General features: G+C 32.4%; 2 protein-coding genes, 1 long non-coding RNA gene and 2 pseudogenes across 5 annotated transcripts; 1 reads left to right on the forward strand and 4 right to left on the reverse strand.

The window, feature by feature from the left end:
• Positions 1-9,465: 9,465 nt before the first annotated feature.
• Positions 9,466-10,077, reverse strand: LOC126713811 (uncharacterized). The gene is made up of 3 exons (XR_007651440.1): positions 10,027-10,077; positions 9,859-9,897; positions 9,466-9,765 (listed from the first exon to the last, which is right to left on the reverse strand). It is a non-coding gene; the product is annotated as an uncharacterized LOC126713811 (long non-coding RNA).
• Positions 10,078-13,900: 3,823 nt separating this feature from the next.
• On the forward strand, positions 13,901-48,618 carry LOC126725675 (alpha carbonic anhydrase 7-like). 3 transcript variants are annotated; one of them, XM_050430502.1, is made up of 6 exons: positions 13,901-14,046; positions 14,414-14,631; positions 14,988-15,197; positions 15,649-15,816; positions 15,897-15,950; positions 16,878-17,217. In XM_050430502.1, exons 1-6 carry the CDS (start codon positions 13,962-13,964, stop codon positions 16,962-16,964), a joined length of 822 nt encoding a protein of 273 aa, XP_050286459.1. In that variant the 5' UTR covers positions 13,901-13,961; the 3' UTR covers positions 16,965-17,217. The 3 variants fall into 3 exon arrangements, with proteins under 3 accessions (XP_050286459.1, XP_050286468.1, XP_050286467.1); XM_050430511.1 differs by lacking the exons at positions 14,414-14,631; positions 14,988-15,197; positions 15,649-15,816; positions 15,897-15,950; positions 16,878-17,217 and adding exons at positions 44,990-45,207; positions 45,562-45,771; positions 47,012-47,179; positions 47,264-47,317; positions 48,283-48,618 and having other exon boundaries at positions 13,903-14,046; XM_050430510.1 differs by lacking the exons at positions 13,901-14,046; positions 14,414-14,631; positions 14,988-15,197; ... (1 more) ...; positions 15,897-15,950; positions 16,878-17,217 and adding exons at positions 44,478-44,624; positions 44,990-45,207; positions 45,562-45,771; ... (1 more) ...; positions 47,264-47,317; positions 48,283-48,618.
• On the reverse strand, positions 19,683-21,584 carry LOC126725668 (protein LYK5-like). The gene has a single exon (XM_050430489.1). It carries the CDS (start codon positions 21,570-21,572, stop codon positions 19,815-19,817), a length of 1,758 nt encoding a protein of 585 aa, XP_050286446.1. The 5' UTR covers positions 21,573-21,584; the 3' UTR covers positions 19,683-19,814.
• Positions 48,619-56,198: 7,580 nt separating the features above from the next.
• LOC126713818 (lysM domain receptor-like kinase 4) lies at positions 56,199-58,724 on the reverse strand (annotated as a pseudogene).
• An 8,063-nt stretch (positions 58,725-66,787) lies between these two features.
• On the reverse strand, positions 66,788-67,566 carry LOC126713824 (uncharacterized; annotated as a pseudogene).
• Positions 67,567-72,089: the final 4,523 nt, after the last annotated feature.

Below are 72,089 nucleotides of genomic sequence, written 5' to 3' on the forward strand. Positions count from 1 at the left end.
GCCCATGATGCAATTTCTTTTGTATGTCACATGTTCATGCATTCCCATGCATACGTACTCTCTATTCAATATATTTTGATATATTTGAACTGCTTGGGACTTTTCTGATTGTTTCTTTCTCCCTCTCTCTCTTTTGTTTGCATTAGTCTGCTTCTATGGCACCCAAACGCAAATCTACTTTGTCCTAGAACCCTCTTCGTTCTGGGGCATCCACTTCTTCCGATCCTACTCCCTCACACGTCCAGTTCCGTGATGAGAAGGCCAAATTGGACTTCTTTGAGAACTTTTCTCGACGAGGCATTCATTTTGAACGCCAAGTCATTTTGTTGGACTTCTCCGACACTGACCTTCCCACTGTCATTCACAGTAGGAAATGGGAATCATTGTGTGACGTCCTGGGTCCATCCGTGTTGATCCAGGAGTTTTACTCCAACAATCATGAATTTGATCTTTCAGTACCTCACTTCATTACTCGCATTCAGTATGCGCATTGTTGTCACCCCGAAGATTGTCTTCGATGTGCTCCGTGTCCCCAGGGTAGAGCATCCTGACTATCTCGGCTATGATCATCTTAAGACAATGTCTAAAGATGAGCTTATTTATGCTTTCTGTAAACACCCTTCTGATTGGGGTAAGCGTTAGATCACTTACTATTTGGGCTTTGCTAAAGGCCCTTGATTTTTGAACATGGTTATGACTTTTGTCCTTCATCCCCTATCTCACTATAGCTCTATCATAGAGTCCCGTGCTTGATTTTTGCTTTCCCTTCTTGAGCACCTTAATATAGACTTTCCTTCTCATTTAAGTCTTTCTATCATAGAAGTGTATAAGGATTCGACGACCCGTGATAAGCTCATCTTCCCTTCGGCTATCACGAGAATTTTATGCCATTTTTTGTTCTTTTTCCCTTGTCTAACCACTTCTCGGTTATAGGTGCTATAGATGCCGCTACCGCTAAACGAAGCGAGGCACAATTTCGGTCGAGGTGGTCCGGGTCAGCAGCTCCTCCCACTCGTTCAGCTCCATCCACATCCGCTCCCTTTTCCTCTACGAGCGATGTGACTCTCGGGGACATCATGGCGCAGTTTCAACGCATGGATGCTCGCCTAGACACTCTCAGTGATGAGTTGTGTTAGGTGAACACCCGTGTAGGTCGTATTGCATGACGCCAGGCGATCATGGATGGCTTCATTGCTTCTCCTCCACCTACTCTAAAGGCTTTTAAGGATGAGGATGAGGATGATGATGATGATGCTACTGCTTCCGATGATGAGGATGATGGAGATGCTAGCTCTTCCAATGATGATGCAATGTCTACTTGACACTCTTATCCTTTGTCACTCATGACAAAAATGGGAAATAGTTTTGGATATGAGAGTAGTCATAGTTAGGGGGAGAGTTAGTTTAGGTGATTTTTGTTAGTGGAAGTGTTGATTTTGAGGGATGTAGTAAGGATATTATGTATTTTTTCTTTTCTGTCTACTTTAGATATATTGATCTTGTACATAGGTCTTGTGACCATTTGACATACATTGTTCTTATATTCTTTACATATTGATGTATGTTTTTCACCTACCCTTTCATATGTTGTTTCTTTTCTCTCTTTATGCACATGCTTCTTATTACTTGTATGCAATCTATTATTTCTATTTCACACAAAGATACCTTGATGAGTTTTGTTTAAAGTATTTCAGAAATACAGGTTGTCAAAGTCTACTTGCCATAAACTCTCTTCTTGCAAAGTTTTTCAAGAATTTGTGTTAGGATAGATTTTATTGTATTTAACAAGTGAATATGAGTTGAGTGATTTACGACTTCTCTCATATGTTCATTTGTTTGTTGTGGTTTTGTTACGGATTGCCAAAGGGGGAGATTGTTAGGACATATGTGTTTCACATGTTAAGAACATATATCACTATTTTATTTAATTGGCTAATCCTTTAACAAAACGCACTTTACTTGTATTTGGGTAGATCTAAGATGTGTTTAATACTTCAAGAAACAAGGTTTCAAGTTCAAGTGTTAAAGTCATGCAAGTCTATCCAAGAGTCAAGTGTGAAAAGTGTTGTTCATTAAAACTCGACAGCTAACATCTATCGAGCCTTGAAAAGCTGTTTCAGCCCGTGGCTTAACAGATAGGGTATCTGTCAAGGTTTATGAAACTCATAATTTATGGTGTGTTTTTCATCCAATTTGTGATTGTATGTTTGGACTTTCTTTTTTCACAACCCTAAACATATATAAGGATTATTTTAAGGCCGTAAATGGTTACGTACAATTGCACAAGAATAAATTTCACAAGAGTGAAGAAGTGTGACCGAAAACCTAGTTTGCCCTAGTTTTCGAAGAAGCTGCTGTGTTTGTACACCATAGGGTTTTGTAACCAAGCAACTTCATGATCTAAAAAACTTTACAGCCAACAATCTTCTCTAGTTGGTGATTGAAGTCGCGTACTGGGATCAGCACAATTGGTTAGTCACATACTAAGAGCCGTTCATTGAAATGAGAGATTGTCACTACAAAAGAAGTCCATTGGTTATGGGGGTAAGGTGTTAGATTCTAAAGACTTAGGTATTTATGCATTTAGAACTCTAATGTGTATTATTGGCAAACCATGATCAAAACAATGTATTTAGAAGTGTTTTAGTCTTGCTCAAAGTTGTACGTTTTATGTAAAGTTGAAATCGAGCTAATGCAGAAAGCATTATGCATTTCGGCCTGGCTCGATCGATCAAAGCTCAGGCAGAATGTTTTTTTCTGCAGATTTCCAACTCAGCCCTAATTGTTTAAAACGTTTTTAGGGTTTTCTAATTTGTCCTAAATATAAAAGGCAAACCCTAGCCATGTTTTAGTGTTGTTCATATTGCGGTTTGTATAAATCTCTTGTGAGATCTAGAGGAGCTTTCCTTTACACAAACTTAGGGTTTTCAAGGAGGAGATATTATCTACACCTTGATGATCAACTCGGTTGCTGCCATTGAAGCTTAAAGAAAATACAAGCGAGTGTGCTTGTATCTGGTGGTGAATCCAAGAAAGAAGGAGTTTGTGGTTTCGAAGCTTGCACGTGGTCGTGTCAGTAAATTCTACTAGTTGGTAGCAATAAGAAGTTAAGCGTGGGGGCTTGTAAGTCTTATTGTATGAACTTCAATTCTTTCAAGATAGTGGATTCAAGTTTACCTTAAGGATAGCTAGGTCAAATCCTCCCTAGGTTTTTACCGGTTTGGTTTCCTGGATGATCATATCTTGTGTTATTTATCTTTCCGCTGTTTTACATGATTTGATCTTTGTTATTGTGATAACCTAGATTTGTTAAATTTGCCTAAGTAACAACTTGGCTAATTACCCAGGTTAAATCAATTGTGTTTTAAGGGGTCTAAAAACTATCATAAAGATTTAACTGTAGGTTGGTATAAGGTACTGGTATTTCTTTACTTGTAACCGCTTGTTTTGATAATAGTGGATTCTTGAAAGTGGTGACCTTAAAATCACCCAGTGGGGTTTTTGCCGTGTAGGTTTTCCCCATTCGTAAACAAATCACCGTGTCAATTTAATTTCCGCTGCATACTTTAGTTAATTGGTGATTTGTTTGTGCTACCACGTACTTTGCATGTTAATTTGATTAATTAATAAACTTGGTTAATTAAACAATTAATTTATAACAAGGGATCAATACGTTTTTGGCCTATCAGCATCGAAGACACTTAAGTGGGCACTACACGGATCTCCTTAATCTTAATTGACTGCTTTTGATTCCACTTATTGCTAAGATTTATTTCTCAGTCAATTGTATCATCAGCTATCATTAGTTCTTCTCAAAAAATATATATATCACTAGTTATTCTTATTCTAGCAAAAAGCAACAAGAAATAGCCAGAATAATTTCTTTACCTTTCCCAATTATTTTTGTTAAACTTCACCTTTTTCATCTAGTATAATCATATTCCTTTTCCCCAAAAAAAGTCATGTTCCATTTATTTAAATTATTATCTCATAGGATTTAAATGATAGCCACATGTCCTTATACAATATTGTCTCAGGTCTGATTCAAACTCTACTTCTCCTTTCTCCGCTCCTACTATCTATCTATAAAAAATTTAAAAAAAAAAAATCTCATTTTCTTATTGAATGTACTAAATTAATCTGTAATCACTAGCTAGTATGGCTGCAATTCAGCAATAAAGTTTTATTGTGTACCCTTACGCTTAACTGGACCAAATATCGGTTCGTGTTCAGCGGCAGCAAAAAAAGAGACGATGAACAGACTAACATGTTATTGAGCAAGAAGGCTATTGATAGAATTTTTTTCCCTTCACTAGAAATGTTAGAGGAAGCAGATGTCAAAAAGATTGCTCGTGTATATATATATATATATATATATATATATTTTTTTTTTTTTTTTTGTCAAAAAGATTGCTAGTATATATATATATATATATATATTAATTTCTTTACAGAGACAAGTATGGTTATATAGCAATACAAAGAGTAGGATCTAGAAGCTAAACTAAGCTATACACAAATTACGGCTACTATAATGGTTGACCCTTAAGAGAAGGGATTCTAAACAAACTAGCCTACGATTTCTCCAATTACTGACAGCTCACACCAACAGTAGATGTTCAAACGAATGAATCTTCCGGAAACTCATGGCTTATTTGGTAATGTTATTCTAGTAACGTTATTTGTATTTTTTGGAAATACGTGTGAGTGAAAAAGTGTGTAAAAATACTTGTAATGTTGTTCAAAAACTAAAAATTGTTGTTCAAAATCCCATAGCAATCGGCCCCCCAATTTTTGGGGTAAACTTTCCTACTCTTTGTTGCCCACTCTTTTTTTTTTTTTTTTCCGAGAAACTTTGTTGCCCACTCTGATATGTGGGTCCATGTTGATTTGTTACTTTGAAAAATAGCCCAAATTTACACTATGTTTGGTTTGGGGTGAAAAAAGGAGGGAAAATAAGAGAGAGAGAGGAAAATAAGAGAAAAAATGTTATTTTCCTCTATTTGATTCAGGAGAGAAAGCTAAGGGAAGGGAAAATAGGGGAGAAAACAAGTCACCTGGCCCCACAAAAATTCATCTCCCCAGATCATGAAGAAGAGAGAGGAGAGAAAAAGCTTCAATCCTGAAATGACGCATATATCCCCTTAGATTGTCCATCTGAGTCAAGGTTAGCCAAGTTGCTGTCGCCCTTTGTCGTCCATCAAAATTTCATGCCGTTGACTTTGCCACCAACAAAATCTCATGCCGTTGACTTTGTCACCCACAAAATTTCACATTGTTTGACTTCGCCTCCCACAAAATCTCACAGGTCACCTTCGCCACCCACAAAATCTTGTTTCTTATTCCTCTGATGTCCTCTCTGTGCCCTGGTTACTGGACTTGGATATGGGACCATGGGTAGACGAAAGGTTGATTTGAATGGGTTTTGTTTTTGTTTGTTTCTATTTTTCTATACGTGCAAGTGTGTGCAGCAGTTGCTTTTTATATATATAATCTTATTTATTTAATAGGTAAGGTGAAAATTTTATTAAATTTGTATGTAGAGTTTTTTTTTTTAAGAAATAGTTTGTGTAATATTCCTAAAAAAAAAATATGTAATTAAAAAAATTAGATTGACTTTCTTATAAATATATTTATATATTTGTGGGTAATATAATTAAAAATAAAAATATAATAATTTAAATAATAGGGGTATAAAAGTAAATTTATACCAACTATATTTTTCATTTTCTCATTTTTCTTTTCATCCAAACAAAGGAGTTTTCCATCCCTCCACTTTTCCATCTCTCCAACCAAACACACACAAGGGAAAACTAAATCCTTTCTATCCTCCCACTTTTCCATCCTCTTATTATTTTCTATCCTCTCACTTTTCCATTTCCCCAACCAAACAAACCCTTAATCTTTTGTATTATGGGAATTGCCAGATATATTCAAAAATCACTCTCATAATTATGATTTCAATTAATTAGTTTGCGTTATATAATGAGAAGGGTTACCTACCACTTAAATTTTGTTGTGAAAGTATTTTTTAAATGTTGTGGATATAGCATTTCTCTTATATAATTGTCCTCTTGTTTGATATAGAAACGTGTATTCTTAGGTTCGGTTTTTTATCAACGTAAGCGCATCTGTGGATTCCACACCCAAACAAAAGAATTCAAAATTTAACTCGGTTTCGAGTCAATATAAGTGCATCCACAAATCCCACACCCAAACAAGAGAATTCAAAATTTAAGGGGAAAATTTTTGTTTGGTTTTGTTTTTTATTTATTTTTTGATCTCTATGGAAATGTGGGCTGAATTACAGAGAAATCTAGGTGTGACAAAGGACAATGCCAAACACATCCAAAAACCAAAAAACAAACAAACACAAAAAAACACACCAAAAAAAAAAAAAAAAAAAAACAAAACAAAAAACAAAAAAACAAAAAGAAAAAAGAAAAAAAGAAGAAGCAAAAAGTCAAATTTTATAGTAAGCATCAATGTGGTATCTTGTGTTATAGTTACATTCAATTGAGCTAGCTCTTGACGTAATATACTATTTATTTAACTTTTGATATTATAATTTTTATTTTTATTCATTCTTCTTACTTTTTTAAACTCAAAATCATTAAATAATATTTTTTTAATTTTTTTATTATAGAGTTTTAACCTATGACATCCAATTCTGATAATTGTTCTCTTTATCATTAGAGTAAGACACCAATCAACTTTTTGTATAAGCAGGGATTAATTAAACCTTAAATATCTTATTTAACCATCAGAGAGTATTTTACTAGTTGAGCTAAATAATTTTCTATTTAGATTTTACTAATTGAGATCCTATTTAAGATTTAATTAATTTTTCTTTTCTTCTCTCCCATACTATTTTCTACAAAAGGTTTTCATATACAAATTGATACTTTAATTAAACTTGCGATGTCAATAATGTTTTTAATAAAAAAAAAACCACAAATATATCAATTATAAAACTAACTAGTAATAAGTTTTCATCCAAATATCTAACACATCATGCTAACAAAAATAAAAATTATAAGTCTAATATACACGCGCGCGCACACACACACAAACACATACATATGTAGTAGAAGGACTAAAGATATATAGTATAGTGTGGGTGACTATTAATTGCTTGTGAAATGCGGATAAGCACAAATAGATTATACACTTCTTGAAACAATAAATGAAAAATGAGATAAGAAAATGTCCAAGATTCAAACCTCCCATATATGTTAAGATTGTTTGGAATTATTGGTTAACAAAAAAACAGAAGGGTAATAATATGTTCTCACATCTACTTTATTACTTCTACTTTTTTGTATATATTTTTCATATTTTAAATGTGAACATATTTTTTTTTCCGTCTTTTAAAATGGATTTTTTTAAAAACATCAATTGTGAACATTGGATATAAAATGAGAAAGCAGAAGAAAAAAAGAATAACCACACCAACCGTACGGCTTCCAAAAAAATGTCAGTGTTGAAGGGGTTGGTGTGATGTGATTGATTCACGCCCCCCTTAAAGTCTCAAACTAGTACAATTAAAAGGACGCGACCGCAGGTCTCACTTTTTCTGAACCGCCCTTCTTACCCCAACAAAATAAAAGAAAAATCTGCCAAATATTTTTGTTGGGGTTGTTGTTTTCTGTATATTGTTATTACTAGTCGCTAACTCGTGCGATGCACGGGATAGTTAAACAAAATTTATACACATTCACTTTTATTGGTACAATCATTTGAAAATAATTCTAACTAATACCTAAATGTAAGAGACATATTGACTTACTATTTAAAGTAACCTTCTGAGGAATTTACACATATTGTGCAACTGAGCCTTAATTTCTCATCAACGGTTAGAAATATAAACTACAAATATATAAATAAAGACCATGACTTGAGAAGGACACATTAAACTTCAAATTAGAGTAGTAATGTTACTTTCTCAATCTTTGCTCAGTTGTAATAATAATATAGAGGAAATTCAAAACATGGAAAGAAAATAAAAATTACAACAATTAATTCCATTATCTTTCATGCTATACTTTGTAATTGTGCGGAATGAAGTCAACTCAATTTAAGTAGTTGTAATAAAATTGGCTTCTATTATTCTCTATTCTATGGAGATATGAACATATTGGATTTCTCAAACAATTACTGGTATTGCAATAAAATGATTTATTATTGAAAATAAGAAACAAAGAAAATCTCTCTATAGCTTAAGAAACACAATATACTAAAATTAAAGAGAGAAAATTTTCGGAGGACAAAATATTATAGATAATTTAAAAGAATTTTGGTTTAATTCCTGAACACTGTAACTCCATAAAATTCATACTAATAATAATATTTTATGATAGCGCAGTTAGAATTTTGGTTTAATTCTTGAACACTGAATTGGAAATTGATTATATGAGTATTCAATAGTGAACAAAAATGAAGTTAAAATTTGAGCATTGTAACAACTTCTTCACACAATACTCCACGGGTAGCAACAAATTTAATTTGATTGTGTTACTATATAATCCAAACTTATTAATATATCAGGACTTTGAATTAACTCAATAAAACTATCAAAGCCTTTCCACTACAAGAACATGTGAAGATTCTGTTAATTTGAGCAAACTTAAACCCCTCCATCCACTTAAATTTTAGAAACAGATTATACACTTAAAAGGGTTAGTAATTTATAGCACTTACCCCCCACTATTAGTATATAGACACCAAGTGCGGTCGTCGTAACCCTTTGAAAGAACCTTCCCCAATTGGACCCTATCAAAAAAAAAAAAAAAACACCCAATTAACAAAATTGATCCCAAAGGGTCTAAAAAGCACACAAAATCAATTCAAAAAATAAAAATATGAGACAAAGTAATTACTTTCCGCTTCCAATGAAATCGTCTTTTGTATTGCTATTCCAAACTGCAACACTTATCTCTCTAAGGCCTTCAATTAACGAAAATACAAATTTCTCTTGGAATACCGGAGTATAGTGACCATCTATACACACACACACAAAAAACAAAATCAACATAACTCACTATAACTCTATAGAAGCCTAAAAAATATAAAGAGAAATTAAAGGGGTTGAATTTGATATTTACGTTTGGAGAGAGAGAGTTTGCAGAAACCGTGGCTTTATATTTCTTAACTTGAGAGAGGGGTAAGGTTGCTAGGGTTTTGAGGAGTTATAATGTTTTTATTTTTATTTTTTATTTTTTAAATATTGTGTTGACGTGGAAAATTGTGGTGGTAGCAGAGGCTTCGGTTTTATATATATATATATATATATATATATAGATAATAATCATATATGTATATATATATATTTAATTTGCTTGAAGGTACATTAATAATCAGTTTGCAAAAAAAGAAAAAAATGTACAATGAAACCCCTAATACAGCACACCCTAACATCAAAGAGTATTGGTTTAAATTTTCTAATGATCTTTATTTCATCACTTTTCTGTATAAAATAGCCGAAACAATTGGCTAATGATATAATAACATCCTAATGAGTAATGACAACTAACGTAATCACCTTATCTACTCTACAAAATAGAATGAGTTTATTTCAAATCCAACTACTGCTACTTGACCCTATCAACAAAAAACGCAAAAAACTACTGCTACTTTTTTGTTTTTTATGATAGAGAAAACTACTGTCACTTGATAGGGATAAACCGCTACAATTATTCTAATAACTTGACTGCTGTATCCTTATCTGCTATGTGGCTTCGGGGCCCATATATATCATTGAAAAATCTAAAATAACAATGTAAATCAGACTGATCAAATTCAATTAAAAAAGAAGAAGAAGAAATTAGAGAGAAAGACAAATAGAGGAGAGACTCTTACAGGAGTGGCAGTCTTTGATATTTTGAGGAGACAATGATCCTATAAGTGAAGTTATGTGAATCAATTAGGACTCAAATTTAAGAAATTAAAGAACAGAATTCCAAATTAACAAAAAAAAAAAAAAAAAAAACCAGCGGTTAGAAAAAATTCAGATCTTGATAAACTTACTTGATATGGCCACAACCGTGCTTGTTATGTCCACCATTCCTGCACTTGGTTCTACAAATGAATCAAAAAAATTAGGACAGAAACAAAACAAAAACAAAAAAAAACCTTTATTTAATATTTTTTTTCTTGTTTTTCACCAAAAAGAAAAGTGAAACATGCAACTTACAGTGTTCCAATTCTGTACCTTGAAGAGACAGTCGTAGACCCCATTGGAGAGTGTTATGATATATTTGGCAAATAGAGGAAAACTTGTATAGAGCAATGTATCAAAGTTGTGCAGAAAATAAATTATCAGAGAGAGGGGGAGAGAGAGAGAGAGAAGCGTATAGGGAAGAAAAAAGGATAAGAAAGAAGTGTACTCAATTTTTTTTTTTTTTTTGTGGGAACGAATGTGAAAGGTGCATAATTTGTAACTACCCAGGAGCCAAAAAGAAGCGTTTGTTTGAAACAGAACATTGTGTGATTGTGTATTAATTCACTAAAATATTTCTCTTATTCTATCAAACGAAAAGACACAATGTTTCTGTGTTTTTAAATGTAAACGTGGCAATAATTTGTGTAGCCATGTGGCATAATAAAACGCAGCCAATAAAATGTTTCTCTTATTTTACCAAACAAAAAGACACAATGTTTCGGTGTTTTTAAATGTAAACATGGCAATAATTTGTGTAGCCACGTGGCGCAATAAAACACGGTCAACAAAAAGTCAAACGTTTCGGCTATTATTTATTATATAGATTTGAAAACTTCTGTATGTAATTTTAATCATAAGCCAGGCAAGTGATCAACATAAGACAAATCTAATACATTACCTGAAAGGATTAATCATTATTTTTTGTAAAAATAAAAGTTTAATTGCCCTCATATGTAGAAATGTACATGGTTTTATTTTTTAATAAATAAAAGAAATGTACATGCTTTGATATGTGGTTGATACTTGGTGGCCGGTGACTGCACAGGTGCAGATATATAATTTCAACCCACAATTTTCTTTTAAAAAAAGTAAAAAAAAAAGTAAATAGCATGCCTTTTTTTACTATTGTAGCAAGAAAATAATAAATATCTAAACTCATCATTAATATTACTTTTTCATTTATCAATAATTATTCATCATACTAACAATTTGTAAAAAAATTTGTAAAATAGTTTATATCTCAATCATTATATAATAATTAATTTTCCTATAATGGCAGCGCGTATTAACCTTTCCCTACCATGAATGGTTTTCACATTCGCAAAGCAAATAAAACCATACTTCTAGTTTTTAATTGGAAGTATAGAAAAGCGGGTAATAAAAGGTTCTGTTTTTTTTTTTTAAGGGGGGTAATAAAAGGTTCTTGATTCTCTTTAAAAAGAAAAAAAAAAAGTAATAAAAGGATCTATTCTAATTATATATTAATAAAACAGATAATGTTATTAATAATGGCATCTTAGAATTCATTTTCTATGGAAAAATTTTGTATGGCTTCTAATTCTTCCACAAAAAGTTTCCAAAACAATGAATTGTTCAAGGACTTTTAATTGGTGGGCTCATCATTATTCTAATTAAAATGAGATTTGCACTCCACCATTGTGAAACAATAATAAATAACTCTAATGAAACAAATACCATATTATTGACTAATTTGGTAAAGTATTACATTATCGTGATTATAAAATTTGTATTAAGATTTTGGTGCATTTAAAAAGGCCATACTCTAGTCTAAAGTCTAAACATCACCATTTACGTCGGTCCAACCACTACATGTTTAAAAACATTGATATATGTAAAACTTTTTTTCTGATCTCATCATCTCCTTAAGGAAGAATAAGATCACATAAACTAATTCATTGACAACATTACACATTTGCATTATGTTTGCATTTCAACCATGTACCACGGATTATTGACCTAGAAGCCAAATTCTTGACTATGTGTTTTTCTGCAGCTTGGAAACTTGCATATTGAATTTGAATTAATGGTTCGTGAACTTATGAACTTTAGAAAACTATACGTATCTTCTTACGTTTGAAAAATGGCCGATTGTGTAGAATAGGCTTAATAGTTCCCTTCCACAAGGCCATAAATGCTTATTCGGTCTAACTTGAATTTTTTGAATTTGTGATGTTATATGTATGACTTTGAATTAATATAAAGTTTACCATTTTTTTTAACATGTTATACATAAGTACCGTAAAATGTTTGTCTTTCTTTTTAATCAGAAAATATTTTTGTTTCTTATGGCATCTAAAATTATTTAATCAATGAATAAACTTTAATATTGCACAGAATCCAAAGAAATTAGCTAGGAGGGAGCTTCCATTAGTGATACAGAAGGGGTTTCAAAGAAAAACCCTATTCAATTTTGTCCCAAACACGAAATTCTTCTAGAAATGGCTTGGATAATTCTCGGACTTCCTAAAGTAGTAATTTTCAACATTCAACAACCGTAAAGTTCACACTACAGTAACCAGATATGAGTTTGAAATTCACTTTGACCTTTGGTGGCTGGATGATTTTTGGACTCTACATTCAACCACTAAATTGAAATTTCTTGGCCATACAAAGAGTTGATAGCTAAAATTCAATGTTACTCCTATTCTTTTCTTTTTCTTTTGGAATATAAAGTTTCTCCTCCTATATTATTTGAAGGAACAATCACATGTACAATATTATTGTCTTGCCACGTTGTTAATTTCCAACTCCCATGCTTTGACTCTTACAATTATTTTTAGTTTTTCAGAGAAGTTCACATCAAAGGCCAGTTCATTTCACTTGCATTTATTATTATTTTTACAATATGTATTGATGTCTCCCCCTCTGATGATTTGACTGTTTTGCTTAATGCAGATGTGAATGGGCTGTATTATTATTGGCGTGTTGCCATTATTTTGGCCTCTGTATGTAATTGTTGTTTTGTTGTATTTCTATAAATTCAACCGTTTAACCCAAAAAATATATATATATATATATACACACACCATACCCAACGGTCCCAACCTAACCTAATTCCCCTGAATAGAAAGTTGTGCAAATTAATCCGATAATAAAGAAAATTCAAACCTTCCATTGTAATTCAACTTAACATTCGTCACTATGGACGCTAATCAAAAAGACCCTTCCCCAGCACATTTGAAGATTAATTCAACAAAACCAACAACAAAAAGACACCTGGTCGTCTTCTAAATGCTACGTTTAAAGCATTGCAAAAAAGGACAAGGTTATTGACTCTTACAATTATTCTAGTTCTTCAGAAAAGTTCACATCGAAGGCCAGTTCATTTCACTTGCATTTATTATTATTTTTACAATATATATATTGATGTCTCCCCCTCTGATGATTTGACTGTTTTGCTTAATGCAGATGTGAATGGGCTGTATTATTATAGGCGTGTTGCCATTACTTTGGCCTCTGTGGCCAGTATGTAATTGTTGTTTTGCTGTGTTTTTATAAATTCAACCGTTTAACCCAAAATATATATATATATACACACCATACCCAACGGTCCCAACCTAACCTAAGTCCCCAGAATAGAAAATTGTGCAAATTAATCCGACAATAAGGAAAAATTCAAACCTTCCATTGTAATTCAACTTAACATTCGTCACTATGGACGCTAATCAAAAGGACCCTTCCCCAGCACATTTGAAGATTAATTCAACAAAACCAACAACAAAAAGACACCTGGTCGTCTTCTAAATGCTACGTTTAAAGCATTGCAAAAAAGGACAAGGTTAATTAGAGGAAACTTCACCTCGTGTTCCAATACGTGTTCAACTTTGCTAGCTGAAGTGGACACTACGTACATGAAGAAACTATCAAAGTCACTTAATGTCAAAACTTATTTCTCTGTGTTCATATTACAGAGTTGATGCCTATATAAGAAGCCAAGTGCTCTATCTTCTCTCCATCACACACATACTACAAAAAATAAAAAACTTGGAAGTCCAAAAAGATGAAGCTTGCAACCCAAATCTTCTTTTGTGGCTTCTTCATTGTTCTTGTTTTGCATACACACCCAGCAACATCTCAAGAAGTTGGTAAAACTGCCACACTTCACATGCATTGAATCCTTATTTTGTTTTCAATAAACGAAACATGCATGTATGTAAGCGACATAAATGGCATGGAGAATAAGTTAAACAGTGCATTAATTTTCTTTAACTTTCTTCAAAACCTTTCTGTACTCTATCTTGTTTTTGAGTACTCTTTCATTTTTAAATGTGTTTTAGAAATTTGAGTAAATTGTACTTTCTACGCTGAACTATAGGGTACTTTATTTTTGCTTTTTTTTTTTTTTTTTCCTAATTAAAGTTTTTGCCGTTAGACTCTGTCACTTATTTCGTAAAATTGTGCTGTTACGGTACTTATATATTGTCTCCTTCTTGTTATGCTTAATGGTTGCAGAGGATGAGGGAGAGTTTAACTATGATGATAAAAGTGAAAAGGGACCGTCTCGATGGGGAGAGATTCAACCTGAATGGAGCATGTGTGGACATGGAACAATGCAATCTCCAATTGATTTGTTGAATAAGAGGGTTGAAGTGGTGTCCCATTTGGGGAGACTTAAGAGGAGTTACAAGCCTGCTTATGCCACTCTTAAGAATAGAGGTCATGACATGATGGTAAGCAAAATGAGAATTCTCAATACAACTTTCAAGTTTCAACAACTAGCAAAAGCATATGAAAAATCAATGTGAATCCACCAACTAGAAGACAAATCAATAGCGCTATATGTTTTCCAACGTCAATGCATAATGATTTAATATCATCTCTAAGTCATCTTATTATCTTAACGACAATGACCCTACAGATTGTTAATTACACTGTTTTATTATAGAAAGTGTGGTGTAGTTGAAAGTTGGGTTTGGTGAGACTTTTTGGTTTCTGGTGAAGACATAAGGACTAAGTATGAAATCAGCAATTTTTTTTTTTTCCTCTCATTTTCTTTCAACTAACTTGTCTTTGTCTGTGAATGCAGCTGAAATGGGAAGGCGGTGCAGGATACATTCAAATAAATGAAACTCAATATGTACTCAATCAGTGCCACTGGCATTCACCTTCTGAACACACTATCAATGGCCGGAAGTTTGATCTTGAGGTGCATTTGGTTCACGAGAGCTCAAATGGAAAAGTTGCTGTGATTGGAATCATGTACAAGATCGGGCGTCCTGATTCCTTCTTATCATCAGTGAGTAAATGTTAAAATAATAGTTAAATAATTAAACTCATTCCTTCCTATTACTTAAAATTTTTGAGATAATTGTTAATTTATCATATATAAGGTCTATTTGGGATCCGTTTATTTTGTTGAAACTGAAAACATTTTGCTAAAAGTACTGTAAATAAAGGTAAATATTAGTTGAAATAGTACAGTGAAATCCATGAATAATACCAAAAAGTGCAGTGGGACCCATAAATAGTAGCAAAAATAAGCTGAATAGTAAAATATATTGACAAAAAATAAGCTAGCCAAACAAACACATAGTATCAAAATATGTGGTCTTCAATTCAAATCATGTCTCTACTTTATCTTGTATTTAAAAAATTGAAAATTGCACGTATTGAACCTCATATATTAAGATTAGTGTAGTTTTTCACACACATTCTCTCTCTCTCATGCGTATTGGGTTTGTTCATAGTTGACAGATCATTTAGAAGCCATTACCAACACCAATGAAGCAGAGAGCGTGGCGGGAATGATTGACCCAAGGAATATAAAGATAGGCAGTAGAAAGTATTACAGATATCAAGGCTCTCTTACAATTCCCCCTTGTACTCAAAATGTTTCATGGACCATCGTAGGAAAGGTTTGCTTCAAGAACTCATTCAACTAACATTATTTGTTCTAAGATGTAACTTTTGCCCTAATTCTCATCTAACTCATCAGGTGAGGACTGTTACACAAGAACAAGTGGAGTTGCTTCGCGTGGCCGTTCATGATGTGAGTAACTATTACTACTAAATATGAGACATTTTTCGGTAGTGTGTCTTAGATAGTTGGGTTTAAGTTATATTTAATGTAACATTTTTTCAATGTTAGATCTGTTTAATAACTTTATATTGGATATGTTTTTTTTAATAATTTCACTCTTGGATCACATTGTCTTCTTATATCATGTATGATTACAAAATATCAAGATATTCAAATATCAATAACTATCTCATGTATAAAATGTTAAAATTTATAGTTTATTTTTGTAACTATAAATTATATATAAAAAAGATATGTATTAAATAATCAATAATAATTATAATATCTAATGGGTATGAAATTTATGCTTAAGTAACATAGAAAACATGCCATCCGACTACAAAAATTTTAAAATAATAATCTAACAAAAAAGTTATTAATATCTAATGATGTAACATTAATTTAGAGTTAAATTTAATTATATTTAAAAATTTTCACATTTGAATTATATGTTTTCTTTATTTTTTACATGCACACCAAATTTTTTGTTAACCAAATCTTATTTATTATTGAATATATGAACTCATGTTTTGTGTTTAATTTTTAAATCACAGAAAACCTTAAAATTTAAATATCTTATACATGAGAATTATAAGATTGTTACTAATGAATTATTTTGATATTTTGTAAGAAATTTAGTTGTAAGAGAATATACAATCTAAGCATTTATTGAAAAAAATATCCAAAAAAAAAAAAAATAACAACGGATGTACTTTGACAAAAGTTATAAATGAGGTAGGGTTCTCACGTCCTCAAACTCAAACCCTCCATTTCTAATCAAAGTTTGATCAGTCCCAAATTTTTAATTCACAAAAGTACAACATATATATAGTATTCTTGTAGTTATGCTATTTGTTTGATATATATATATATATATATATTTTAATCTTTTTTCAGGCTTCAGATACTAATGCAAGACCACTGCAACCAATAAACAAGCGCATGGTGCATCTTTATAGACCAAGTGATCCCAAAGACGATTAAAATCTTCATCAACAGAGAGTTAGGCTGGAAATAATGGGCGAATTTTCTTCATCAACAGAGATTTTTTACATTTATTACCCACTACCTTGTAATTTTTTGTCACATTCTAGGGTTCCCAGCCCACTTATAGTTCAGAAGTAGGGATATGGTGATGGTTAAATATAGGAATTGGGTCTTGAAGCTTTGACGGGTACATATAGATTACCCTGTTTTGTATACCTAAATAAATGAATTAAATTTATAGATTTACATTCTTTGTTACTTAAAACAAATGCATGCAATAAAAACATGGGAAAGAAAGGTAGACTTAATAGCAAAAGGAGCTTGCTACCTACCCCTCACGGAATCATAGGCCTCACAAAATAAGCTATGGAAATTTTGCCTTCCAATCTTCCATGAACAAGGCAATATTGAGTTTTCAAATGCATTTAATTCCTCTCAGCCTTAATGGTGGAGTAACAAATGGTGAATATATAGAAGCTCTCTCAAAAAATGGGATGAGCCCAATATGGGAGAATAGTTGGAGCAAAGGTAACATAGCCCTCACCAAAAAAAGACTCGTTTCCATGAAGAACAGTTGAATGTAATCAACCATAACAGCAAGCCACACCAGAAATCATACGATGACATGTGTTAAAATTTAAAGGAAAAAAAATGAAATTGATGTAGAGAGTGTAGAGAAAGAAGTAGAAGAAGAATTATGTAATTTAGTTTGATGGTTAACCCTATGTGCATAGTAGAAAGTCTCAAAGGGTTACATTTTGCTATATTGAATTATTATTACAAAGAATCTAATATAGGATATATTATATATAGGAAGATATTAGGCTTTATTGGAAACCTTAAAACAACCGTAACGTATGGTATTACAAAACTAAAATAGTTCATGATATTCCACAAAATCATATTTGATCTATTTATTTATGAAATATCCTAATCTATTTTATCAATATATAGCACAATAAAAGTTAATTTGGCTTTGCTTCTATTCAACTTGAAAAGAATAACTATTTGAGGTTGTACAAAATGCACTGAAAATTTCACATGCACTCTCACAATTCACCTCACTTGAGCCCACTTCAAAGGTAGAGAGAGAGAGTGTATGAAAATTTATGTGCCTTCCAACTTTTCATTTTTTAAAAGATGAAGCAAAAGGGGAAGAGATTGTGTCCAAGCAAAAATGAATGGGATCCAACAAAAGCATTGGTAGACAGTACAACAAGAAGTCAGCAACGAAGACATGCATAGAGTCTGGTTATATATATGTCACATTCAATCAAAAATAAATAAATGGATTCAAACAAATCATATCCTCCATTAATATACTTCTCAAATCTTCCAAAGAAGTTTGGATCCTTCTCTCTGGGGACATTAGCAAAGAACATTTGGGTTTATTAAGTGATAATTATAATACAAATCCAATTTAGAAATTAGCAGGCTATTTTTATATGTCCGGTGCATCATGCATGCTCTTATATTTAGTCAAAGAATTCCAATCCTCAACAACCCCCCTAAACAATGAAACCTGCTTGATTTCAGTGAAATTATCTAACAACATGGTTCGTGAATTTGAAATTTTTGTTAGGAATATCTGTCAAATATAGAATTGGTTAATCCTTTGACAAAACGCACTTTACTTGTAATTGGGTAGATCTATGATGTGTTTAATACTTCAAAGAACGAGAGTTCAAGTCTAGAATTGAAGCCATGCAAATCTGTCCAAGAAACAAATGAAGAAGGGTTGTTCATTAAAGCTAGACAAATACTTGATAGATAGTTAGCAGGCTGATCGATAGATAGTATCTATCGAGGTTTAATGAATCTCGATAGCTGCTCGACAGATACTATCTATTGAGGTCTCAACAACTACTTGACAGATACTATCTATCGAGAATTATGAAATCAGAATTTCAGATCTGATTTTCGGCCCATGCTGACATGTATGTGTAGGGTTTCTTTTCTCACAACTCTAGACATATATAAGGCTTATTTTAAAAGTCATCACATATGAGGATACAAGGAGAACACATGCAAAAGGTGACAGAGTGCCTTATTCTCTCTAAAAAAAGCTACTGTGTCTTTGCACCTTAGGGTTTTGTAACCAAGTGCTTCTTGATCTTTATTATTGATGAAATGAAGAACTTTGCAACCAACATCTTCTTCAAGTCGGTAAGTTAGTCATGTACTGGGAGCTGTGCATTATTGGTTAGTCATGTATTGGGATCCGTGCAAAATGGTGGCATTCATATATTGAAGAGTTTAGAGGTTCAGAAGCGGAGGAAGCTTTCTACTGTAAGTTCACCTACGGGGATTGTAAAGTCTAGGGACAAAGATTTTGTACTAGATCTGAAACTTCTCTTTACTATAGTGGATTGCTTTTCAAGAAGGTTTCCCCCCAAGTTTTTTTACTATGAAATTAGTTTGTTTCATTGGTTTTCCTAGGTCATCATATCTTGTCTTATTTAATTTTTTGCTATGCATAATATTGATGTTTGTTTGTTTAACAAGGTTTATTCATAATAAATCTAATTAATAACTTGGGTTTAAAACTTGTTAATTCTATCAACCAGAGTCTAAATTTCCCAACACTTTTGGTTGCATATTAGAATGAATAAATAATCTGAGCGAGTTCCTAGATAATAGAGATAAATTTTACAAATTAAGAAGACGCAGAGGAATTTTAACTTCCAAATATTACAATTTACAAACTTAAGGTCCTGTAATGCTAAGTATGAAGCCGGCCTTATATATATCCATAATATTACAGTGCATAAATTTAATAACTAAAGAATGTTTTACTAGACCTGGTAATAAATAAAATCTGGTTCTTAATGATCTAGTAATTGAAAGTCATACCATTCTGGCAAGGACTTTCATGATATCATCCATAGTTGGCCTATGCAGAGGGTCATCTTCCAAACAAGCCTTGGCTAAAACAGCTAAACATAAAGCCTCTGCAAGAGGATTATCATCCTTCAAAGATGGATCCATGAAACTCCTCAATTGTTCAAAACAACCACCTTCACTAGCTCCTCCCAAGAATGTGATGGATCCCTTGAATGATTTTCCATCAAGGTCCTCCCATGCCGAGATTAGCTCAAGCAAAATAACTCCATAGGCAAAAATGTCTACCTTTTCAGAAGTTGAGCCATGATGAAGGTACTCTGGTGCAACCCATCCTCTGACACTATCTTTACTATCCATTTCTTTCACAGGCCCAACAGCAGCACTGGTTCCAATATTTGCTAGTTTTGCTCTCCAATTTGTAGTCACAAAAATATTTGTACTACTCAGGCTCAAGTGTGCAAGGGGGAGAAAAGTGCAATAATGTAGATAGTGCAGCCCCGTTGCAATATCAAAAGCAATTTGTGTCCGCCTGTGCCACTGGAGAGGATTAGACAAGCAGTGCCTCAAGCAGCCATTGCTAGGGAACTCAAACACAAGATAAGAACAGGAAAAGTCAACTTCCCCATAACAAACACCATGTAAATTCACAATATTGATGTGATTAATTTTTGAGTGTAAATCAATAGCCTGCCAGGTTTTTTCAAACCTTGTCGGTTGGATCATCACTTCAACATTATTGATCAACCCCTTATAGACCTCGCCGCCAATCTTGTTTTCTTCGCTGAAATCTCTAGTTGCTTTCTTGAGGTCCTCTATGCTGTACATGAACAATGAGTATTTTATTTCAACAAGAATATCCGGAGATAAACATGAATTTGCAGACCTTGGGGAGCTTCTAGCTCGCGAACAAGAGATTAGAGAGCTTCTAGACATGAACTTCTCGCCCTTCAATTTCTTTAATGCCATTATACCACATGCAACCAAAGCTACAAGTACCAGAATCGCACCAGCAATAGATATCGCCATATACAAATTCCTTGATTTTGTGCTCTTTGGTTTTTTTCTATTGGAAATTGTGGGAAGAAAAGCAGGAGTTGGAGGTGGAGGATCTGGGACACTGAAATCCACTACTGGAACTTTTGTCAATGGTATCAAAACCGTTGTGTTTGGAAAGACAGTTGGCTTAATACTCAATGTACCTATTTCATCTCCTTCTATAAAAGGGTACGTCACAAGGTAAATCACTCTTTTACTTGGAGTGAAATTATCAGGACAAGCACATCTCAAAGGCACTTGAAGTTCAGAACCAAACTCGGGCTCCTTTCCTTGTGATGGGTTTGCCCCACTAAGGATAGGCGAGTTTAGTAACCCTTCTAAAACTCCACAAGCAATCTCAGAAAATGTTAAGTTGCTCAGGACTTTGTAGCTGACATTTGCCTGAAAAAAACGGTCTGAGCAAAAACAGTTAGTTGGAACAAGAACTTCTCTACCTGGTTTAAGTATCTCATCAGAAGATGTAACACTGTTCTGTTGAAGCACCTCGGTGGAGTTCAAGATGAACAAGTCTGAGATGCTTGAAATAGTCTGAAAATGTCTGTTAGCTCTGTAGACTAGGAATGTGGTGCATGAATTCTGGAAGGAATATTGGCATTCGTATCTTGAACCATTGCGCGGTTCTGAAGAACAATCTGATGGGTCATAATACTGTTGAGCGAAGCAAGAGTTTATGCAAATCCAGATGACAAAGCAGAGATAAATCATTGTTTTCTGAGATCAAATATGACACATTCTAATTGGCGATTTAAGAAAATAAAGAAGTCTGGACTAAGTTTTGAAATATGAACTAGTAGTATGTATCAGGTGGTCGATGACTTGATGCTAGAGATATCTTTGGCAGGACCAATATGACAGTTGTTGTCAGCGATAATTTGCCAAATTCTGTTTGGAAGCTGGCAATGATTGGCCGGTGACATTGGAGATGGTCTGCTTTATTTATTAATCATAGATACGCCTGTTCTAAAAGGTCAAAAGTATAATTAAAAAAATGTATTTGAAGCCATCAAATGCCGGCCATTAGAAATTAGAACATTGTACATAAGTAAGCTTTTTTAGTACTTCCTGCTTGTCTTTTTGCTACAAACAGCCTCCCTAGTCCCCACAATATTACAATGACACCAAATTTTCTCCCGACAAATTGACTAAACCAAATTTTAATATCAATTTCATGAAATCTGGAAAAAAAAAATAAATATATATACATATATAATAGCAATCTATGGTGTTAGCTCCGCGTTAATTGCTCTCTATCATCAGGCCAAGACACTAATTTGGTTTTTGAAGTAAGTGGGACTCAAACCCAGTGGCGACTTTAGAAATTTTTTCCAAGATGGTCATGAAGAAACTTAAATTAAAAAATAAAAAATAAAAAAACCCAAATACATGAAGTCTTACAATTTTCTTCTACGAATTTTTTTTTTTTTTTAATTTTGAAATTGTTGCATGACAATCTTGTTATCAATGCTGCAAGCTACATCTTTTTTCAAAATTTTAGTTAAATAAAATTTTTCTTGGATTCTTCTTTTTGTTTGTAAGGGCTCAATATATTGTTAAGATGAACAAAGTTTAAGGACAAAATTTGACTACAAACTTAGTTGTAGCTTAAAACTATAACTTTCACTAAACAAATTAACATGACTACATATTTTGAAAATCTAATCATTGAATTGTATGTTCTTTATGTTCTTAATATGCATGTCAAATTTCATGTCAGTCAAATGTTATTTACTATTTGATCCATAAACTTATTTTTTGCGTATAATTTTTTAGACTACAAAAACTTGAAATCTAAACATTTGATTGATGACATAAGCTATTGATCTTTGATCTTTAATCTTCTTGAAGTTTTGCAAGTATGGAGGATATAAGAAAAATAATGTAATCTAATTGTGGATTTGTCAAAATTCGTATCCATTAAAAAAAATATCGAGTGGAGTTGTAACTGTAGTCTACTACCAAGTTAATTTGTTACTAAACTTTGTCCAAAGTTTAATTATATTGTGCTTAAAAAAATTTAGGGTGGTCACAAATTTTTTTAAGGGTAAAAAAATCATAAAATTTTTAAATTTTATATATAATAATGATTTTTTTTTCCAGGTCAGGGTGGTCCTGTGACCACCCTAGCATTAACGTGGAGTTGCCAGTACTCGAACTGCAAATCTCTTATTTAATTATAAGAAACTTTACCAATTCAATTGACTAAAACCTACATTCTAAACATCAATCAGCAATTTAATTTTCAAGGACATTTTCAAAATTAAAATTGTATTTACTCCATGAGAATTAGCTTGCAACCATATACCAATAGAAAGCTCTTTATCTCTAATTTCCTATACATCAAATGGCTTGCAATTTTGAGCTTTCTAAAGGGAGCTATGGTCATTTTACTACATAGTATATGGGCCAACAGCATCCTGCAAATAGCAATTTTTGAATTTTCTTATTTCAAATAATGCTTATTTAGGTCTTTTTAATATCCTTTCCTTTTAGATTCCAATAAATCCTGTTGATAGATCTATCTAGCTGTGGTTTAAATATTCTATACAGTCTTTAAATTTTATTAAAACTAGTTGCTAACCCTTACAATGCATGGAAAAACTATTAAAAGTGAGATCTGGAAAATAATAATAATAATAATAATAATATTGGCAAAATTATGGCATTAGAATGTATTAAAATTCATTTAATATAAGTACCCTATAAATAAGCACTTAATTAACACTTTTTTTTAGTGACACAAGCCTTATAAAAAATCAAAACAAAGATTAGCAACTTAAGTAAACTCAATATAAGATCACAAAAAAATGTATATAATTTAAAACTAATGATGATGACAATTTTAAATGCTTGTGATATATTCAACACATTAGATACGTTGCTTGAGGGCTAAATGGAACATTAAATCAAACATGAAGAGCCAAAATAAAAATTTTGAAATGTCAAGCCTTAGAACGAAAAGAAAGCACCAAGGAGAAAGAGAGGCTATGGTTTCTCCTTTGTGTGTGGTTGGCTTTGAGGAAGACCAACTTTTTTTCTAACCACCATTTTTTGCTTAGGCAAAGTGTACTTAAATAGATTCCTACAATAAACACTAGAGTTGGGATTTTTATACTGGTGGGCTCCCCACATGGGTGCCTATCAGGCCCAAGCACATGTCTTAATGCCTTTCCACTTATTATCCATGATGGCCATGTCATCCAAAACATATCTCTTTCATCTGCTATATTCACTTGTCCAACACATATAATGGAAGTAATCTATGCAACCGACAAGCTAAACCTCTATAGTAGAGACAATACAACCAAACTCTATCAAAATTGGGAAAGTGTAACCCCTAAGAGATAAAACAAATTAGGGGTGGCAATATTCAGCACAACTTGTGAACATGAAATGGTTTTTTTTTTGCAAGTTAGTGTCAAAAATGGGTTGACAAGCTTAATGAGATTAATAAATGGTTCAATAAAGAAGAAAATTGTTTGTTCCCATTATTATTTTTTTATTTTTTTACTTTTTATTTTGCAGGTTAGTATTTAGGGTAAATGGGTTAAAGTAAGAATTTTTTTGTCAGACACATAATGTTAGTATGATATTCCCACATCCATTTTTTTGCATCCACTTTCATATTTTAAATGTGGATTTTTTTTTTTTTAATTTTTAAAATATGAACATTTACACATTAGTTGTGGAATGTGGATATTTGTGTAAAATGGTAAATGTAATTAGTGTAAAATGATATTTTCCCTTGACATAGCCGTTTGGCCCTATGTTTAGGGTAGCTACAAATTATCTATTGGAATGTTTAAAAGGGTGAGAACCACGTCTCAAGAGGCGATAAATCATCAAATTGATAACCCAATTAAACAACAGTACTTGACACCCTAGATTGAGAATTTTACAAATGGAGTTGCAACATAATTTATTTGAAAGGAAATATTAGAAGAAAAAAAACTCTGAAAATACATATTTATTCAATTAAAACTTGAAATTATATTGCTATTCAAGAAAGAAACACGAACAAAAAAGTACATGGCTTTTCTAGTTACAATCTAAGAGAGAAATTACATCCGCGTGTTTTCCTAATTACAATCTAGAAATTAAATAGTGAATCAGGTATGGTAATGAAGTGCCTGTAATTTTTTTTATTTTTTATTTAGGAAAAGAATGGCTGTAATTAATTGTATTGCCTCGTACGTAGGTTGTAATGTCCAAGCAAAGTTAAAAACAAGTTTTAAAAAAAATATATATTTAAAGTAAAATTGTCCCTAAATTTTTTGGACAAGATAGCACTTATAACTCCAAAATCTTAGTACGTAATTCAACGAATGGATATAATTTAGTGTCTCCAACAAAAAATATTCAGAATATATTTAAATTCTTCATCTCATTATAACTATCAAATTATTATATTAAAAAATATATATATAACCTATAAAGTAAATGATGTGAAGTGAAAGCAATTACGGTATATATTTGACTCTTACCTATAAGCTACATTATATCCAAATTGCCTATGAGCCATATAGACGAGAAAGTATAACATGTTTCCATAATATATATCAGCTCAGCCTCAAATTTGGTGTTTCATACCCAATAAATGACTGACATCTGTAAATAAACCACATCAGTTTACTCCCCCAAACCCAAATAAAAAGACAATCTTGCCCCTGAAAAATTTTCAAACCCCGCCAACTGTTATTATCTGTCACTCCTCCTCCCTCTTTCAAATTTAATTCCCAAAATGAAACCCTGCTATTTTTTGAACCCATGCCACTTACTCTCTCACTCTCTCCTTCATCCCTTTCAAATCTAATTCCAAAAATTAAACATTACTCTCGCTTTCATACCCAAACTCCCTTCCATCCACAATTGCCACTTCCAATTTCTATTTGCCACAATGCTCTTCCCCCACCTATGGTGTGAGTACTCAGTCACTGCCGAGCATCACCGGTCCAACAAGACCAGCCTTTATATCCTCTAAAAATCACATTTACTCTTTTTCTAGCATCATCGTTGGTTTGGAGAACCTGAGCCATTTTCTCACTCATTGATTTCGACACCCAACGACCCAAAAGGGTAATTTTTCCATTCTATCTATTTCTTTTCTAACATTTTCACATCTTCTTTTTCATTTTCTTCTTGTTTTTTTGCAACTACTGATGGGTTTATCACTTATCACAATTTTATTTTTTTATTTAAAAAAAAAAAAAAAAGAGCAAAGGAACATTTTAGTGTGGAAAGGAGATAGATAGGAATACTAGAACTTGAAACATGTTGTATATTTGATATCTTGAACAAGATATTTATTTTTGATATATATCCCCAGCTTTATGAAACAAAGAGTTGAAAAAACTCATTAGGATATTGAAACTGATCTGTATCTCTTTGAATTTGGCATTGTTGCTTTAATTATTCCCAAATTTAGTGGATGAAAAATTGTTCTCTTTTTTTGAATTTGTTTTTGATACCATCGGATTTATTGGAAATTTGTAGCAGCTACGCTTGTTCTCTATATTAGATATGAATGAGCTGCCCTGTTCTCTCCCTAGTGAAGCTTGTGTTTTAATTTCATTTGGCGATGTGGAGTCAGTGTCATAGGTCCCAAATTGTTTTGATCAAGATATGGGCAATCCAATAGTTTGGCAAGTTTGTTCTTTTGTTCTAACATAATAGGCTTTATTCATGACAAAATGAAAAACTTATTTGAAATGACCAAGTTGTAAGTTTCTGATGTACATTAGTTAGCCATATAGGTTGATTAAGTGTATTAAGTATTTGTTTGTTTTTAGACCCCTTAAAACACAACCAGATTAACCTAGGTAATTAGCCAAGTGATTATTTAGTCAAATTAACAAATCTAGGTTAACACAAATATATCATATCAATGTATAGTAGCGAAAAATAAAAAAACGTAACGATATGATAACCCAGGAAAACCAAACTGGTAAAAAACCTGGGGAGGATTTAACCTAGCTATCCTCAAGGTAAAAAGTAAATCCACTAGAAAGAATCGAACTTCTACAATAGGATTTAGACCACTAATATCCTATTGCTACCCACCAGTAGAAACTTACTGACATGACCACGTGCAAGCTCTGAGACCATGGACTCCTTCTTTCTTTGGCCTTTGCAAAACACAAACACCCACGTTTGTGACTTTGAGATCCCACTCAAAGGTTTAGCAACACAAACTCTCCTGTTTGTGACTCCAAGACCACCCTTGAAGTTTTAGAACATTAGCACCTTTGATGACTAGAGAAGGCAGCAACTTCTACAATACCAGATCTTAAGATTCTTCAAGTAATAACACCGGTAGAAGATATAAGAGATCTTTTTAGAAACAAAACCCTAAATACAAAAGAGACACTCTCTTCTCTCTCTAAAAAGCCCTTTTAAAAACGTGCTTAGGGTTTCCTTTATATACTGAGAGAAGTAGATTTGAAACTCTAATCCTTAATAGGCTTGAACTGCTATTTGGGCTTAATTAAAATTCTGCAGATACGACTTTCGATCGATCGAGTTTGTCTTTCGATCGTTCGAACCAGGCAGATTATGAAATCTTCTTCCTGCAGCTTGTATGTTCTTGAATCTAGACTTGAATCACCTTGAGCATTGTCTAACAATACCTATAGACTCTAAGATCTATATCTAGAGAAGTTTGTGTTTACGATTTGTCAATTGTTCTAAACATTTAGAACCTAACAGTATTGTATAAATTGTTAGTTATCATGCACCCAAATGAGAAGTTTTAGTTTTGAAGGTAGATGACTTACCTTGCAGTTGTCATCCTAGATGATATATATTATTATGTTATCTCATTTTCATGCCAACAATACCTTTTTGTGTCATAATGGTTTTAGCATTAAACTCTTTATTTTTTTTTGGGTAAACTTTTTTATTATAAGCCTGCATTCGTTATACTAAACTTTTTGGGTTCAGCCTCATTTTGGCAATATTCCAAGATTTTAATGGTTGCTGCTCTACTAATTGCATTTGTGATAACACATATCTTGTATCTAAACTTTTATAAACTTGATTATGGTAAAGTATTTTCCAAATAGTCTCCCTCTATTGAATAATGCTCTAGTGACATAATTAATATTAAAAACTATTTGTACTACTATGTCAGATATATCATCTTAGGCTGCGTTTGGTTCGTGTAAAAGCATTTCCGCAAAATATTCCATTTTCTGGAAAGGAAAATGTTTTTATGTGTTTGGTTGCATTTCAAAAAATGTTTCGAAAAATGTTTTCTGGTGTTTGGTTGTGTTCTTGAAAATACCATAGAAAACACATTTTCTACTTGTTGCTCACATTTTCTCACATTTCCTTGGTTGCCAAACGAATATATTATATCATTCATTCCTCAGTACAGAAACACAAACAAAACCCAGAAAAAAAAACATCAAATCCGGTCACATTTTCTCATAGTTTCTCGGTTGCCAAACAAATATGTAATATCATTCATTCCTCAATACAGAAACACAAAAAAAAAATAAAAAAAAAATAAAAAAAAATCATCAAATCCAGTCAAATTGAGAGAAGAAGGAAGAGAGAGAGGCGACTAGGTTCTACGAGGGGCGAGATCACACGGCAGAGGCGAAGGCGAGATCGACACGGTGCTTCGCGAGATCGCGATCGGCGCAGTGCTTCGCGAGATCGCGATCGACGCTTCGCGGGATTGCGATCGGCACAGTGCTTCGCGAGATCGCGATCGACGCTTCGCGAGATCGCGATCGACACTTCGCGAGATCGCGATCGGCGTGGTGCTTCACAAGATCGCGATCGACACTTCATGAGATCGCGATCGACACTTCATGAGATCGCGATCGGCGCGAAGGCGAGATCGCGATCGACGGCGCGAAGGCGAGATCGCGATCGACGGCGCGAAGGCGAGATCGCGATCGACGGCGCGATCTTTCTCCCTTTGCGCGTTTGCGAAATCGTTCTTTCTCTCTCTCTTTCTCGCTTTGCGCGTCTGTGAGCTCTCTTTGCGCGTCTTAGTTTCGGAAACCATTTGAAGTGAAAATAGGAACGGAAATGAATTTCCATAGTCAAAGCTTCTTTTTTACGGTCAAATGAAAATGATTTCTGGAAAATTCTATTTTCAAAACCAACCAAACAGCCTATTTTACGGAAAATGATTTCCTGAAACCATTTTCACCCAAAACAAACACACCCTTAAACTTCATTGCATATGGATTTGTTGCTTTGCCTGCATTTTTAGAGTTTCCATGTTGGCTCTATAAGAATGCTTCTTGAAAGTACCTCAATGTCTCACTTGAGTCAAGTATAACCGAAAACTTTTTATTTTAGAGGAAAAAACAAAAACTTTAACATGTTACATGTGCTTTTGGTTATTTATTTATTTGCTAATATTGTGTTTCATTTTTTTTAGACCCTACTACAAGATTCTGAAGTATGATGGATAGCATTTTTGGACAATATTTTTTACTACAATTGGCACAGCTAGGGGACAACATTTTGGACTAATATTTTTGGATAACATATTTGACTTGGACAACTTTTTAGATAGCATAGCTGAAATTTTAGACATTGATTACTCAACATGTAGCAATTGATTTGGAAAATTGTTGTAACTACTGAAGTTACTTAAACATGATGGATTCCTAGTATTAGTAGATTCTAGTTAAATACTACTTATTTATGCAAATGATGAACGTTTTTAATGCCAAGGTAGAAGATACAAATATAAGCCTTCATCAAAGGTGAATGTTAGTTATGAATGGTGTGGCCAACTTGTTCAGCAACTTTCATTTCCATTTTACCAATGTAATAAGATTGAACTCATATTAATAAGTTGGACTTGTTCAGCAACTTTCATTCCATTATACCAATGTTAAAAGAGTGGGTTCATATCAATAAGTAAAGAAAAATTTACATACATTTGAGATGTAAAAATATTCATCCACAATTGTCTTATTCAAAGATGAACTTATAGAAATGAACTTTATCATCACATTTAAAAATATACATCATTTTCATATAGAATTTGTGTTAAACTAGAAGCTACTCAAAATGCAAATATAGAATCTAACATGTTTTTGTAGCTTCACTAATTACAAAAGGTATTCAAAAGAGTTGTTACAAAAGGTATCAACTATCCAAATTGTTAGATATCCCATCTAAAAAGTAGCTGTCTAAGTCAAATATGTTGCCCAAAAATATTGTCCACTAGTTGTGGATATGACTATGCAGTTTGATATTCAAAAAACTGTCCAAAAAATTTTCCATTATATTCAAAATCTTGTGCATATGACTTTGTAGTTTGCTATTGAAAAAGCTATTCAAAAGTTTTCCATTATATTCAGAATCTTGTGGTTGAAAAAAAAAAGTACATGTTAAAAGGCATTTTTTTTCTTCCTAATGTAAAAAGTTTAAAAAATAGTACATGTTAAAAGGCATTTTTTTTTTCCTTCCTAATGTAAAAAGTTTAGAGTAACATGATGTACCTGGCTAAAGGGCGATATTAATGTATTCTTGTATAACTAAACATGGGATTGAACAAATTTGGGGGAAGGGATGATGATTGAACACCTCCTAAGAAAAAGAGGAAATAGTAGCAAATGGTTCAACTTAACAAGCAAAGCTAAGAAAAAAAAATGATTAATAACACAACTATAGACTTAAAATAAGAAAAGAAAAGGGAAAAGAAAGATTAAATACCTCAGTGGAGACTCTTAGAAAGAGACTATTTATTGGAATCAATTCCTTCAGTAAACCCAATAGAATAGAAGCATCACATCCCTATACCAGTGTCAAATTGAAAGAGATATGAATCAGTTTCAATACCCTATTTCTTCAACTCTTTGTTTCACAAAAGCTAGGATATACATAAAAAATAAACTTCCTATTTAGGCTATCACATATATAGCATATTTTAGTTTCGTATTCCCATTTATCTCATTTTCACACTCCAATGTGTCTTTGCTTTCTTTTTCTTTTTTTAAATTTTATTTTGGTGATAAGAAAAAAAAAAAAAAAAAAAACCCATCTATATTTGCAAATAAATTAATAAAAAGAAACTAAAAAAACTTTCTCCTTTCCACACTCAGTGCCTCTGCCTTTCTTTTTTGGGTGATAACTAATAAGTGAAAAAAACCATTCCCTAGTTGCAAACAAATAAAACTAAAATGAAAAAGAAGATGTGAGTAGGTATGAAAGGAAGCAGATGAAAAGAAATATTACCCTTTTGCAGCAGATTCTTGAAATCGATAGTGGACCTGCGATACTAGGTAGTGGTTACGATGCTCAATTTGGGGTTTTCAAAGGATTCAACTTCCAGTCTCTAGGACCTGCAATGCTCTGCAGTGGCTGTGTTTGGCAGCAAAATCCTGGTTGAGAGAAAGAACTAACTATGTTTGGCAGCAAAATTCGGAGTTAAGAGAAAGAAAGGAGAAGGAGCACTTGAGAGAGAGAAAAAGGAGAGGGAGAGGGAGCACCTGAGAGACAGAGAGAAACAAATGGGTGGAATTTTAGGGTTAGTAAGCGAGGGAGAAAGTGGTGTGGTTTGAAAAATTTTCAAGGGCAAGATTGTCTTTTTATTTGAATTTGGGGGAGTAAACTAATGTGGCTTTTTTTGGACAGATGTCAAACATTTATTGGGTATGAAACACCAAATCTGAGGCTGAGCTGGTATTATGGAAACATTTTAAACTTTCTTCATATAGACAACGGTAAGTGGCAGGTATCACCATTTTTCTCTAGTGTCCTCCTACCCATGAAAAAGACTTCTATATATTGTAAAAGTTGCACATTGCTTCTATGCCTATATTTAGCATTTCAATTAGTGCTTAGTGCTCACTCCTTTTAAAAGAGAGAGGAAAACTAAAGGATTAAATGTAATTCAGTTAAACAGCTTACTTTTGCAACCTAATAAATTAATAAATAAATCTTAATAATTGCATTTTTCTATATATAAAAAGCACGAATGCACATAGCTACAGTAGCTACAATGTCTTTTGGTTTGTTTAATTGACATTGTAGCTACAGTAGCTATAGGTTTTTTTTTTTTTTTTCTTTTAAATATTTGTATGAGCTAACATATATATTGTTATATTGACACAATAAATTTCACAATATTTTTATAATTATTGAGGTGTCAATTTCTTATAGGTCGAAATAAAAAAAATAAAATATAAGACTGTGACCAACCACGACCGAAAATAAATGTTTTGTGTCTTTTAGTTTGTTTGATTGACAATATAGCTACAGTAAAAATAGTTTTTTTTTTTTTAAATCATCAGTTTGTGCTTTTTTTTTTCTTTTAAATATTTATATGAGCTAGCATATATATGTTATACTGATACAACAAATTTCACAATATTTTCAAAATTATTAAGGTGTTAATTTCTTATAGGTCGAAATAAAATAATAAAATATGAAATTGTGAACAACTACAACTGAAAATAAATGTTTTGTGAAAATGTTGTAACACTTGTTGTGTAAATGTATAAAAGCTACAATACATTTTTGTTTGCCCAATATATACTATTCATCACTTCTTCTTCTTCTTTTTCTTGTTCTTTTTTTTTTTTTTTTTTTTTAGTAATCGGTTAGTGCTCTTTCTTTTTAAATATTTATATGAGTTGGCATATTTATTGTTATACTAACACAAAAAATTTCACAATATTTTCACAATTATTAAGGTAGCAATTTCTTATAGGTCAAAATAAAATAATAAAAAATGAGACTGTGACCAACCACAACTAAAAATAAATATTTTGTGAAAATGTCATAAACACTTGTTGTTATCATAATATTTTCACAATTGTTGAGATCTTAGTTTCTTATAGATCAAATGAAAAAAAATGATAAGTCCACAATATTTTCACATTAATTTCACAACAAATCATAGAGAAGCTACTATTGATGGATAAAAAAACGATATCAGTCGTGGGTGCATTTTAAAATCGGTAACAACTTGCCATCTAGAATTTGTTCTGAAAATATTATGGAGATAGTATTTCTATAAAATAAATAATAATATATCATACCGAAACTTACCACGGCTAAAAATAAAGGCATTGTGAAAATATTATGACATTTTGTTATATTCCTGGACTTCTTCTTTGGTTTAGTTAAATTTGGTGAGCATAAATTCATTGTTTTATGCACAATTTTCTTCTGTTGGTTTTTTGTTTATTGTTTCTTTTAATTCATAGTTTAAAGTGGTTGTTCCAATTAAAAAGTAATAACAATTTACTACCTAGGATTTGTTATGAAAATGTTATGGATATAGCATTACTCTAAAATAAAATTATAAAAGATCATATCATGGCCCTCCATAGCTAAAATAAAGGTATTGAGAATATATCGAGACATTTATTGTGTTTTTTATTTATTTTCTTTTCTTTAGCCAATTTATTGAGCCAAAATTCATAGCTTTACAGACAGTTTTCTTGGGTTGACCTTTTTTTTTATAACACATTGGTTAAAGTAAAAAACACATAGTTTACTGACAAAAAAGAATTATGGAAAAAAGAATTTGCCTCCTTTATGTTTGAGGTAGTTTCATCCCTCCAACTTTAAAGTTGAATAATTTCCTCTTTTATATTTTGTAGACAAGTATATAGTCTCTGTTGTTACTCTTTTAGCTAAACCTTAACAAAATATTATGATTTCTAGAATATTTCATTGTGCAATATCTAAATTGCCTCACAAAATTTTAATGTCCCAAAAAAGTTTTTCGTGTATTTTGAGTTTTATGTATTAGTTATACTTAGAAAGTAAAAATGGTGATGTATAGTTTTCTATTTGTTACCTAAAAAACACTGATTTATTAGTGGTTTAAATATTCTAGATTTATAATTTTATGATTTTATCTAATGAAAACTTCAATGACATATGTCTTTTGTTATTTTGTTCTCTTTTTATTTGTTTTCTTTCTTAAAAAGGTGTTCATTAAGAATTAAGAAAACTAAGCATCGTAGTTAGGCTCATAAAATAAAATGATAAAGAAGGAAGTATGAATATCAAAATATTTATTGCAAATGGTTGTAGGTATTTAATTTGATGAAGAGTTTCAATTGTAGCATATGTCATCATTTATTGCAAAAATTTAAATATTCTGACAATGTTTTATCACACCTTAGTTGTTTGTTAAGACATATGTGATTCACTTGTTAGGAACATATGTCAATATCTTCTGTAATTGGCTAATCCTTTGACAAAACGCACTTTACTTGTATTTGGGTAGAACTAGGATGTGTTTAATACTTCAAGAAACTTTGTTTCAAGATCAAGTGTTGAAGCCATGCAAGTATGTTCAAGATTTAAGCTGAATAGTGCAAGTTCATTAAAGCTCGACAGCTAGTATTTATCGAGCTTGAAGAGCTGTTCCAGTCCTGTGGCTCGACAGCTGCTCGACAGATGGCTATCTATCAAGATTTATGAAAAACAGATTTTCAGTTCTGTTTTGACTCTAATCCGTGATTATGTGTTTAGACCTTATTTTCTCACAACCCTAAACATATAAAATGATTATTTTAAGGGCCGTCAAAGTAGACACAAGTTGCACAAGTGTTGAGAAAAGTTTGTTCAAGCAAATTGTGACTGGAGATAGAATTTTCCCTAGTACATCATTCTTATGTAGAAGTTGCTATTTTTGTGCACTGTAGGGTTTTGTGACCAAGCATCTTCTGGATCTTCATCGTGGATGAACTGAAGAACTTTGCAGCCAACAACTTTCTCTAGTTAGTGATTGAAGTCGCGTACTGGGATCCACGCAATTGGTTAGTCACGTACTGGGAGCCGTGCATCAAAAGAAAGATTATCACTACAGAACAAGTCCAATTGGGTATTGAGGTAAGAGTTCAACTGTAGGTTTGTATAAAGTACCGGGATTCCTTTACTTGTAACTTTTTGTTGTAATAATAGTGGATTATCGGGAGTTGTAACCTTAAAATCACCCGGTGGGGTTTTTGCCATGTTAGTTTTCCCTATTTGTAAACAAATCACCGTATCAATTTATTTTCCGCTGCACTTAGTTTAATTGGTGATTTGTTTGTGCTACCATGTGTTTGCATGTTAATTTGATTAATTAATAAATTTGGCTAATTAATCAATTAATTCATCACAAGGGGTCAATACGTTTTTGGCCTATCATTGTTTATTGTTAGAAGATGACGACATTTGTCATCATTCTTAGTAGAATTTTTTTGTGAATAGATATATACCGTCTTTAGTAAATAGGTTCTACAAAATGAAAAAGTATTTTATATCAAATGATATCACGTCATCTGTATCAAAATTCAATAAATGAGAGACATATGTGCAAAAATAACTACCCACTAACACATGTCTTTCAATTGTTAGTGGGTTATTTTTTACTGATATGTCTCACACTTACTAGATTTTGATACCACTAACATAGTATTATTTGATACCAAATACCTTCTCCTTAGAGCATTAGTATTGGTGATGCTAAAAAACTATATTGCTATTTTTAGCACCACCAATCACAAAGGTGAGGCTGCAATGGTAGCTCAGCTATAGTACACAGCCAAAAATGGTTGTGTAGCTCAAAAGCTAAACCAATATATTATATTTTATTGCTCCCTCAAATTAAATAATATTTCTTCCTTTCTTTCTTTTTCTTCTTGTTTCCTTTTTCTACTCATTGGCTTTCTCTCTCTTCAATTCATTCTCACCCTTTCCCCTTTCCCTTTTTTCTTCTCTCTCTTCCTCACTCTCACCGACCTAAGTGCCTACCCCTGCCTTATGCCGACCCAAGCCCCTACCTAGAGCCAGCGTGGGTTGCTATGTTTCTAGGCATGGGATTCTCGACGTGGCTATGTTGGCGGTGGGGTTTGTGGGTCAGTATGGCCACGGTGGTGGTGGATGTGGGTGGCAGTGGGTGTTGGTGGTGGTGGGTTGTTGATTGGTTTGTGGATTGTTTCGATTTGTGAGTTGATTTTTTTTGTTGGTTTTTTTTTTTTTTTCCTATTGGTTGCTAGTTTTTTGGTTGAGCTTAAGGCCGCCATGATGGTGGTTGTGGTTTGGGGGTGCTGTGATGGTGGCTGTGATGGTGATGGTAATTAATTTCAGGTAGAGGGTTTGGTGGCTTGAAGAGAAGAAGAGTGGGTTTGGTGGAGATTTGACTGGGTTTTGCGAGTTTTTTGGGGTTTTGTGGTGGCTAGGTTCTGTGGGTCAGTGATGGTGTGGCTGTGTTGGTGGTTTTGGGTTTGGGTTTTTGGCAATGGTTGTGGGTGGTTGTTCCTGGTTAGCAATGGTTGTGGTTTGTGTCATTGATCAGTTTGTGTGGTGTTTTTTTTTTTTTTTTTTTTTGTAGTAATCGTTGTTTATTGTAGTGGATATATTATTTTATTGTGTTGTTTATATTATTTGATTGTGTTAAAAGCTAAAATAAAACCACTAATATTGGGTATTTTGCAAAGTGAGAAGGTAAAATAGATAAAGTAACTTTTTGTCGTGCCAAATAACTAAATTTATAGCTCCACCAATGTGGATGCTCTAAGAAATTATCATACTAAATAGATAGCCATATGTTAAATAACTATTTTAAATTTTAATACAGGTTTGATATTACTTCAAAAAAAATTCTATCTTAATTTTTCTCACTCAAGGGGTAGCACGTGCTGTGCATGTGCAACCCTTACTAGTATGATTTAAAACTGTGTATTGTATCAAACCTATTAAAAAGTAGATATGGTAACTTTTATCCTAGACCAATTCTAAGATTACTCAATTTACACTACACACTACAAGTAATATCAATAAAGGTAGGATTATATAGTCTCTAAAAAAAATACTACTAGGATTCATCTCAGTAATAACTTGGACCGTGTGGGACTGGAAAACTAAATACAACCGAGAGAATAGTCACATACTTGAAGAGGTCTAGACACCCTTGTTTGTAAAAGAAAATTTTAAAAAAAAAAAAAAAAAAAAAAAAAAAAAAAAAACTTTTAAGTATATTGCGAAGATTATTGAAGGTAAAAGGACAAAACTTGAGAGTTCGTAATTTGTTTCGGCATAAAATGTTTTCCTATATAAAATATTTTCAGTAAAAAATTATTTGTTTTCTGTAATATTGTTGTGACTAGAAAAATGATTTTCTAGCATTTAGCATGCGTTTGCATACAGAGTTTTCCGCATTTTGCATTTTTTAGTGGGTCCCATGGGTACTATTTACGAACCACCAAGAACTAAAAAACACAGCCATGGGTTTTGCTATAGTGTTTTTCCTTTAAAAAATTATTTTGTTACAATATTTTCAGCAATAAGTTTTCAGTTGTCAGCAAATAAGTGGTATCCAAACAAGCCCTTAGTGGCAACAAAAGTTCCCATCAATGGTGATGGTTGGGGAATGAAAATGGCGGATGACCGATGATGACAACAATAATGAGTTCTTGGTGGCCAATAATGACAACGATGCCTAGCCATAATGGTGATCATGATTTTTACTTAGGTTGATTTGACCTAGTAAAACCTAGCCTAATCTGCTAATCACACTAAGGGTCTGTTTGGATACCACTTATTGCTGAAAACTGAAAACACTGTAGCAAAATAATTTTTAAATGTGTGAATAGTGCTGTGGGACCCATTTTTAATGAAAATTTTGCTAAAAAAGAGGTTTATGGGTCCTGTGAACAATGCACGAGACCCACCGACAGACGCAAACGCACAACGCAAGCGTTGAAAACGCTATCCAAACTCCACCTAATTAATACATAAACGCTGCCCAAACAATTGGCGATTGAGGCATCTCTGGGTTTTCATCCATATAAGAAAGGAAACTAATAAGTAATAACCATTACTCATGATATTCTACTTTAAGATCCAATAGTTGTTGTACAAACTCCACAATTGCTAAAAATCAAGTAATGATCCCTAACAATACGCCACCAAAGTTCAATATAAATAAGATCTCACACCATGATTAATTTGAGGTTAAAAATTTAATATTCATAGCCTTTTTAGTCTCTTTGGACAAAAAAAAGAAGGTTTCTCTTAATTAAGCATTGAAGACACTTAAGTGAGCACTACACGGATCTCCTTAATCTTAATTGATTGCTTTTGATTTCACTTATTGCTAAGGTTTATTGCTCAGTCAACTGTATCATCAGCTATCATTAGTTCTTCTCAAAACAAAAAACAAAAAAAAAACTACATCATTAGTTATTCTTATTCTAGCAAAAAGCAACATGAAATAGCTAGCCAGAATAATTTCTCTACCTTTCCCAATTATTTTTGTTAAACTTTACCTTTTTCATTTAATATAATCATGTTCCTTTTCTCCAAAAAAAGTGATGTTCGATTTATTTAAATTATTATCTCTTAAGGTTCAAATGATAGCTCAGTGATAATAGTGTCCATATACTATATTGTCTCATGTCTGATTAAAACACCACTTCTCTTTTTCCATCCTGACTATCTATCTATAAAAAAGTAAAAAATAAAAAATTTAAAAAATATCTCATTTTCTTATTGAATGTACTAATTTAACCTGTAATCACTAGCTAGCATGGCTGCAATTTAGCAATAAAGTTTTATTGTGTACCCTTACGCTTAACCGGACCAAAAATCGGTTGTGTTCAGAGACAAAAAAGAGATGATGAACAGGCTAACATGTTATTGAGAAAGAAGCAGGGACAGAACCAAGATTCAAACTTTGGGGGGGAGGGGAGGGGGGGGGGGGGGGGGGGCAAAGTTCTTTACTCAAGAATTTTAGAAAGTTGGAATATTAATACTAGAGGTTGACAACGATGCACTATTAGCATTAATTTTTTTATTTTTTTAAATCAATAATAGATATTTATAATTTAAAAAAAAAATCTATTTATTCTTTTCACATAATTCTATACCTAATAAATTCATAATGCTATATATAAAAGATTCTAAAAAATAAAATGCAAAAACTATAGTTAAAAGTCCAAATCCATGTCTAGTATTACCTTAATAAAACAACTAAAATAATGGTTAACCAACATCATGCACTAATATTCAGCGAAAAAAAGGGTGAGACGATTATCGGTGTCTTGGTTAAGGAATTTTTTATTTATAATTACTTGGTCAAGGTTGCGGTAGCATAAAGATGTGAGATCTTTTCCTTTAAAAAATTTCCATTTTGAAAAAGTAGTAAAAAAAGAAAAGAAAAAGAGATCTGTTAAATAATCACATGATAATGAACGGTAATTTTGAGTCTTCAACTATGTAAATAATAAAGCTTTTCCTATCACTACATTAATTTAGCTAAGGCACAAAGTTTGTAACCAATAGACTAATTAGACATATGCTGGTGGCAGTTTAGGTAAGGCACAAAATAGTAGATTTTTGTTTCACACGTGTATTACATTTATGCATGCATACGAAGTGTGTCCCCGAGTTAATAAAATTCTATCATTCAAAAAAAAATAAAAATATCCACGGGTTGTGTTAAAGAGCAGCTGCTCTTTAAAAAAATAAATTCTTTCCATGGGTTGAGTTAAAGACACCAACTGATCTAAGTTGCTAGTGACACTAATTGGTGTATGGAAGGAGTGATTAGCAACATAGGAATTGTCTCTATGACTATAGGGTAGAGTCATTTGAGAGGGACAAAAAGCTCTCAAATTAGAGATAAAAATTGGGTAAAGATTATTGAGTTTTTGTGATTTGTTTTGCTAGAATTTATAATTGATTTTTTTTTTATCTGAATATGTAAATTGTTTTGTAAATTTTTCTTCTTGTCCAAATTTGTAAATTGTCCAAATGTTTAGCTAAATGTTTTCCTTGATATTCTTGGAACAACTAGTTAAGGAGTGATTTGATAATTTTTTTCATTTTTGATTTTATGGGTTATCTTGTAAACTACTTGGAAGAGGGGGCCAAGCATATTAATTTTAGAGTCAAAAGTAAATTTTTTATGCTAATACATATGCTAGGGAATTTTTTTTCAAAGGTTGGGGGGGGGGGGGGGGGGGGTGGGGTGGGGATGGCCCACCTAGCCCCCAGGTAGTTCCGTCCCTGGCAAGAAGGCTATTGATTGAATTTTTTTTTTTTTTCTTCCTTCATTAGAAATGTCAAAGGAAGCAGATGTTCACGTTTATATGTGGGTCCACGTTGATTTGTTACTTTGAAAAATTGCTTCCACTAAATGTGGACCAAATTTAATCTTTTGTTACAACGGCAACGGATGGGAATTGCCAGATACATTCAAAAATCACTCTCGTGATTATGATTTCAATTAATTAGTTCACGTTATGTAATGAGAATGGTTACCTTTCACTTAAAATTTGTTGTAAAAGTGTTATGTAAATGTTATGTATATAGTATTTCTTTTATGCAATTATCCTCTATTTGCTATAGAAATGTGTATTCATGAGTTCAGTGTTTGATCAACACAAGCACATCCATGAAATCCACACCCAAAAATAAAAGAATTCAAAATTTAACTCAGTTTCAGATTAACGTAAGCACATCCACAGATTCCACACCCAAACAAGAGAATTCAAAATTTAAGGGGAAAATTTTGGTTTTGTTTTGTTTTGTTTTTTATTTATTTATTTATTGAGCTCTATGAAAATGTGGACTGAATTACAGCGAAATATAGGTGTGACAACTGACAATGCCAAGCACATCTAAAAAAAAATGCAAAAAGTCAAAGTTTATTGTAAGCATCAATGTGGTATCTTGTGTTATAGTTTACATTCAATTGAGCTAGCTCTTGAGGCAATATACTATTTATTTAACTTTTGATATTATAATTTTATTTTATTTTAATTCATTCTTCTTTCTTTTTTAAATGCAAAATCACTAAATAATCTTCTATTTAATTTTTTTTTTTTATAAAGTTTCAACCTATGGCGTTCACTTTTAATTATTGTACTATTTATTATCAAACCAAAACATCAATCGGTTTTTTATGTAAACAAGTTGAGCTAAATAATTTTCTATTTAAATTTTACTAATTGAGATCCTATATTTAAGATTTTATTTATTTTTCTATGCTTCTCTCTCATACTATTTTCTACAAAAGGTTTTCATATACAAATTAATACTTTAATTAAACTTCCGATGTCAATAATGTTTTTTAATTAAAAAACACAAATATATCAATTATCAAACTAACTAGTAATAAGTTTTCATCCAAATATCTAACACATCAAGCTAACAAAAATTAAAATTACAAGTCTAATATACAAGCACGCACACACAATCGCATACATATGTAGTAGAAGGACTAAAGATATATAGTATGGTGTGGGTGACTAACAATTGCTTGTGATATGCAGATAAGCAAAAATAGATTATACACTTTCCCGAAACAATATAATAAATGAAAAATGAGATAAGAAATGTTATCCTTAGAGGAGGATTACTCCTAACAAAATGTTCAAGATTCAAGCCTCCCATATATGTTAAGATTGTTTGGGATTATTGGTTAAAAAAAAGGGTAATAATATCTTATCACATCTACTTTATTATTTCCACTTTTTTGTATTTATTTTTCATATTTTAAATGTGGACATACTTTTTCCGTCTTTTAAAATGGTTTTTTTAAAGCATCAATTGTGAATATTGTATAAAACATTGGATATAAAATGAGTGTAAGTGGAAAAACAAAAACAAAACACCACACCAACCGTACGGCTTTCAAAAAACTGTCATTGTTGAAGGGGTTGGTGTGATGCGTTTGATTCACGCCCCTTAAAGTCACAAACTAGTACAATTTAAAGGACGCAGCCCGCAGGTCTCCCAAACTGACGGTAGCCTCTTCTGTTTTTCTCTTTTTCTTAACCACCCTCCTTACCCCCAACAAAATAATAAAAGAAAAATCTGCCAAATATTTTTGTTGGGGTTGTTGTTTTCTGTATATTATTATTATTTGAAAACTTCTGTATGTAATTTTAATCATAAGCCAGGCAAATGATCTACATAAGACAAATCTAATACATTACCTGAAAGGATTAATCATTATTTTTGTAAAAATAAAAGTTTAATTGCCCTCATATATACAAATGTACATGGTTTTTTTTTTAATAATAAAAGAAATGTACATGCTTTGATATGTGATTGATACTTGGTGATGACTGCACAGGCAGATATATAATTTCAACCCATAATTTTCTTTTAAAAAAAGTAAATAAGTAAATAGTATGCCTTTTTTTACCATTGTAGCAAGAAAATAATAAATATGAGTTCATCACTAACATCACATTTTCACTTACAATAACTATTTGAAAAATACTAAAGCCATATCAATAACTTGTAAAAATGTTATAAAATAGTTTATGTCTATAACATTGCTCTTACTCAAAGAATAATGTTACAGACACAAACTATTTTACAACATTTATACAAGCTGCTAATGTGGCAAATTCTTACTAATTATAATATGAGCTCATCACTAACATCACATTTTTACTTACAATAACTATTTGAAAAATACTAAAGCCACATCAGCAGCTTGTAAAAATGTTGTAAAATAGTTTGTGTCTATAGCATTACTTTTACTCAAAAAAAATAATCACTCATCAGTAATTTGTAAAAAAATTTATAAAATAGTTTATATCTCTAACATTATTCAATAATTAATCTTCCTACAATGGTAGAAGAGGCAAGAAGGTAAGACCGGCGCGTATGAACCTTTGCCTTCCATAAATGGTTTTCACATTCGAAAAGCAAATAAAATCATACTTCTAGTTTTTAATTGGAAGTATAGAAAAGTGGGTAATAAAAGGTTCTGATTCTCTAAAAAGAAAATTAATAAAAGGATCTATTCTAATTATATATTAATAAAACAGATAAATAATGGCATCTTAGAATTCATTTTCTATGGAAAAATTTTGTATGGCTTCTACTTCTTCCACAAAAAGTTTCCAAAACAATGAATTGTTTTAGGACTTTTAATGGGTGGGCTCATCATTATTCTAATTAAAATGAGATTTGCACTCCACCATTGTGAAACAATAATAAATAACTCTAATGAAACAAATACCATATTATTGACTAATTTGGTCAAATATTACGTCATCGTGATTATAAAATTTTTATTAAGATTTTGGTGCATTTAAAAAGGCCATACGCTAGTCTAAAGTCTAAACATCACCATTTACGTCGGTTCAACCACTACACGTTTAAAACATTGATATATGTAAAACTTTTTTCTGATCTCATCATCTCCTTAAGGAAGAATAAGATCACATGAACTAATTCATTGACAGCATTACACATTTGCATTATGTTTGCATTTCAACCATGTACCACGGATTATTAACCTAGAAGCCAAATTCTTGACTATGTGTTTTTCTGCAGCTTGGAAACTTGCATATTGAATTAATGGTTCGTGAACTTATGAACTTTAGAAAACTATACGCAACTTCTTACGTTTGAAAAATGGCCGATTGTGTAGAATAGGCTGAATAGTTCCCTTCCACGAGTCCATAAATGCTTATTCGGTCTAACTTGAATTTTTTGGATTTGTGATGTCATATGTATGACTTTGAATTAATATAAAGTTTGCCATTTTTTTTTTAACATGTAATACATAAGTACAGAAAAATGTTTGTCTTTCTTTTTTTAATCAGAAAATATTTGTGTTTCTTATGGCATCTAAAATATATTATCTAATCAATGAATAAACTTTAATATTGCACAGAATCCAAAGAAATTAGCTAGGAGGGAGCTTCCATTAGTGATACAGAAGGGGTTTCCAAGAAAAACCCTATTCAATTTTGTCCCAAACACGACATTCTTCTAGAAATGGCTTGGATAATTCTCGGACTTCCTAAAGTAGTAATTCTCAACATTCAACAACCATAAAGTTCACACTACAGCAGGGGCGGAGCCGGGGGGGGGGGGGGGGGGGGGGGGGGGGGGGGCGGCAAGTGCCCCCCGACCTTCCCAAAAACTCCTTTAATATAGGAGTCTAACGTCTAGCTTGCCCCTCTTAACATATTTTTGGATAAGTTTGCCCTCCCTTTGTAAGAGACAAGTTGAGAAGAACTAGCAGATAACTTAATAACGGACTCACAAGAGTGTTTTCTTTTTTGATAAAATATTATGACTCACGGAACTTTGATCTTTAACAATAATTAATAATTAGAATTCAATTATATGAGGGACTCTTGATGACTAATCCATTGGTTCCTAAGACTTTGTTATTGCTGCATAATTTTAGAAGTTGACAAACACTCTGTTTCAAAGCCGTGTAATAGAAGTTGGCATCCCTAGTTATTCAAAGCATTGAATGTAAAGTGAAGTTAGACGACACCCCTGTTAGCTTGCAAGATATGCTCTAACCCTCTAAATCTTATGTATTAGCTTCATATTCAAAGGTAATTCCCTTGGTTTTAGCCAAAGTTATCTATGGCCAAGATTCCATCAGTTGAGAGCTTAGTCGGTTGAAGATGTTATGAGTGTTATATCCAAGTTTTATTAAACTAGCAATTGTTTTTATTTTTTATTTTCATTACATAAAGTCTTAATATTTTTATGAACAAAAAAAAAAACGCTCTGTGGGTCCTATTTATAAACTATTGTTTGGTATAATTCGTAGTTTACAATGAGAAGAGTGGTAAAATCAATGTCAAAACTTATTTTTCTATGTTCATATTACAGAGTTGATGCCTATATAAGAAGCCAAGTGCTCTATCTTCTCTCCATCACACACATACTACAAAAAACAAAAAACTTGGAAGTCCAAAAAGATGAAGCTTGCTACCCGAATCTTCTTTTGTGCCTTCTTCATTGTTCTTGTTTTGCATACACACCCAGCAACATCTCAAGAAGTTGGTAAGGCTGCCACACTTCACATGCATTGAAATCCTTATTTTGTTTTCAATAAACGAAACATGCATGTATGTAAGCGACATAAATGACATGGAGAATAAGTTAAACAGTGCATTAATTTTCTTTAACTTTCCTCAAAACCTTTCTTTACTCTAGCCTGTTTTTTAGTAATCTTCAATTTTTAAATGCGTTTTAAAAATTTGAGTAAATTGTATTTTTCTACACTAAACTATAGGGTACTTTATTTCTACTTTTTTTTTTTTTTTAACTTGAAGTTTTTGCCATTAGACCCTGTCACTTATTTCGTAAAATTGTGCTGTTATGATACTTATATATTATCTCCTTCTTGTTATGCTTAATGGTTGCAGAGGATGAGGGAGAATTTAACTATGATGAGAAAAGTGAAAATGGACCGTCTCGATGGGGAGAGATTCGACCCGAATGGAGCATGTGTGGACATGGAACAATGCAATCTCCAATTGATTTGTTGAATAAGAGGGTTGAAGTGGTGTCCCATCTGGGGAGACTTAAGAGGAGTTACAAGCCTGGTTATGCCACCCTTAAGAATAGAGGTCATGACATGATGGTAAGCAAAACCAGAATTCTAATTACAACTTTCAACAACTAGCAAAAGCATATGAAAAATCAATGTGAATCCACCAACTAGAAGACAAATCAATAGGGCTATATGTTTTCCAACGTCAATTCATAATGATTTAGTATCATCTCTAAGTCATCTTACTATCTTAACGACAATGACCCCATCGATTGTTAATTACGCTATTTTATTATAGAAAATAATGTGTAGTTAAAAGTTGGGTTTGGTGAGATTTTTTTGGTTTCTGGTGTAGACCATAAGGAATAAGTATGAAATCGGCAAACTTTTTTTTTTTTTCCACTCATTTTCTTTCAACTAACTTCTCTTTGTTTGTGAATGCAGCTGAAATGGGAAGGCGGTGCAGGATACATTCAAATAAATGAAACTCAATATGTACTCAAACAGTGCCACTGGCATTCACCTTCTGAACATACACTCGATGGCCGGAAGTTTGATCTTGAGGTGCATTTGGTTCATGAGAGCTCGGATGGAAAAGTTGCTGTGATTGGAATCATGTACAAGATCGGACGTCCTGATTCTTTCTTGTCATCGGTAAGTAAATGTTAGAAAAATGGTTAAATAATTAAACTCATTACTTCTTAAAATTTTTGAGATAATTTATTAATTTATCATATATAGTACCAAGATATATGTGGTTCTTAATTCAAATCATATCTCTAATTTATCTTGTATTTAAAAAATTGAAAATCGCATGTATTGAACCTCATATATTAATGTTAGGTTCTAAAAGTTTAGAACAATTGACAAATTGTAAACACAAACTTGTCTAGATATAGATCTTAGAATCTATAGGTATTATTAGACAATACTCAAGGTAATTCAAGTCAAGATTCAAGAACATACAAACTACAGGAAGAAGATTTCATAATCTCTCTGGTTCGATCAATCGAAAGACAGGCTCGATCAATTGAAAGTCTTATTTGCAGAATTTTAATTAAGCCCAAACAGCAGTTCAAGCCCACTAAGGATTAGGATTTCTGGTCTACTTTTCCTAGTATATAAAGGAAACCCTAAGCACGTTTTTATAAGGCTTTTTAGAGAGAGAAAAGTGTGCCTCTTTTGTATTTAGGGTTTTGTTCCTAAAAAACTCTCTCATATCTTCTACCGGTATTATTACTTGAAGAATCTCAAGATTCGGTATTGTAGAAGTTGCTGCCTTCTCTAGTCATCAAAGGTGCTGATGATCTAAACCTTCAAGGATAGTCTTGGAGTCACAAACAAGAGAGTTTGTGTTGCTAAACCTTTGAGTGCGATCTCAACGTCACAAACGTGGGTGTTTGTGTTTTGCAAAGGCCAAAGAAAGAAGGAGTCCGTGGTCTTGGAGCTTGCACGTGGTCGTGTTAATAAGTTTCTACTGGTGGGTAGCAATAGGATGTTAGTGGTCTAAGTCGCTATTATAAAACTTCGATTTTTTCTAGTGGATTGCTTTTACCTTAAGAATAGCTAGGTTAAATCCTCCCCAAGTTTTTTACCGGTTTGGTTTTTTTAGGGTATCATATCATTGTGTTTTTTATTTTCCGCTGCTATACATTGATATGATATATTTGTGTTAACCTAGATTTATTAATTTGACTAAGTAATCAATTGGCTAATTACCTAGGTTATTTTGATTGTGGTTTTAAGGGATCTAAAAACTATCAATTAAGATTAGTGTAGGATTTCTCTCTCTCTCTCTCTCTCTCTCTCTCTCTCTCTCTCTCTCTCTCTCTCTCTCTCTCTCTCTCTCTCTCTCTCTCTCTCTCTCTCTTATGCATATTGGGTTTGTTCATAGTTGACGGATCATTTAGAAGCCATTGCCAACACCGATGAAGCAGAGAGCGTGGCGGGATTGATTGACCCAAGGAATATAAAGATAGGTAGTAGAAAGTATTACAGATATCAAGGCTCTCTTACAATTCCCCCTTGTACTCAAAATGTTTCATGGACCATTGTGGGAAAGGTTTGCTTCAAGAACTCATTCAACTAACATTATTTGTTCTAAGATGTAACTTAATTTTTCCCTAATTCTCATCTAACTCACCAGGTGAGGACTGTTACACAAGAACAAGTGAAATTGCTTCGCGTGGCCGTTCATGATGTAAGTATTACTACTAAATATGAGACATTTTTCGACACTATGTCTTAGATAGTTGGGTTTAAGTTATATTTAATGTAACTTTTTTTCAATGTTAGATCTGTTTAAATAACTTTCTATTGGGTATGTTTTTTTTTATATATAATTTCACTCTTGGATCACATTGTCTTCTTATCTTATCATGATTACAAACTATCAAGATATTCAAATATCAATAACTATCTCATCTATAAAATGTTAAAATTTATAGTTTATTTTTGTAACTATAAAATTATATATAAAAAAAAGGTATGTATTAAATAATCAATAATATCTAATGGATATGAAATTTGATATGCTTAAGTAACATAGAAAACATGTAATTAGACTACGAAAATTTTAAAATAATAATCTAACAAAAAATTTATTAATGTCTAATGATGTAACATTAATTTAGAGTTAAATTTATATCTAAAATTTTTCACATATGAATTATATGCTTTCTTTATTTTTTACATGCACACCAATTTTTTTGTTAACCAAATCTTATTTATTATTGAATATATGAACTCATGTTTTGTGTTTAATTTTTAAATCACAAAAAAAAAAAAAAAAAAAAAAAAAAAAACCTTAAATTTTAAATCTCTTGTACAAGAGATTTAAAATTTAAGTTTTTTTTTTTTTTTGGATATATGAGATTGTTACTAATCAGTAACTATTTTGATATGTTGTAAGCAATTTAATTAGTTGTAAGAGAATATACAATCTAAGTGCATTTATTGAAAAATATATCCAATAAAAAAAATATCAGCAGAAGTACATTGACAAAAGTTATAAATGAGGTAGAGTTCTCACGTCCTCAAACCCTCCATTTCTAATACAAGTTTGATCAGTCCCAAATTTTTAATTTACAAAAGTACAACATATATATTGTATTCTTGTAATTATGCTATTTGTTTGGATTTTTATTTTTTAATATCTTTTTTCAGGCTTCAGATACTAATGCAAGACCACTGCAACCAATAAACAAGCGCATGGTGCATCTTTATAGACCAAGTGATCCCAAAGACGATTAAAATCTTCATCAACAGAGAGTTAGGCTGGAAATAATGGGCGAATTTTCTTCATCAACAGAGATTTTTTACTTTTTTTACCCACTACCTTGTAATTTTTAGTCACAGTCTAGGGTTCCCAGCCCACTTATAGTTCAGAAGTAGGGATATAGTGATGGTTAAATATAGGAATTGGGTCTTGAAGCTTTGACGGGTACATATAGATTACCCTGTTTTCTATATCAAAATAAATGAATTAAATTTATAGATTCACATTCATTGTTACTTAAAACAAATGCATGCAATAAAAACATGGGAAAGAAAGGTGGATTTAGTAGCAAAAGGAGCTTGCTACCTACCCCTCACGGAATCATAGGCCTCACAAAATAAGCAATGGGAATTTTGCCTTCCAATCTTCCATGTACAGGGCAATATTGCGTTTTCAAATGCATTTAATTCCTCTCAGCCTTAATGGTGGAATATCAAATTAATGGTGAATATATAGAAGGTCTCTCAAAAAATGGGATGAGCCCAATATGAGAAGAAATTATATAGTCCTCCGGTGGATTACGTCACTTATTTACCATTCCACTAAAAGACTCCAACTTGTTTAAAATTACTGAATCAGTAATCAATTTTCTTGAAGAAATAGTTGGAGCAAAGGTAACATAGCCCTCAGCCAAAAAAAAAAAAAAAAAAAAAACTAGTTTCCTTGAAGAACAGTTGAATTTAATTAGCCATAACAGCAAGCCACACCAAAAATCATTCAATGACACATGTTAAAATTTAAAGGAAAAAAAAAAGTGAAATTGATGTAGAGAGTGTAAAGAGAAGTAAAAGAAGAATTATGTAGTTCAATTTTTTGGTCAACCCTATGTGTATAGTAGAAAGTCTCAAAGGGTTACATTTTGCTATATTTAATTATTTATTACAAAAAATCTAATATAGGGTCTATGATATATAGGAAAATATTAAGCTTTATTGCTAACTTTAAAACAACAGTAACCCATGATATTACAAAACCAAAATTGTTCATGATATTCCACAAAATCATATATAATCTATTTATTTATGAAATATCCTAATATATTTTATTAATATATAGCATAATAAAAGGCAATTAGTCTTTGCTTCTATTCAACTTGAAAAGAATAACTATTTGAGGTTGTATATAGAATGCACTGAAAATTTCATATGCACTCTCACAATTCACCTCACTGGAGCCCACTGAGAGAGAGAGAGAGAGAGAGAGAGAGAGAGAGAGAGAGAGAGAGAGAGAGAGAGAGAGAGAGAGAGAGAGAGAGAGAGAGAGAGAGAGAGAGAGAGAGAGAGAGAGAGAGAGAGAGAGAGAATATATGAAAATTTATGTGCCATCCAACTTTTTGTTTTAAAAAAAATGAAGCAAAAGGGGAAGAGCTTGTTAGTTTTTAGACCCCTTAAACAATTGATTAAACCTAGGTAATTAGCCAAGTTGTTACTTGGTCCAATTAAACAAGTCTAGGTTATCACAATAACAAAGATCAAATTGGGCAAAGCAGTGGAAAATAAATAACACAAGATATGATCACCGAGGAAACCAAACCGGTAAAAACCTGGGGAGGATTTAACCTAGCTATCCTCAAGGTAAACTTGAATCCACTATCTTGAAAGAATCGAAGTTCATACAATAAAACTTACAAGCCCCCCACGCTCGACTTCTTATTGCTACCAACCAGTAGAACTTACTGACATGACCACGTGCAAGCTCCGAATCCACGGACTCCTTCTTTCTTGGATTCACCACCAGATACAAGCACACCTGCTTGTGTTTTCTTTAAACTTCAATGGTAGCAACTGAATTGATCATCAAGGTGTAGATAAATCTTCTCCTTGAAAACCCTAAGTTTGTGTAAAGGAAAACTCCTCTAGATCTCACAAGAGATTTACACAAACCGCAATTATGAGCAACAATACAACTCTCAAGCAACCAAGACTTTAGAGAGGTTTGGGTACAAAAACCTAAAAACCAATAGAGGCACAAGAGGCACTCTAATCTCTCTAAACGGCACTCAAAAACGTTTTAGGGTTTCCCTTATATATAGGAGTGTTTTACTTGAACCCTAATACGTTTAAGTAGAGTTTGGGCTGAACTGGAACTCTGCAGAAAAATAAATCTGCATTTGGTTCAATCGATCAAGTCTAATTTTCGATCGATCGAGCCTTGCAGATTTAGTCCAATAAATTCTGCACTCACTCGATTCCAATTTTACAAATAAACATACTTTGAGCAAGCCTAAACCTAGACTCTATGTTTTAATCATGGTTTGCCAACATAATACAAATTGAAGTTCTAATACATTAGTTCCTAATTTCTTAGAACCTAACAATCTCCCCCTTTGGCAATCCGTGAAAAAACACATCACAAACATGAAATGCTCAAAGTTACATATAGCCCAAAAATAATTCAACCTAACTACTATCTATCAGTTGCAAGTGTAGACAGCAGCATGACTGAATCAACCTGTATATTTCCTGAAACACTCAACAAACGCATAAACGCGTGTGTGACAGAAAAACAAAAACAGTAAATCAACAAATATGCAATCTAACTCTCCCCCTAAATTAGATACATCAAAAACAATGTTAACTCAATGTTAACCTCCCCTAAACAGAACATTCTTATATTTTCCACACATTTCATCTAAATCTCTCCCCCTTTTTGTCACGCATTGACAAAGACAACTCAAACAAAGAGTTGACAGAAAGCATACGCAACAGAGTAAGAGAAAATAGAGAAAGAAGGGAACACAAAACAATTCAACTCTATAAGAAATAGAGACAACTCCCCCTATGTACAACAAAGGTTAAAAACAAACTTCTCCCCCTATAAAAATAGGAAAAACAAAACAAGTTTTGGGAAAAACAATTTTGGGGAAAAATAAAGGGGGTGGGGATAAATAAAAAGACACAAACCAAGTTTTTTTTAAAAAAAAAACTAAGTTGAGGATACATATGAAGTAAAATATTCTCTCTTTCAATAAAATGCAAACATGGCACTATGTGACCCATAAACAGTTGCATGAGTAGAGAAAATATTTGCACATTAATTATCCATCATATCTCTTAAAAAAACTATTTTGTTACAGTTCACACATAAAAAAGGCATATACTAGAAAGTACATAGCTCAAAAATTAATCAATCAATTTTTTGATCAAGTTGAGTACCCAATGTAGTAAAGTGTATGCATGTTATGTGTGAAAACAATGAGAGATATAACTGCAAAACTGCAAGATGGATACAAAAAATCAATGCAATACATGTGAATCCTAAACATAAATGATGCATGGAAAAATCAAATTTTTGAAAAACAGAGCAATTTAATGCAGAAACTCCTCAAAGCACAATATATTATGAATAAAATGCATGAGTATGGGATTAAAAATTTTTCAAAAAAAAACACTTGAATTCAACCCAGATCTTCCAAAAACAAGTTTTTTCAATCAATTGTCCTCAAAAACTCAAACATTAAGCACATTTTGCATCAAAATCAAGGAACATGTAATCTTGGATGGTCACAACAAGATCACACACAATATAATGTACCAAGTTTAGTAAAGAGTAACTTGTGTAGTGTGTGCAACTAGCAAAAACTTGAGATACATGTGAGGTGATATGTGAATAGCAATCAATCACAAAGTCTACAAAATTCATCACATAGAATTTAAAAGAGATTATCACCTAAAGAGTTACATCATATAACTCCCACATCTCTTAAAAAACAAGCTTGCAATCATGTAAGTTTCTTGATTTGCCTCATAATATACACGCCAATTTTATTTGATTGATTTAACATTAAGTCCAATAATGTACACACCAATTTTAACATTTAACCCGAGGCTACACCTTATGTTCTTTTTGTGCATGTGCTACACTTTCTCGAGCACAAAATCTTACGATATGCACTAAGGTGTTCATGATTGGCTAGTGAACAGTGGTGAGATGGTTATTTATGCCTTTCTCAAAAAGTTCAGGTCCGACAGCCAAAGACATGTGATTTCAAGATCAAGACAAAATGATCAAAAACTATAAACATCTCCGACACAACATGCACTACAAAGCTCAAACTAGTAAAGTGCAATAAAATAAGCACATCCAAGCTAAACAAGGTACATAAACTTATTATATAAAGATAATATGGTCAATCCTTGATTATAAATCCAAGATGTAAAATACAAAACACAAAAATCTTTTTGGTTTAAAAAAAATTTATGACCAAAAACAAAAAGCACACATTATGCTAAATGAACAATGCAAATGCAATGTATGACAGTGTTTAACTAAGCCATAGAGAGTACACAAACAAGAAATATCAATTTCTTAATTAACCCTTGAGTACATGTACAAACTAGTACATACTCACATAAAATCAAAAATAGCTTAACACTTATATAACACATACTATTCAAGTTTCTCCACAATGTCAAGCATGTTCTAAATCAAGAGAGATATCATAATTCATGTAATCCTCAAAACAAATAAAACAAGACACAAAATAAAATATTTTTGTCTTTCTGAAATTTTTCAATATTTTTGGATTTTTTTTTAATAAAAAACAACCAAAAAAAACACGACCAAAAACAGAAACAAAACATGTCCACAATTAATTGAAAGAATTAAATCAGGGACAAGTTAGCAACACTCACCTTGGAGAATCTTTTCTCACCCATCTAGCACGAGTCTTCGGCTTTGTAGGTGAAAATCCATGTGAAGCAGAGTGTATTTAAAGGATTACACCAATCTTCTGAGAAAGACTAAAATCCTGCAAATTCCTTTCACAAGCCAACAAGCTTAAATTTTTCAAAATAATATGAAACAATTTATATGGACTTATGGTAGGAGAAATATCATCACATATCCTAGATTGAAATACAGAATGCTTAAATTTCAGTTTATGACAATTAGGACGAATGTGACCATGGACACCACAAAAGTGGCAGACAGGAACAAATTTAGGAACATCAATATTCCTAATGGGGTTTCTGGTCACAAGCTTTGGTTCTTGCCTCAACAAAGAACAATTTGGTCTAATATGACTAACAACACCACAAAGGTGACAGGTAGGCACAAAAACAGATTTATTATGCTCTCTAACAGTAGGTTTAAACATAGGTTTAGAAACTTCAGCATCTACATCAGAACTTTTACCTTTGTCTAACCTAGCTAAACAAGCCTTTTCTTTATTATTCCTCTTAAAGGAGGGATATAAACTTTTTCAGTTTTAGACTTAAGAGAAACAGAAACACTTCTGTTATCAACAACAGGCTTAGTTCTAGTCAAATCTTCAAGTTTAGCTTTAGATTCAACTAACTCTTGTTCCAAGCTTTTCATCTTCTCATCTTGAGAGGAAATTTGATTTCTCAAAAATTCATTCTTTTTATTAGATTCATCTAATCTAACAATCAATTCATCTTTTTCAAGATTAGCCAATTTTAACTCTTCCTTGAATTTCTTAGTAATTTTCATAGATTTCAATAATTCCTTACGAAGAGTTTCACAGGCATCAATAAAATCAACAGAAGCATGAGCAGAAACATGATCCGAAAGACACTTCAAATTATCCATGACAACAGGGGTCAAGGATCAGCTCTTAGATCAAAAGATCTAAAACAAAAGAGCTACCCGCTCTGATACCACTTATTAGTTTTTAGACCCTTTAAACAATTGATTAAACTCAGGTAATTAGTCAAGTTGTTACTAAGTCCAATTAAACAAGTCTAGGTTATCACAATAACAAAGATCAAATCATGCAAAGCAGCGGAAAATAAATAACACAAGATATGATCACCCAGGAAACCAAACCGGTAAAAACCTGGGGAAGATTTAACCTAACTATCCTCAAGGTAAACTTGAATCCACTATCTTGAAAGAATCGAAGTTCATACAATAAGACTTACAAGCCCCCATGCTCGACTTCTTATTGGTACCAACCAGTAGAACTTACTGACACGACCAAGTACAAACTCCGAATCCACGGACTCATTCTTTCTTGGATTCACCACCAGATACAAGCACACCTGCTTGTGTTTTCTTTAAGCTTCAATGGCAGCAACTGAATTAATCATCAAGGTGTAGATAAATCTTCTCCTTGAAAACCCTAAGTTTGTATAAAGGAAAACTCCTCTAGATCTCACAAGAGATTTACACAAACCGCAATTATGAGCAACAATACAACTCTCAAGCAACCAAGACTTTAGAGAGGTTTGGGTACAAAAACCTAAAAACCAATAGAGGCACAAGAGGCACTCTAATCTCTCTAAACGGCACTCAAAAACGTCTTAGGGTTTCCCTTATATATAGGAGTGTTTTACTTGAACCCTAATACGTTTAAGTAAAGTTTGGGCTGAACTGGAACTCTACAGAAAAATAAATCTGCACGTGGTTCGATGGATCGAGTCTAATTTTCGATCGATCGAGCCTTAATTGCAGATTTAGTCCAATAAATTATGCAATCACTCGATTCCAATTTTACAAATAAACATACTTTGAGCAAGCCTAAACCTAGACTCTATGTTTTGATCATGGTTTGCCAACATAATACAAATTGAAGATCTAATACATTAGTTCCTAATTTCTTAGAACCTAACAGAGCTTATGTCCAAGCAAAAATGAATGGGATCCAACAAAAGCATTGCTAAATAGTACAACAAGAAGTCAGCAATGAAGACGTGTATAGAGTCTGGTTATATATATATATATATATGTCACATTCAATCAAAAAATACAAATGGAATCAAAACCACAATTGTTCATGAATGGTATTACAAAACCACAATTGTTCATGATATTCCACAAAATCATATATAATCTATTTATTTATGAAATATCCTAATATATTTTATCAATATATAGCATAATAAAAGGCAATTTGTCTTTGCTTCTGTTCAACTTGAAAAGAATAACTATTTGAGGTTGTATATAGAATGCACTAAAAATTTCACATACACTCTCACAATTCACCTCACTTGAGCCCACTTCAAAGGCAGAGAGAGAGAGAGAATATATGAAAATTTATGTGCCTTCCAACTTTTTTTTAAAAAAAAAAGATGAAGCCAAAGGGGAAGAGCTTGTGTCCAAGCAAAAATGAATGGGATCCAACAAAAGCATTGCTAGACAGTACAACAAGAAGTCAGCAATGAAGAAGTGTATAGAGTTTGGTTATATATATGTCACATTCAATCAAAACATAAAAATGGAATCAAACAAATCATATCCACCATTAATATACTTCTCAAATCTTCCAAACAAGTTTGGATCCTTCTCTTGAGGACATTAGCAAAAAACATTTGGGATTATTAAGTGATAATAATAATACACATCCAATTTAGAAATTAGCAGGCTATTTTTATAGGATTTGGCTTACTTCAAGTATTTTTTTAACTAAAGATGTCCTTTTATTTTAAATACATAATAACAAGTGGTAGTGTGTTTTAATTTCTATATTTTATTTAGTTAATGTTTGATGTGACAGTTTCTCATTAAAATAAAAGGAGATTCCAGTTAAAAAGTAATCGAGGTAAGCCAAACTCATTTTTATATGTCTGGTGCATAATGCATGCTCTTATATTTAGTCAAAGAATTCCAATCCTCAACAACACCCCCCCCCCCCCCCCCAAAAAAAAAAAAAAAAATGAAACCTGCTTGATTTCAGTGAAATTATCTAACAACATGGTTCATGAATTTGAAATTTTGGTTGCATATAAGAACGAATAAATAATCTGAGGGAGTTCCTAGATAAAAGAGATAAATGGTACAAATTAAGAAGAGAAAGAGGAATTAACTTCCAAATATTACAATTTACACACTTGAGGTCCTGTATAGCTAAGTATGAAGCCTGCCCTATATATATCCATAATGATTATTACAGTGCATAAATTTAATAACTAAAGAATGTTTTACCAGACCTGGTAATAAATAAAATATGGTTCTTCATGATCTTGTAATTGAGAGTCATACCATTCTGGCAAGGACTTTCATGATATCATCCATAGTTGGCCTATGCAGAGGGTCATCTTCCAAACAAGCCTTGGCTAAAACAGCTAAACATAAAGCCTCCACAAGAGGATAATCATCCTTCAAAGACGGATCCATGAAACTCCTCAATTGTTCAAAACAACCACCTTCACTAGCTCCTCCCAAGAATGTGATGGATTCCTTGAATGATTTTCCATCAAGGTCCTCCCGTGCCGAGATTAGCTCAAGCAGAATAACTCCAAAGGCAAAAATGTCTACCTTTTCAGAAGTTGAGCCATGCTGAAGGTACTCTGGTGCAACCCATCCTCTGACACTATCTTTGCCATCCATTTCTTTCACAGGCCCAACAGCTGCACTGGTTCCAATATTTGCTAGTTTTGCTCTCCAATTTGTAGTCACAAAAATATTTGTACTACTCATGCTCAAGTGTGCAAGGGGGAGAAAAGTGCAATAATGTAGATAGTGAAGCCCCGTTGCAATATCAAAAGCAATTTGTGTCCCCGTGCCACTGGAGAGGATTAGACAAGCAATGCCTCAAGCAGCCATTACTAGGGAACTCAAACACAAGATAAGAACAGGAAAAGTCACCTTCCCCATAACAAACACCATGTAAATTCACAATATTGATGTGATTAATTTTTGAGTGTAAATCAATAGCCTGCCAGGTTTTTTCAAACCTTGTCGGTTGGATCATCACTTCAACATTATTGATCAACCCCTTATAGACCTCGCCACCAATCTTGTTTTCTTCGCTGAAATCTCTCGTTGCTTTCTTGAGGTCCTCTATGCTGTACATGAACAATGAGTATTTTATTTCAACAAGAATATCTGGAGATAAACATGAATTTGCAGACCTTGGAGAGCTTCTAACTTGTGAACAAGAGATTAGAGAGCTTCTAGACATGAACTTCTCCCCCTTCAATTTCTTTAATGCCTTTATACCACATGCAACCAAAGCTATAAGTACCAGAATCACACCAGCAATAGATATCGCCATATACAAATTCCTTGATTTTGTGCTTTTTGGTTTTTTTCCATTGGAAATTGTGGGAAGAAAAGCAGGAGTTGGAGGTGGAGGATCCGAGACACTGAAATCCATTACGGGAACTTTTTTCATTGGTATCAAAACTCTTGTGTTTGGAAAAACGGTTGGCTTAGGTTCTAAATGATTAACAACCCATAAATCTTCAGGAGAGTGACAGCGCAAGCTCAGAATCAAATATTGAAGGAGAAGAAGCAACTGTTCCAACGGCTAGTTCTCAGTCCAAAACGGTATCGTGTAGTAAAGTGGTTAGACACAAAACACGCCTAAAGTGTAACGGTGTCGTTTCTCATTAAACCCAACGATGTCGTTTTGGACTATATCTGTTATTGAAGGTCTGAAGGATCATGCACGTGTAAGGATCTGTTACGACTCGTGTGAGACGGTTACAAGTCTGTTATACCAGACTTCGTTGGGCTTCTCTCTCCCTTCTTCTCTGATGTATCTATATATATTGTATCCCTTCACTAGTAATGTATTGTGTTGTATTGTTCTCTTTGATATCAATAACATTTGAGCTTTTCCAGTTTATCTTTCAGTCTCTGTTTTTCATTTCTGGTTTGGTTAACACAGTAACAGTGAGATAGAGAGTGGTTTTATCAGAGAGATACCGAATTTCTTACTCAATGTACCTGTTTCATCTCCTTCTATAAAAGGGTATGTCACAAGGAATTTCACTCTTTTACTTCTAGTGAAATTATCAGGACAAGCACATCTCAAAGGCACTTGAAGTTCAGAACCATACTTGGGCTCCTTTCCTAGAGATGGGTTTGCCCCACTAAGGATAGGCGATTTTAGTAACCCTTCAAAAACTCCACAAGCAATCTCAGGAAATGTTGTGTTGCTCAGGACTTTGTAGCTGACATTTGCCTGAAAAAAACGGTCTGAGCAAAAACAGTTAATTGGAACAAGAACTTCTCTACCTGGTTTAAGTATCTCATCAGAAGATGTAACACTGTTCCGTTGAAGCACCTCGGTGGAGTTCAAGTTGAACAAGTCTGAGATGCTTGAAATAGTCTGAAAATATCTGTTAGCTCTGTAGACTAAGAATGTGGGGCATGAATTCTGGAAGGAATATTGGCATTCGTATCTTGAACCATTGCGCGGTTCTGAAGAAGAACAATCTGATGGGTCATAATACTGTTGAGCGAAGCAAGAGTTTATGTAAATCCAGATGACAAACCAGAGATAAATCATTGTTTTCTGAGATCAAATATGACACATTCTAATTGGTGATTTAAGAAAATAAAGAAGTCTGGACTAAGTTTTGAAATATGAACTAGTTGTATGTATCAGGTGGTCGATGACTTGATGCTAGAGATATCTTTGGCAGGACCAATATGACAGTTGTTGTCAGCGATAATTTGCCAAATTCTGTTTGGAAGCTAGCAATGATTGGCCGGCGACATTGGAGATGGTCTGCTTCATTTATTAATCATAGATCCGCCTGTTCTAAAAGATTAAAAGTATAATTAAAAAAAATGTATTTGAAGTATTAAGCCTGTGATTAAAGAACCATCAAATGCCGGCCAATAGAAATTAGAACACTGTACATATATGAGAAAGCTTTTTTAGTTCTTCCTGCTTGTCTTTTTGCTACAAACAGCCTCCCTAGTCCCCACAATATTACAACACCACCAAATTTTCTCATGACAAATTAACTAAGTATGACAAATTAACTAAGTATCCGTTTGGATGTTGCTGAAATGAAATGAATTAAGTATCTGCGTTTTGATATGTGGGTCTCGTGTACTATTCACAGGACTCACAAATACCTTTTTCAGCAAAAATAACTTTAAAATTAAGTCCCACAATACTATTCACACATTTAAAAATTATTTTGCTACAGTATTTTCAGTTTTCAACAATAAGCGGTATCTAAACAGACCCTAAACCAAATTTTAATATCAATCTCATGAAATCCTGAACATAATATATATAATAGCAATCTATGGTGTTAGCTCCTTGTGATTACTCTCTATTATCAGGCCAAGACACCAATTTGGCTTTTGGTGTAAGCGGGACTCGAACCTCAAATTTCTTATTTGATTATAAGAGATTTTACTAGTTCAACTAACTAAAGCCTACATTCTAAACATCAATCAGCATTTTGATTTTCAAGGACATTTTCAAAATTAAAATTGTATTTACTCCATGAGAATTAGCTTGCAAACATATACCAATAGAAAGCTCTATATCTCTAATTTCCTATACATCAAATGGCTTGCAATTTTGAGCTTTGTAAAGGGAGCTATGGTCATTTAAATACATAGTATATGGGCTAAGAGAATCCTGGATATAGCAATTTTTTAATTTTCTTATTTCTAATAATGCTTATTTAGGTCTTCTTAATATCCTTTCCTTTTAGATTCCAATAAATCTTGTTGATAGATCTATCTAGCCGTGGTTTAAATATTTTGTACAGTCTTTAAATTTTATTAAAATTAGTCACTAACCCGTGCAGTGTAGGGGAAAAATATTAAAAGTGAGATCTAAAAAAAAAATTATTTGCAAAATTATGGTATTAAAATGTATTAAAATTCATGTAATATAAGTACGCTATAAATAAATGCTTAATTAACACCCTTTTTTTAGTGACTCAAGCCTTATACAGAATCAAAACACATATTAGCAACTCAAGTAAACTCAATATAAGATCACAATATATATATATATATATATATATATATATATAATTTAAAGCTAATGATGATGACAATTTTAAATGTTTGTGACATATTCAACACATTTGATACGTTGCTTGAGGAGAGACTATTCTAGAGACACAGGGAAGAAGCCTGATGCATTAGGTTTAGGGTTTCTGAAGAAATAATTCAAATCAAGTCTTTAAACAAATAATAAAGGAAAATAAGTCAATTTGAAAAAATAATAATAATGTGGAAAATTGTGAGGAAGAAGAGTTTGTAAAGATACCTTTAGCTTGAGGAAGAAGAAGAGTTTCAATTAAAAAGATACCTTAATTAGCTTGAAGAAGAAGGGTTTGTAAAGAGCAACGGCAGTAGAAATAATAGAGAAGAAGTGTTGTATATATATATAATTGTAACTTCGTAAGTCGTGGTTGCTAGTTGTAGTCGATTTGGAACTACTTAATAAACTAGCCGCTAACCCGTGCTATGCACGGGAACCTATTTATTTGTGAGGTAGACTAAAATAATTTTATTAAAAATTAAAGAAATTACACAATTGCATGATTTGCTCTTTTATGACTTTAATTTGTGTTATAATTTGATGAAGAAGCCATTGCAGGGTATTTGCCCAATAATCTTCATGATTTCAAATTGGACCAAGAATCACAAGTTTCAACTTTCAAGTACAATTCGTGAAGTGGAGGAGATCTGGGCTATTGAGCCAATTCTATGAAGTGAAGAAGAATAGTTGGGGTTTTTGAGCCCATTTCATGAAGTGAAAATTTGGGCTTTACAAATTGCTTCAAAAACACACGGGTTTGTTGTCTTGTTCTGCATATGACACATCACTCATACACACACTAACTCTGTTTCGAATCAAATTATTATTATTATTTTTTTATGTCAAACTTCTTCTAAAAAATTAAAAAAGTTTCAGGTCAAACTATATAATTTTTTTTAAGATAATGATTTTCTCCAATGCAAAGTAATGAAACCTAACCTAACCGGATTGATACAGGTTTCTAAGATAGAGAAACGGTACAAATTTTGAGTTTGACTTTAAGTTAGACTTATTAGAGAGATAGAGTTTCACCCCTTGTTAAGTTTGAACTAAACAAAAATAATTTTATTTAAATATTGTGCTGAAGTGAAAAATTGTGAGTTTCAAAGGTTTCGATTATATAGATATTAATCACTAACCCGTACGATGCATGGAAAACTTATAAAAATGAGATCATAAAAAATATAGTGTTAATTTTTCTATTAAATATGTCCACTTTGCTCTTTTTTTGTTTTTTTAATTTCACATCCACTTTGTTCTAATAATAATTTTTTTAATCTTATTTTTAAGAAGCCAAAAAATAAATTAAACCAAAATGACACATAATTTAATTTTCACCAAACTTTGATGAGTCTGAACTAAAAAGCAACCAATACACCACAAAGAGAAATGAAGTTTAGAAAAACATGATGTCATCCAAATATATTATATAGTAGTTGCAAAACCGTGCAATACGTGGGAAAGATTTTGAGTATAAAATATTATTTAATCTTATTTTATTTACAATAGTCGTCATATCATAATTGCACAATATATTTAGAAATATGAGGTAACTACAAATTTTAGTAATTGAACCTACATAATAAATTATTTTAAAAAAAAAATCGAAATAATAAATTAAGTACTATTCGATCATAAAAAAATAAAAAATAAAAAATCTATTCAGCCAATATTGTAACTCTTTTGTGATCAACGCTAAGTGAACACAGTTTTTAGTAATTGTTTTTTCTAAAATGTATATAAATGTTTTGCAGATATAACTTCCATAAAGTTTTTAAAGAAGATCTAAACAATTTTTTCTTCATTTTTCTTTAATTGCACGTTAGGATTCCAATCTCAAAAATCCCTAACCTCAATATGAAACATTCAATTACTAAATGAAAAAGATCAAGTAAACAAAAAATTAAATTAAATTAGAATATGAAATACAAAAGAAAGAAAAGCTATAAAAAAATTCACATACTTTAAGGACAAAGAATTTGTAGAAACAAAAGAATGAGCAAAGACAGTTTTGACGTGGTGTGTCACACACACACACACACACACACACACACACACACACACACATATATATATATATATATATATATATATATATATATGTAGGGGCACAATTTTAATGGTCCAATCCTTGTCGGTCAAGTCTTGGCCCAAGAAGTCCCACACAATGAATTTTTTGTAGAGTATGGACTAAAGAACTTGGTTTCAGTTAGCTTAAACGGTTTGCTGCATGGGTTAAGGAAATACAGAAACAAGAACGAAAAAGATGGACGTGAAGAGAGATCCCTCTCAAGTGATCAGGCTCCAAACTTTATTCATAGACATGTATTGATACAGTAAGTTTTCTCTTTTATGTTCATTCCCTTTTTTTTTTTTTCTGTCCCCCTTCTTGGAGGACTTTTTACATATTATATAAGCCCTCTCCTATCATCTGGGCTTTACACTTGTTGATCATCCAAACCCCTACTTGAGCACCTATCCCATCAGACACCCTTATCAGTTCTTTGTGAGTTGTAGTGGCCAAGGTAGTACTGTTCAGTGGTCTTCTCTTCATTAATACGGCCAGGAGAGTAGTTGTGGTGCATTTAATGTGGTGGTGGTGGCAGCTTTTGCTGAGATATTTTGAGTTTCCTTTCTTTTTACGTGTTTGGAGGGTGGACTACAGTAGCTGGGACGCACCTTTGATCAGGATTTTGCAATGTCCGAGGAGGAATTACTCCTCGGACATGTTCTCTTTGCCCCCGTGGGCCTAAATAAGGATTCTGGGCCACGATGTCTCCTCGGACGGACTGGTCCTCGGACGGGCCCAGAGCTCAGCCAACCTATTATTCTGGGCCAGTCCCCACAATATATATATAAAACATAATTTTACAATATGTTCACGTGTAGTTGAGTAGTTTTAGTATTACAAATTATTCTACAATTTTTTTATCATAATTTTGATGCAAAAAATTATGTATATTAAATCATCAATAACATATGAACCCACTATTTTTACTTTATCGATCACATTTTACTGAGATATAATTGTTGCAAAAAGTTGTGAAAACTGTGTGGCTCTAAACTTTTTTGCGTGAGTCAGCCAACCGCCGATCAATACAAACTTATGAGAGAAATTTTTTTTTTTTTATTTAAAAAAAGTTTGATTTTGAAATGAAGCTCACGTTGGTGGGTTGTCAATGGTATTAATGATTACATCACCACACAAAAAACTAAAAAGCAAGATTGAATAGAAACCAAGAGACACAATGAAAAAGAAGCAAAAGAAAGAAACATTTTTTATAATATGTGGGAGCCGAAGAAGAAAGAAGAAGGTGGAGGAGGAACGTGGTGTGGTGTGGCGTGGCGACAACTACAACGAAAAAATGTTGATGATGACGGCAACGCGAGCAAGAGCTAGTCAGTACTCAGTAAGTTACAAAGAATGGAGAGAGAGATTTTTATATCTAAAAACCTTTTCTTTTCTTTTTTTTCTGGTTTATGTCCAATATGAAATTTCCGGTGAAAATCCAATATGTTTTCCGGTATGGGTCGATTCTTAAATCAGCACAAAACATAGGCGTTTTTGTACCGGATTAGGTGTCGATATGAAATATTTTGGCTCTATTAATTTGATCCAACCCTTGCACTATATCCTAATCCAACAACTCATTCGACCAAATCATTTAACACCAAAAATTTCATCATCCCCAAATTCTCAAATTCTATAATCAACCCAAAAAAAACTACCCACATCTCCTAAGTTGGAAAAAAAAAAATCTACATTTGATGATTTAAAATCATAAACTATCAAATGCATACAATAATAACAATTAAATGAAAATATTGTTTGAAGAAAAAAAAAAAAAAAAAACCTCTAAATTTTGTATTGCCTTTTCCAACACTACCCATTGCAAAGGGTAAAAGCCTCTTTCTACCCTTGCACCCTTTGCAAAAGTCTCTCTCTACAGTTGCTGGCTCAGTAACTTGAATCAAAATACTAAACCAAAACATGGCGTTCAAACCCCAAAAGTTTGTTGTATAAAAAGAGAGGGTGAAGAATGAATTCCTGTTTTTTTTTTTTTTTTGGGTCTAAAGAAAATATTAAGTGAAAATTTATAAGGAATGGTGTTAAGTTAATAACTACCCAACAGAATGATGCGACTGTATACCAGCAGTAGGAAAATAGTACTGAAACGGTTTTCCAAATGAAAAATTATATATTTTTGTGTTTTAATTGCATATGTCTGTCAATTTATATAGCCATGTGGCGCAATAAGGTGCGGTCAACAAAAAGTCAAACGTTTCGACTATTAGTTATTACTAGTCACTAACCCGTGCGATGCCCGTGCGATGCACTGGAAAGCTATTGTATATAAAGATATAAAATATTCTTTTTCTCTTCCTCTTTGATTGTACATTAGAATTCCAATCTTATAGTTTCCTATCTTTGATATGAAACATTAAATTACGTAATGAAAAATAGAAATCAAACTTAAGTTTAAAATAAAATGAAGAATTAAATCTTTAACATCTTCAATTATCCATAAAATGTATGAAACACAAATTTAAAGAACTACTTAATCAATATTTCAAATAAATTGAAAAAAAAAAAAAAAAAAAAACTTTAAAAAGTATTTTTTTGTATCTTCTCCCTTTGTTGCTTTGTAATAGTCACTGAATATGTTCTTTTACTTTCCTTGAGTATAGATGTTGGTGTGAGTTGCACATTGCTTTGAACATCAACTTTTTGAAACTTTGTAGAATCACCACCTTGTTCACTTGATAAGTTGCTACTACATTCATTTGAAGTATCACTGATGTAAGCCTGACAATAAAACAGGTTGATAAATGTATTACAACATAAACAAATTAAATATCTAATTTGTAATTTTGCTATATTAAAAAATACGTACTTCTGACATTTTATCAAGCTAAATTACTTTGTCAGTATTTTCAAAAGATTCAAAAACTTTCTTGAGAGTGTAGAATTCCCATCCATACTTAAGATTATAGTCATTTAGTTGTATTTGGAAAACAAATTCTATTCCATTCAGATTTTCTATTTGCACAGGAAGGACAACTTCTTCGGGCACCAAACAAAAGTAATATTTTTCAAATTGTACACTCAAAGTAAAACTTGGACAACGATGTTCTACTAAAAAAAAAAAAAAAAAAAAAAATTGTTCATAGCAATAAACGGGAGTTCTACTGATCCATGTTTCCTATGGATGTCTCATAATGAGGTATGTACGAACTTTTTTGTTGATTGGAAGTAAACTTAATGATGAATGCTGACTATTTTGAAGGATAAAATGTTATACATAATGGTCAGAAGCAAAACTGATTTAGTGATTGTGAGAATTTCATAGATATTTAACAGATTCACCAATAAATTATAAATCATTCTTTGGAAGTTGACTGTATCAACAGCATGTGTGCTCAGTCCTTTGCTACAACAATATTTAAAAAGAAGGCCAATAATATTTGATTGAAAAGTTCCATCTTTTTTCAATAGTTTTGATTGAGATTCATAGACCCAATAGTGAAACCCTTTTTGGACAACCTTCAAGAAGGTTTCGTGATGGCCAACTATCATATATTTTTTACAAAAATAGGCTAGAAAAATTAAAAAAAAAAAAAAAAAAATTAGAGGAAAGTAGCAAACCTTGGTGGTGGTGTTGATAAAAGGCAAAGATTGAGGGGGCGGACTATAGCGCGCGATTGAGAGAGAATGAGCAGCGATCAATCTGACAATTTGTATGAATTTCAAGCAATATATTTATTCAGCAATCTAGCCATAGGAATCCAATTTTCAGCCAACATTCAAGAAAAATTAATAGAAGAAACCATTATGTTCAAAACTCTAATCATTAAAAAAATCAAACATACTTATCAATATCCCTTAAACTTTCAAATTGATAACCTTAGAGACCATTATGATTCAATTAATCTCCTTTCTACTCTATAAACCTATCTCACCATCAATACCAATCTCAATTTCTAACATATGAATCATAAAAAATTCAAACCCATAGCTCAATTTCCACTAAAAATATTCAAATTGATTAAAGCTTTTCTTTCATGAGACAACTGATGATAACCAAAACAATAATAAATGAAATTTTCTGGTAGTTAGAAGCACCAACAACAAACAGGCAAAAAACTTTCAAAGTTTCAATTTCATACTCTTATTCAAAAGAATTATAAGAATTGCAACAGCAACATAATTGCTTTGACTCTAATTATCTCTTTACAATAGATTCTTCCACAATCTAAGAAGCTTTAATCTATATTTTATGCAAAGAAGTGACTCTTTGCACAAACTACTGGGGACCAGCAATTTTAGTTGACTGCCAATGCCATGTCAAACTAAAGTAGAATGGTCAATAATTGCAGAAATTTTGGTTCTAGAAAGCAATAAATTTTCTACAATTTTATTTTGATAAGTGAGTTGAACATGTGGAGCTAAAGTCGAAATGAAGATTTGTCCAGTTGTTTAGTCTCTAATAACTCAGATCTTTGAAAGTTTTTTTTTTTTTTTTTTTTTTTGAGGAGGAGGGGTGCATTCTACATTGTATTCATGTTAAACAAAACATCAATCTATAAGAAAAATAATTTTAAGAATTTTTTACAGGAAAATAAAATTTATGCAAACAGCCTAAACATTTAGAAAATATAAAGATCAAACGCAATCCAACTTACTTGTCACCAATAAATTTTGCCTGAGTGAAGTAGCCAAGAGAGAGCACCTCCATAAGATTATGTTGCTTATCAAGACCCTGTTGCCCAGCGAAATGCATAAGCCTGTGGCTGCCTAGAGTATTTCCCCTGTGTGCATTTAAGACAATGTTAGTGGAATCTCCAATAGATTAAGGTCACTTCATAGCTTCCTCACCTATATAAAGTTATCCATATATTTAAAACTGTTTTTATGCTTATGTGAGTCCTGAAAGGTTATATGCCAATCCATGGCCCCTAAAAACCTAAAAATTTGCAAAGCAGTCATAATTATTTATTGCATACAAAGACCAGCCAGATCAAACTTAATGCAAACAAATCAATGATATGTATATAAGTGATTCAGAGAATTTTTGGAAAACCTCTGACATCCGAGCTTCTATCCTCTTAGTTTGAGATTTTCCTATTGATGCCTTCTTTTGGGACAGAAGGATTAAGTTGAAATGGATGCCATCTAATCTACAAATGTAGTTGATAAAAGATAAGAGTGGGAACACAAACATGCGTGCACACACACTCACAAACAGAGAGAGAGAGAGAGAGAGCAAACCTCAAAGTCATAGTGATCCTTAGATGTAGCTATATATATAGCTTTGTCAAGATTTTGTTTGCCCACAAAGCACCATGGACACACAATGTCTGAACTGATATCTATTTTTATAAGTTTTTTCTGAGTGTTGTTTCCAATTGACTTGGACGCAGACATGATGCCTTTGTATCTGCAAGTTTTTTGAAATATATTGATTCCGTTTTGAATGCAATGAAGTACAGTGGTTTTTCTTCTTCACATGTTATAACACAAGATAACATTTTCTACCAAAGAATTATTAACTTAACAGATTACAAACACATGTACTCTTGAATCAGAACCCCTTGATCAAAATGAAGCTAGGTGCATAACCCATGACTACTTGAAAAGCTATATTATTCAAAATTAATAAAATTTTCTACAATGACATTTGTGGCTTCATTAGAATAGTCATTATTTATCTCCATCACATGAAATAGTATCTACACAGGGACGCCACTCAAGTAAGCAATGCCTCCCCCATGTCGCCTAAGTTGTCAACAGAAAAACCTGTCTGTCTTAGCCTGATTGCATCCATCAAGTAATACAAACAAACATGCAAAACCCAGAAATATCCCTAAAAAATCACAAACTTGGTCATCCATAAAAAATAAAAACAAATCTGGGTATCCATAAACTTGGTCATCAAAAACACGAAATTTAAACTCTAATCAACCACTAATCTATCCAAACCTATTGTATCTGAAATTTCAACTAAAAATTTTCTCAAATTTGAATCACATACAAAAACCAAAATTCAACAAAATCAATCAGAAAAATCAACCGGTACATACAATTCAAAAGAAACCAATACTGAAAAAAACCATTCTCACCTTCTTTTCATTTGAAATTAAAACCAATAACCCAAATGCCTAAATTAAAGACCATCAACCCAATAAGACACTCAACCCAAAATAACAAAACTTGAATCATATTTAACACCAATTTTTCTTGTCTAAAAATACCTACACTGTAGCGGTTCCGGTGGTATATGGGTGGAGGCTAGGCTAAAGGTGGGTGATGGTTTGACATGGTGGCAACCCTCAGATCTCTTTCTCTCTCTGCCATTGACGGAAAAAGAACTAAATGGTTTTTGGTTTTAAGAAAAAAAGAGAGAACGGCTGAACTTTGAACGACAGAATTGGAAGGGAAGAGAGAGCATCTGAAATTTGAATGCATAAGGTTTGAAAGAGAGGAGTCGGGTTAAGCTAGGTTTTGTTTTGTATTTGTTTTGGTTTTTCTTTTTTTTTTAAGATAAGTATCCGGTTTTTTTTTTTAAGTGGAAATAGTTTTTAATTTTTTTTTTTTAAATATTGTGCTGATGTGGAAAATTGTGGGAGTTTCAAAAGCTTCAGTTTTATATATATATATATATATATATATATATATAATTAGTTTGCTGAATTGTACTAGGTTTGTAACTCTAATATATAAATAAATTAATAACAAAATGATGTGTAAAATTGTGAGGAAGGTTAACAAAAAGTTAAAGGATTCAGTTTTATAGTATATATAGACTAGGAACATTTTGAAGTATTCCATATATCTGCTAGCAGCAAAATTTTTACAATTTTCTTCTCAAGCGAAGAATTGTCCAAAACAACTGGGGGTAATCTCCCCTTTAGGATTCTCTTCTCTCCATGGGTTGATCACCAAGTTATCCTTTATTTCCTTTTATTAAAAATTTATATTTTATTAGGGATTTAAAAGGTGTACTTGAATATGAAAAACAAAAATTGAAATTGGAAAGATGTTTTTTCTTGCAAAATTCTAAGAACAAAAATTACAACTTAAAATTTTAAGAGCATGATCACTACAAGAAAAACAAATAAGCTCTATTGCAAAGAAATTTTGTGTTGCAATAAACACCTATTGCAACGAAAATTTTTTGTTGCAAACTGTTGCAATAAAGTATGAGACAAAGATGGGATAATTGTACTCAGTGGTATTGCACTGGATCCTAATATTATTTAGAGAATATTAATAATCATTACAATTTTTAAAGGGAACACTCACCCAAAACTTACTGTTATATTACTATTAGCGTTTGTAACTCTGCTCTATTTTTGACCCAAAAATACAGAGGTTCCTGCGTGCCAACTCTAACAAACTCAAACTTACTCAAGTGCAAGTCTATAATGCTAATGATCTCTCAAACAAGACTAGCTCAGCTAACCCGAGCCTAAACCCTGAGCCCCTAGCTAGACAATCCCTTGACCATGAGTTGTCTGGCCATCTTACCCCAACCCAAGTCCCCAACCCCAAAAAATACATTGTTACCCTATCACCAATATTCTACACAGTTTCACTCACTCACACACATACAAACTACTCGTTTAGCTTCCATTCCATTTTCTTCCTCACTCTCAACACTTGCAATGGCCTCCGAATGTAAGGAAGCAAATTGTGTTCATCGACACTACAGCAAACTTTACCACCTCTATGACTTAAAGTTCAAGACTAAGGCTAGCTTGTGGGCTCATTTCTTAAATCACATTACAAATGATGTAATAAAGCCAACGTTCGAGTGCGCAAAGGACAAAACCCAAGTGTCACTACCCATTCCAAACCAAGGTAGCTTTCAAAGAGCATACCAAGAGTGGACAATACTAAGCAGCAATGCCCCAGCCAATTTCTTATGTGTTTAGTACTTTCATTTTATTATTTACGCCATTAATCATTCCACAATATATTGCACATATGAAACTTTAACTAACTTTTGCCTTTTAATTATTCAAGACAATAACAACATAATAGTGAAAAGAGACAATATTTTTGTGTTTCAGCTAGCTAACCATTAATTTTGTAGAAAAAGAGGTAACAAAATGTTGTTACCTTCCATTGCCTTTATTCCATAAACAAAATGTTGCAATGTTACATTATTGGTCTTTTGCTCTCCAGCAAAGCAAACAGATTTTCTATAATAATTTCCATTACTAGGAACATTTTGAAGTATTCCATACTTCTGATGCTAGCAACAAAATATTTACAATTTTCTTCTCAAGTGGAGAATCTTCCAAAATAATTAGTGGTAATCTTCCCTTTAGGATTCTCTTCTCTCCACGGGTTGATCACCAAGTTATCATTTATTTACTTTTATTAAAAATTTAGATTTTATTGGGGATTTAAAAGGTGTACTTGAATATGAAGAACAAAAATTGAAATTGGAAAGACCTTTTTTTCCTGTAAAATTCTAAGAACAAAAATTACAACTTAAAATTTTAAGAGAATGATCACTACACAACAACAACAAAAAAAAAAAAAAAAAAAAAAAAAAAAAAAGAGAACCCTCTATTGCAACGAAATCTTTTGTTGCAAAAAACCCCTATTGCAACGAAAAAATTTCATTGTGAACTGTTGCAATAAAGTGTGGGACAAAGATGGGATAATTGCACTCGATGGTATTGCATCGATCCAAATCTAATTTAGAGAATATTAATAATCATTATAATTTTTAAAGGGACCACTCACACGAAACTTGCTTACTGTTATATTACTATTAGTGTATGAAACTCTGCTATGTTTTTTACCCAAAAATACAGATTTTCCCGCATGCCAACTCTAACAAACTCAAACTCACTCAAATGCAAGTATATAATGCTAATGATCTCTCAAACAAGACCAACTCAGTTAGACCTGACCTAAACCCTGAGCCCCTGGCTAAACAATCCCTTAATCATGAGTTGTCTGGACCTCTTACCCCAACTCAAGTCCCCAACCCCTATAAATACATTGTTACCTTATCAAGAATATTCCACACAATTTCACTCACTCACACACATACAAAACACTCATTTAGCTTCCATTCCATTTTCTTCCTCACTCTCAACACTTGCAATGGCCTTCAGATGTAAGGAAGAAAATTGAGTTCATTCGGACTACAGCAAACTTTGCCACCACTATGACTCAGAGTTCAAGACTAAGGCTAGCTTGTGGGCTCATTTCTTGACTCACATTGTAAATGATGTGGTGAAGTCAGCATTCGAGTGCACAAAACCCAATTGTCACCACTCTTTCTAAACCAAGGCAGCTCTTAAAGAGCATAACAAGAATAAACTCCAAATTGTTGCAATAAACACCTATTTCAACGAAAAAATTTTGATGCAAACTATTGCAATAAATTCTATGACAATAGGTTATCGCCGCAAATATTTCGTTGCAATAGCATTTTGTTGCAATAAATTATCTTTTTTTAATTTGTTTTTTCTTAATTAACCTTATCATATTTAACATGTTAACAATATAAACACATCTTCACAAAAAATTTAAAAAAAAAAATCTAAAAAATTTGCAAAATGTATAATACTTCATCCATACTCAATATATATACATTTTCATTCATTTACCATCCCTATCATGGATTAAGGAGTACGAAAAAACAAAATAATAGGTAAAGATAAAATTGCAATGAATGAATAGATAATCATTTTCTTTTTACACTCAAAAGCAAAGATGGTATCATCTATATCCCTTTTACAAGTAGCTTTTATTTTCACCCATTGGTGGTTATTGATGAATACAACACTGGCAGATCGTGCTTGACCATGTTTAACTTTTAACATCCTCCCATTAAGAAAAGAAAAGAAAACCCTTGGTGTAGGATAAAATAATCTATGTACTCTAAAAATTATGTTTTTGAATCAAATAATATAATTATCAATGATTATAAACTTTAAAATATTAAAGATGTTACA

The sequence above is a fragment of the Quercus robur genome, chromosome 1 (assembly GCF_932294415.1).
Source record: "Quercus robur chromosome 1, dhQueRobu3.1, whole genome shotgun sequence".
In the NCBI taxonomy this organism is placed as follows: Eukaryota; Viridiplantae; Streptophyta; class Magnoliopsida; order Fagales; family Fagaceae; genus Quercus; species Quercus robur.

Coding starts and splice junctions, on each gene's coding strand:
- LOC126725675 (XM_050430502.1), top strand. CDS start 13,962: ATGAAGCTTGCAACCCAAATCTTCTTTTGTGGCTTCTTCATTGTTCTT. Junction 15,198..15,648: donor CTGATTCCTTCTTATCATCA/GTGAGTAAATGT, acceptor GTTTGTTCATAG/TTGACAGATCATTTAGAAGC. Junction 15,951..16,877: donor TTCGCGTGGCCGTTCATGAT/GTGAGTAACTAT, acceptor ATCTTTTTTCAG/GCTTCAGATACTAATGCAAG.
- LOC126725668 (XM_050430489.1), bottom strand. CDS start 21,572: ATGATTTATCTCTGCTTTGTCATCTGGATTTGCATAAACTCTTGCTTC.